Consider the following 72,089-nt stretch of genomic DNA (forward strand, 5'->3'; position numbering starts at 1 on the left):
TTCCTGGCTTATCTAGAAGCAAAATCCCCCCATCCCCAATCAGGCAGTACTGACAGTCTTACTGACACCTGTATCTGGTGTACTGTGGTGGTGTCTGTGGTAGTGGCAGTGGCTGTGTGTGTGTGTGTGTGTGTGTGTGTGTGTGTGTGTGTGTGCGTGTGCACGCATGTGCCAGAAAAATATAGAGACTAGGCTCAAAGACAGAGAAATGTTGGGTGATCTGTGACTAGACTAAAAAAACAGGCAGCATCCTCCTCAGAGGATTCATCCTCTCCAGTGCTTTCCAAGCCCTGAAAATCTCTGCTCTTGGCACACACTGCTTCTTTCTCTACCTCAGTGGTCCCTGTCTTCTACACTGGATGTCAGTACTCATAGTCGAGCCTTCTCTCCACCAAGGCAAAGGCTGGACTCCAGGAGTCCCATCATCCAGAAACATCCCCACTAGCCTGTGTAATGAATACTTTGTCTCCAGGGGCAGGTTGGAGACCAACAAGAAAGCCAGTGACTTGGGGACAGTACAGGCCTTTATCCTGCACTGAGAGACCTCCAGAGGGGTCCCTGGTGTAAGGATCAGAGCCAGCCATATGCTTACAGGCTGCTGTGGTTATGGGGAAAGGAAGGAGAGTCAACAGGAAGGCGGTTTCCTTTTTGGACCCGAGGTTAGTTGTTGCTGGGGTAACCAGTGAGTTAAAGAATATCAGGAGATTAAAAACATCTCTGGTGGCCACCGTTATGAGGGTGGATGAGGAGGAGGAGAAGAATCTACAAAAACTTGAGTTCAGGGGCTGGAACTACTTAGAGAATTATCATTGTCTAACTACGATGGAGAAGAAAGAAGAGAGAACAAACTGGCGTGGTCACGGCTATCAAGGAGCTGCCTTTATTTGGAAAGCTCTGGACACTTTAGGAAGTAGTGCTTAAATGGAGGGAGTACTCCCTGGGGGTTCACCTGTCAAGGGTCCACCTGGTTCCCAGTCCCTTCCTCTCTCCATTTCCCATCCACTATTATGTAAGCTGTCTCTATCATATGTTCCCGTCCCCTCACCACAGCTCGGGCCCAGCATTGGTGAAGGACAAGGGTGTGGATGGAAACTACCGAGACCAAGCAATCCTTTGAGCCGATCATGTTGTGTATTTCGTCACAGAAACAGAAAAGTAACTGAAGTGTCCCTGTGAGTACAACTCCCTTCCTCTTTGTCTCTCATTCCAGTGTCCCTGGAAAAGCCGTTCTCTACTTCTGGAAGAATCACTGTTAGTCGAATCTTCTGTTTTCTTTTGATCCACCAGCTCTTCTGTGTCCAGATTTTTGTTTCTGTGGGGTGGATGTTGTGTTCTCTTGAGTTTCTGGAGTGATGTCTACATTCTTCTCTAGTCTTTCTGTTTTCAGTGCCCTGGGTCTTGGATGTGCCAGGGAACTACTCTTCCACTGAACTAAACCCCCAATCTTTCTTTGAGAACCTCATGAGACCTCTTCAGCCAAGGAGAAGAGACCAAGAGACAAATCTCATCTTATGAAGCAAGAGGCATGGTGCCACAGGAATGGCTTTCCACGGACGCTCTGTGAGTTCAAGGTCAGAAGCAGCAGTCACTAGGGAAGCTTTGCTGGACGAGTCGGGCACAGGACTGGAGATGAGCTGAGACAGGAACTGTGTTCATTCTAGGCAGAGATTTGTCCCCAAAAGAAAGGAGACAATTAGCCTGCCTGACCCTTCTGAAGACAGAAAGGCTCTTCGAGCAAACAGAAGATTCCATAGCTAAAGGGGACAGCAGAGAAGGCTTCCATGTGGATTTTCTGACTGTTTGTAGTGTTACTTACCCCTCCCCTGCCCTATCCTCCCATTATGCCCCCCAGTTAAGCCCCTGTTCTCCTTGCCACCTTCAGACACTCCCCCTGTCCCATGCTCTACCGTCCCCGCTCCCCCATGCTCTACCATCCTCTCTTCCTTAAGGTCTTTCTTTCATTAACTGCCACGGTCCCTTTTTAGTTTTCTGCTCTCTATAGATAGGCACCCAAAGTTAAATGCACTCCAAGTTAAACACACACATCTATAAATTTTTAAAAAGTTTGAAACATGTCTTTATTTCCCATAAGTATACAGATTTTGCTCAGTAAACATAAAGATCGCGTTTAAAGATCGGGCGCCATTAACCAATGATCTCTTCCTCTGACAGCAGAAATCTCAGCGCAATAGACTATTGAGCATTGGAGCATCTGGGGTCTGTGTCACCCTAAGCTCTGACCTCAGGCCTTCAGGCAGAGGAGCGGACACTGTCAGGATAGCCGAGTAGCAGAGATCTGAAATGAGAACACAGTGCTCCTCTGTTGGGAGTGCTAAAGCAGAGGATTCATTTGCAACAGGAGCAGGCAGCGTCCTCCCCAGATATCAAGATCAAGGAAGCTCCAAGACAATGCAAGGGCGGCAGGAGTGCGTGGGGGGTGGGTGGGAATGAAAGGCATACATTTGACAGCGGTACCTGTATGTAAAAGAGAGCAGACAGCGTTTGTCCTCTTGGGTCTTCGCCTCATTGAGTACAATGTGTTTCCGGTTCCACCTATTTACCTTCAATTCTTTCATTTACCTGGCATTTCAGTTCAGTTCACAGCTGTATAAAACCCTGCTGTGTATAGGCACCACATTTTCATTATCCACTAGTCAGGTGACCAGCATCGACACTGCTTCCACTTCCTGGATACTGCGAGCCTAGCTGAGCAGCAATGAACACGGAAAATCGACTATCTCTGTAGTAGGGTAGAGGGACTCATTTACATTTTAAACATAGTGATTACCGCCTTATTCTGGAACAAAAATCCTTCCCTCACTTTTAAGGGATACTTTGTGTGCAGTAGCATTCATGTAAGTTACAAAGTGGCAACTTTGTAAACATTTGCACCTGTGCACCCACCACTCTGAGAAGAACCAAGAAGTTCCCCAGGCCTTATCAATTATGACATAATGACACCGTTGTTTGTTTCATGGCATCTGGAGGCATTTCCAAATTGATTTCTATGTCTTTTCAAATGTCTCCAAAGCTTTTCCTTACTTTCTTGCTAATATTTATTTTAATCACCCCAGGAGTGTGGGTGGAATCTTTACATGGTTTGTGTTAGCCATCTCCCACTGTCCCTGTTAAGTATTTATTTAAGCCACTTGACCAGTTCTCACTGGATGACTTGACTTCTGATATTGAATCACAGCAATTGTTTATCTGCTCTGGATTCTCCATTAAATCACTTTGTCCACCAGAGATGATGGTGCATGCCTAGGGTTTCAGCTCTGGAGAGGTGGAGCCGAAAGGATCCTGATTTCAGGGCCAGTCTGGGCAATATAGCAAACATTAAATTTGCTGCACCAAGCACTTATAGCTGACACCAGATGTTCTGTACCTCCCCCTCCTTCTCCCGCTTCTTATTCCTACCTAACACATCTCCTACTTTTTAATTTGCGTTTCTTGTTTCCCAGTATAATGGTGTGAGCTGCTTCCAGGCACACCACAAGCTCCTCACAGTGTGTTAGCTTCACCTTACACTTTTGGTTTTCTCTCTAAGTATGTTACTACAAGGGGAAGAAAATGCATTCTCTTGCATTGACTGTCTTACAATACGTTTGTGTGTGTGTGTGTATGTGTGTGTGTGTGTGTTCGGTTTTTCTCTGCTAATCCCAACAGCTGGTGACAATGTTCTTTGTTTGAAGCCTATCATCCAGCTTTCCTAGAATAACCAAATCTCTCAACTTCATTGACCCAAAACATCTTTTAAAACATGTCTTTTGGGACAGGTGAGAGGGTTCAGTGGGTACAGGCTCTTACTGCCAATCCTGATGACCTGAGTTGAATCTCTAGAACCAGAAGCAGTTCCCCCAAACTCCTCTTTCTCCCCAACATGTGCATGTCATAGAACGCGCTTAAATCTCTGGCCCCTCTGCCTAATGGGGCTGTGAGCACTGTTGCCTCCTGTCCTCAAGGGTCACAATCCTGTACTGCTAATGGCCACTGCCTGAGAGAGACTTGAAAGGAATAAACAAGAAACAGGCTTGAAAACGGAAACCACGAGCCAAAGAAACACCTAAGTTGTCTCTCTTGAGCATTCGTCACAGCAATGATAATTAGCAACCAATAAGGGACAGAGGGGAGAAGAGAGATCATCTATGAAAACTGCTGTGTGTACACGCATGTGCACATGTACACGTGCACGTGTGGTTGTGCATGCTCACCTGCTCATACTTCAGTGGACAAACATGACAACCTCAGGTGCCTTTTCTTAGGTGCTCGCCACTTTGACTTTTGAAGCAGGGTCTCTCCCTGGGCTAGAATTCATGCTGAGTAGGTTAAATTGGCTGACCAATGAGTGCTGTGGGTTAGCCTGTTTCTACCTCCGAGGCATTGGGTGGCAACCACGTACCACCCATCTAAAAGAAAATGTCTAAGAATGACCTTTAAAAGCCAAGGTGCTCCTAGTTCTAGGTGCTTATTAGAGTGCAACAAGTTAATACAAGACTCAGTGACTTAAGACAGGAACCTCTCATGACTCAGGCAGAGCTCAGACGAGAGATTTATGTGGTCCAGGGGACATGTGCAGATACATGTCCCGTGGATGCTGGGTCTGGGGAATTGGGGATTAACTACAGTCCTATTTTGCTGTCTCACTCAATGGTCAGGAGGTTGAACTCAAATAAACTACCACCTGACACATACCACGTGGTCTTCCCACCATGGTTCAGGGTTCCCCGACTGGGCAAGTGTTCCAGGGGTCAAGGTCAGAAGCTGCAGTTTTTAATGCTCCACCCTTAGAAGTCACCCAGTGTCTTCCAGTGAAATCTGTTGGTTTTGGACAGTCTCAGCTAACCCAGTCGTGAGCACAGGAGACCCAGCTCTGCCTTCTAGCAAGAGGAGTCTGAGAATTTGCAGGTCTGTATCTGCTGCGTTGTGCATTTGTGTGCATGAGGACGCCACTGTACCTGGATGTGCAGTTTCACTAGCATCACAGCATCCAGGACACTGGGAGGGTGGTGGGCTTGGGAGAAGGAAGAAACACCCCCACACTCCATACCCCCAAAGTACTAGTAGGAACCGTGTAACCCAGGCCCCAGAGGTAGAGGGGGCATCCTGAAGCAGCAGCAGCAGCAGCAGCAGGGAATGGAGGGGAAGGTAGCAGTGCAAAGGCCAGAGGTCTCTGATGGTGTCCTCCAGGAAGTGACCACCCCAGGGACAAAGAGGACCGGAAACAGGGCAGGTGAGCACAGCTTAGCATCTCACAGAGTGTGTGAGGAGAAAAGGACAGTGAGGGGACTCGGGTTCTTAGAGAGCTGAGCGTTGGCTCCATGTCCCAGAAAGCAAACACTCAAGGTGGTGGGTTACCGCCTCTTCCTGGAAAATAAGATGTGTGTGTCCATGGGAGAAGGGAAGAAGGCAAGAAAATGGATGACCAACGGGGAGACTTTGAAACACAAAGAGTGATGTGGAGGGATCGCTGAGGAAGGCAGGAGGCGAGATTATTCACTAAAATGAAAAAAAAAAGTGAATCGGTTGCACACTTTCTATGAACATACGACTTCTAAGAACGTCTGTTCAGTAGGCAGAGGATGGAATTTTCTAAGTATTTAGATCAATTTGGTTTTACTGTAATGATTTTCCTTACTGATACCATCTACCATGATGAGGGATATTTTTAAAATGTAAGAAATGGAAGCTACCTCTCTCTCTTCTACTTTCTCAGAGACAGCTGCCGGAGGCAGTTCGACTTCTACATGTTGGTCTGTTTTGCAGACACAATTCTGTTATAGGGTACGGCATAAACGTTTCGCATATCTGGGATTCCATACAGCTGTGCTTATGCCTCCACGGTTTTCAAATTCACCGTTAAAGAGTGGATGTCATCCTGGGCCGGGAGTGGTTAGCAGTCCATGTTCCTGACAACCGGAGTTCAGTGGATGGTAATAATAATAATGATAATAATATAATAACAGTAATACTATTGAGGTATGATAGCTTACTTAGCCATTCCCTATTTGTGTGTTTTTGTATGTATATAAATGTTTTCCTATGTGCCTGTATATTTGTACCTGTGGAGGTCAGAGGTCAGTGTCAAGTGTTTTCATCAACCCTTTCCATGAACCTGAGTTATCCAAGCCAGCTGACCAGCAATCCCCAGGGACCCCACTGTTTGGGTCCCTGAGGTGCTTGCTACAACATTTGTGGGATTTTGTTGTTGTTGTTGTTTTTTTTTATGCGGGTCTTGAGGATCTGTCTGTCATTCTAGGTATCCAAGCACTTTACCACCAAACCGTTTTCCTGCTCCCATTCCCCCATTCAGGAGCCTTTAGAATGTCCATGATTCTTTACCCCATGTGCATATAATGACATAAATACACGTTCATGTGTGGGCTTGGTGATTTGAATGAAAATGGCCACCATGGGCTCATAGAGAGTGGTGCTATTAGGAGGTGTGGTCTTGTTGGATGAAGTGTGTCATTGGGGGGTTGAGCTTTGAGGTTTTAAATACTCAAGCTGGCCCAGTCTCTCTCTCTCTCTCTCTCTCTCTCTCTCTCTCTCTCTCTCTCTCTCTCTCTCTCTCTTTCTCCCTGCTGTCTGCCCTGCCAATCCTGATGTAGAACCCTTTGCTCCTTCTCCCGCACCATGTCTGCCTGTGTGCCACCATGTTCCCAAGTCATGACAATAATGGACTAAACCTTTAAAACTGTAAGCCAGACCCAGGTAAATATTTTCCTTTATGAGGATGGCTGTGGTCATGGTGTCTCCTCACAGCAATAAAAACTCTAAGACGATAGGTACGGTATATGACATGACATTGGGTAGGACAGGGTAATGCTGAGTCTTAACGCATGGGACAGTTATCGTTCCCTAGGAAGTGTCACAGTCAGGTTCCACACACCCCCCTCCGTGACTCTAAAAACACACAGCCAGCCGCACACGTCGGTGCAGAAATGTAGAACTCATAACACATCCCCATCCACCATCAATTCCTTGGTGCCCCAGGACACATTTCCCTTTCTGTCCTCCTGACCATGAAGTCCCTGGAGTTTGGGGTGGTGTTTAAGCTAAAATCCTGAGGCCGTGCTTTAAAGCCTTAGACCTTTCCTTTACCCTCAGACCCTTTTTGTTCCAGGTAGAGGTTGGGGTTGGGAGAGGTTTCAAGTTGCTTTGTAGAGTGAGGATTACTGTAATTTCAATAGTCCTGGTAGCAAATGGCTCAGCTGTCCGGCCAATGAGACAACGGAAGACAGGGTCTATCTGTGCCCTTGGTATTTATTTAATCAGGAGGAATGCCTGGGGGACAAAAATGGCTAGGATAGGGACTTGAGTGATCAAGTGTTGTTGCTCAGAAATCACACACACACACACACACACACACACACACACACACACACACACACACACACACACACACACACACACACACACACACACACACACACACACACTCAGGCCTGCTGACTGCACTGAGGAAGGGAAGAGGGAGCCAGGCAGCCTCCCGGTAGCCTGGCCAGGGTCTGGCGCCACCAAACCTGCACTTTCCGGTTTCGGAAGCCAGGTAGGGGGCGCGGGCAGCCGGCAGCTCCCGCCAAGTGGGTGAGAGCTCTCCGCCCGACCAACTCCCGCTACCTGAGCCGGCAACCACGTCACCGCCACATCATCTGGCCTCTTGTATTTGCACGGAACCAGGAAAGGGAGCGGCGGCGGGAGGCGCGGAGCGCGGGCGCCGGGAAGATGCTGCAGTCCCTGGCCGGCAGCTCGTGCGTGCGCCTGGTGGAGCGGCACCGCTCGGCCTGGTGCTTCGGCTTCCTGGTGCTGGGCTACCTGCTCTACCTGGTGTTCGGCGCCGTGGTCTTCTCGTCCGTGGAGCTGCCTTATGAGGACCTGCTGCGCCAGGAGCTGCGCAAGCTGAAGCGGCGCTTCCTGGAGGAGCACGAGTGCCTGTCGGAGCCCCAGCTGGAGCAGTTCCTGGGCCGCGTGCTGGAGGCCAGCAATTATGGAGTGTCGGTGCTCAGCAACGCCTCGGGGAATTGGAATTGGGACTTCACCTCGGCGCTCTTCTTCGCCAGCACGGTGCTCTCCACCACAGGTAGGGTCGCTGCTGCCACCTCACCCTGAACCCCGGCGTCCCCAGGCCTCCCCTGGGCGCATCCTGCGGTGGCTCGCAGTGGCGGCAGCCAGCGAGGTGACCTCGGAGCACGACGTGGGTGTTGCAGTTGTTACTCTTTGGGAGCGGTCTCTTAATACCCTGGACCTTGAGGCTGCAGGGGTCTCATTCCCTGCTCTGTACTTGTGAGGACCCTGAGCTGATGGGAGGATAGGTCCCCGACATTGTGTCCTGGCAACTAAGCAGCAAGGCCATGGGATGAGCAAGGCCAGGGGCCAGGAGAGTAAGGAGCGATCACCTCCTCCTGGCCCCATCCCAGAGACCCCAGTCTGAGGAACCTAGCAATGACCCTTGGATGGGTCACCTTCATGAGCGTGACTCCCTTCCCTACCGTAGACCTATTTCGGCTTCTTTGGATCGGTTTTGGGGACAGTGGTGACATCACTCTGCTCTCTGCAGGTGACCTCTAAGCAGACCGGCCTATGGGGGTTTCAGAGTAGGAGGAAGGGTGGGAGAAGGGAAGGGAGTTTCACTTGACCCGGGCCACATGGTGGGGCTTCCTGATTCAGCTGTCATTTCAACTTCAGGTGGGTTGAGTTCCTTTTCTACTTCGAGGCTCCACCGTCTGTCTGCAGGAGACTTAGAAATCCAGCCGAGCATACACGCCCCGGGGCACAGCAGTTAGCCTAGATGAAGACAGGCCAGGTTTTGTCTGTGCTAGCTAGCCATGCGTGCAGGCTATGGAGGACATGAATGGGTGCGTTGACAGCCAGAGGGACTCTCCAAGGGCTTCAGTACCGTCCCTTCTCCTTATGCATGCGATCCAATCTTTGAAACGGTCCCTTTTGGCAGGCACAAGGTCACACAGTGCCCAGGGACACTGTGGAATCTGGGCCTTGTGAGTTCCTGCCAGGAACAGTGTGTTATGCCCCTGCCCCACCTTTACAAGTGACTCAACGGGCACCTGGGTTACTCCAGGAGGCTCCTTCACCCTCCTCTCTGCCTCTTAGGCTGGCTCTTCACAACCTCCTTTGGGCTGTGGCCCGGTAAATTATTTTTACTAATTACCCAATAATGAGTAAACACACAGTCTCCAGCCAGATCAGGTAAATTTATTGCTCAGAAATCTGGGGGGCGGGGGTTGAGTTCCCGAACTTTTAATAAACCCAAGGAGAGTTCCAGGCTGTGTTGTGGTATTTTAAAACCGTGCTAAACGGATGCCGGAACAAGACAAACCTGTTGGCTCACTTTCCAAAGAAAGTCTCCTCCTCCCCCGCTGCCCACAGTCAACTTTAATTCAACATCACCCAGACCAGTCAGGTCTTTTTGGATTTTATTTGTACCAGAGTGTAAATCCTTCCTCCAGCACAGACACAACTATTTACAGAAAGTTCACAACCGGCTCACACATTGGCTGAGCAGTTTGAGAATGAAGACTGCCTTTGGGGTTGGGGGTGGGGGCTGGGAGACAGCAGGGGTAAGAAATGCATGCTTTTCCTAGGTGGCAGTGCCGAAGTTCTTGTGTAATCATGGTATCCTAGTTCAGATACTATTTCTTCTGGGAAATATTTGTCTGTTTAATGTGGGCCCTATAATTAGGAAGCGTTACAACTCCCGTAATATTCGGGGGTGGGGTGGGGGGATCCTATTGGTATTCGTATTGCATTGTCCTTCTGAAAAAGAAAGTCTGTGCTGTGGTGTTGGAACAAGGGTTCATTTAAGAAAAGAGAGCAGGGGACACTTAGGGATAGGCCAGACAAAGGAGGAGACTCTCAGTGTATGAAACCAGCTGATTAGTGAGACGGTGTTCTGAACAGAGTACCGACTGTGAGTCGGTTTTGAGCTGATGCCATCATGGGACACATTTGATAGCACCTATGGTTTCCAAAGTAGTTTTGGGGCAGAGACGCAGACAGTGCTAGGATTGAAGCTGGTGGGGTTTCATCGCTAAGAAACTGTTTTCTTCAAGAGAAGACCTCAGATGGCCCGCAGTCACCCCGCTCTCAGGCAGGTACCAGTCACGTGATTTTAACAGTAAACTCTTTCAGTAGGTGATTGTCAGCTAGTTTGGTCCTTCCCAGGCTTGTCTGGAACAGTAATGGCAGGTTTCACAAAGATACATTTCTGCTGGCCTCGGCACTGAGGCAGGTGGATTGGTATGCTTTTGAGGCTAGTGTGTGTTAGGTAGTAAGACCTGGTTTCCCAATCCCTACTAAACGCAAACCTTAGCAAACCCCATTAAGATGCCCCTGCTGGCTGCCATTGTTAGAGCATAGACTAGCAAGGGGTTGTTTTGTTTTGTTTCAGTGTTTGCTGACCCCCATACCCCCCCCCCCCCCCCCCCCCCGGTTAGTACTTGGATAAGAGGACATCCTCCTGCTGTCCTTAGCAAACAGTTGAATCTGTTTTTATCTTCTTCGGTAGAGGAGACAAGATGGTTGCTTCTCCCACTGCGAGGTTCTTGGCTGAGGCACCAGACAAGGAGAGGCCTCTCCACTTATTTGCTGCTCCCAGAAGGGGCACAGAAGCCTCCTGCCCACTTTCTATGAGGGTCCCTCCGAGGAGGCCTATTCCTGGATAAGAGGGAAGAGAACAGAGTGACCACAGTCTTCCCACATCTGCCCTTCCTACAAATGTGAGACTTCAGGACAGCATCTCAAAATCTTGTGAGAACTGAGGAAAGCGTGCCCTGCGCCAGGCTTTTCTGAGGGAAGAGGGCACAGCACCCATGCAACTTTTATGCAAAGAGATCAGATTTGGGTTCTTGTTGGTATCATCAGTGACTGTGTAAAACTTTTAGCCATGTTATTCATTCTTAGCTCCCTCCCTTTCTCTCCCTCCCTCTCCTTCTTTCCCTCCCTCTCTCCTTCTTTTTCTCCCACTCTCCCTCCCTCTCCCTCCCTTCTCTCCTCCCTCCCCCCTCTCCACTTCACCACCTCCCTCTCTCTCCTCTCCCTTCCCTCCCTCCCTCCCTCTCTCCCTCTTTCCCTCCTACTGTCTCTCCCTGTCTCCCTCCCTCCCTTCTCCCCTCTCCTCCCTCCCCCTCCCTCCCTCTCTCTCCTTCCCTCCCTCTTTCCCTCCTACTCTCTCTTCCTGTCTCCCTCCATTCTCTCCCTCTCCCTCTCTCCCTCCCTCTCTCCCTCTCTCCCTCCCTTCCTCTCTCCCTTTCCCTCCTACTCTCTGTCCCTCTCCCTCTCTCCCTCCTTCCCTCCCTCCCCCTCCCCCTCCCTCCCTCCCCCTCTCTGTTTTGTCATTGGTGCTTTGCTTTGTTCACTGTTAGGTCCCACACTCCAGGCCTCACACTACAGTACTTGTAAGGAAAGCACTAATCACACCCCAAGACCGTTGGGATTTTTTGTTTGTTTGTTTGTTTATTTATTTGGTTGGTTGGTTGGTTGGTTTTAGATAGTATCTCACTAGGCTGCCCAGGCCTTTTCTGTGTCCCAGATGGTCATGCTTTGAACTCCAGATCAACTTGTCCCAACCTCTGGAGTAGCTGGGGTGGAAGACCTGGAGCCTCAGGCTAGGCTGCCGTTCATTCGTAGGAACAGTGTGAGCTATGGGCTGACTACAGGTTTGCTGTCTCCTCGCCTGCAGGCGTGGCCACAGCATGATAATGGGTGTCTTGTAACCGCACTATTAGGACTCAGACAGTGCATGAGCTGTCTCTACCTTTTGCTTCTTCTCAGTGTCTGAGTCACATGACAAAGTCTCTTCCGCCATCTTCAGATACATACCCTTTCTTGCTTTGAGACTCATCTAAAGCCAGGAAAACTAGGCACACACTTGTATTCCCTGCTCTCCCTGCTGTCCTAGAGAAGCTGAGGCAGAAGAATTGCTGAGAGTTCATAGCCAGCACCGGCTACAGAGTAGAACTCTGTCACACACACACACACACACACACACACACACTCTCTCTCTCTCTCACACATACTCAAACACACACTCACACACACACTCTCACACACACAAACATTCACACACACAAACACACACACTCACACACACACATACACACTCACACACACTCACACACACATACACACACACACACTCTCACACACACACACACACACACGTCAAGAGAAAAAAGTGTCCAAGAGAGAGTTGTTTGGGGGGGGTGTTTTTGACACCAGACTTTTGGGTTAGTTAGGGCAGCAACTACCGGATCACTAGTGGTTTTAAAAAATGGTATGGAAACAGGTATTAAGGGGGTGCTTCGTGGTTCTTTTAAGCCTGTTGTCTTTAAGGTGAATGTGACATTACTCTCAGCCAGGGTTTTCGAGATGTCTAGGCAGACAGGGAACATTAGCACCTGGTGTGCAGCTATACCCACAGCCTTTTGGGGCCTGAAGCACGGTCCCCATATTTTCAAACGGCTGGGAGAACAGCAAAAGTAGAATATTCTGAGCACAATACAGGTTGGCAACAATCCACTTTCCTGGTGCGTAAGAAGCCTACTGACCCCAGCCACACCTGCTATTTCTGCGTTCCTTATGGCTGCTCTCTGGAACAATTGAAAGGTTGTCGTGGAAACCACAGGGCTACACACCTGTTCTCTGTGTCTTTACAAAGCAAGTTTGTAATTCCTGTTAGGAATGTTCTGGAAAGAGCTCTGGGAGCTGCTGTGAGTGCCCTTGGCTTTTGCACCCTTGCCATAAGACAGCTGGAACGGTGACCCTCACAATTCTTGGGGCTGCTAAGCTGAATGTCACCTCTGAAATACTGATCCCTCACAAGCCTTCTGGGAAACCTATGGCTATAGGTGGCTGTCCCAAGTTACTCAGGCAACTCTGTGGCACATCCCCGTACTTTCCAATGGGTCACACTGGGATTATTTACCCAAAGTGAGCGCAGAGCATTGTGCGGCATGCTGATTACCTCAGCACTTCAGAAGCGGAGGGCTCCGAGGGCAGGGATAGCCTTGGCTACGTGGGATCCTGCCTCAAAAGAAACTAGACTGAATCAAAGCATTCTATCCAGAACAGGGATGAAAGCAAACAATCCACAAGAAAGTCTCCATTAGCCAGGGTGGAGGTGTAACCCTGGAGGCAGAGTGGAGGCTCCCGATTCTCTAAAGAACATGTCGGTCTTTCTCCTGTTAGATTTGTCTTACATTATGTGTCTGTATATGATTGTGTCTACGCATAATTATACACAGGAGGGCAGCTATTCTCAGAGGCCGGAAGAGGGGGTTCGAATCTCTGGAGCAAGAGCAGCAGGTGTAGTTGGCTGCCAGCCCTCTGCTAACACAGGAGCTGGGAACTGAACTTGGGTCCTCTGAGAGAACCGAACAGGTTCTTGTTGGCTTTTAAATCTCGGCCCGCATCCAGACAGAACACACCAAACCAACATGGTTCCACGTGGAAAGCTTTAATGAGAGACGAAGAGTTGCCTGCCGAGGGGATAAGAAAAGGAGGCCGGCCATGGGCACGTGGGGGAAGGGTGGAATGGCGAGAGAAGGCACAGGGACAAAGAAGGCAGGAGAAGAGGAAGAGCAAGAGAGAGCAAGAGGGAGAGGAGGGGGCAAGCGGCCCCCTTTATAGTCAGGCACAGCTGGCTGTTGCCAGGCAACCGTGGGGCGGAGCATACCTGGCAGTTGCCAGGTTAGCTGTACGGGTGGAGCTTAGATAGAATGCCAACAGTTCATAACTCATCTCATCTCATGGGGTCATCTCTCCAGCCCTGGTCTTGGTTTTCGTCCATTGAGCTGTGTGGTTTGTGAGCCCACACAGGCTGAAGTGGGAAGGCACGAAAGCAGGCCAATACAGGAGACAGGCAGCGGAAAGACAGACAGACCACGACCTACAAAACTAAAGTGAAGTTCTAAAGACCGCGGGCTGCGGAGGGGGTCACTTCCTCACAGCACAGGGGGGGGGGGGGGAGGATTGAAACCCACAGGCTGAGTCCTCTGCTTAGCTCACAGCCATAAGTGACCCAGCTGTGACTAGATGAGGAGTTCAATCTCTCTTACCCTCTGCCTGCTGAAGGCTGTTTACCGGCTTGACGGAGTCTCCCACAAGCTCCCAGGCTCCTATCCTAACCGGAAACCTGGAGGGAGCAGGGTCTGGGTTTAGAGATAGAACTGGAAAGATTGATAAGTGGAAAATGAGGACCCAGCTGGAAATCAGCCACCTGCCAGCCAGGGAGGCCTGAGAAGAAACTCGCTCCACAACACCTTGATGTTGGACTTCCGGCCTCTAGGGCTGGGAGGAAGTAGAAAGTAAATTTCTGTTTTAGAGCACCAGTCTGTGGTCTTGTGCAGAAATAGCCCTAGCAAAGAATCAGGGGTCTTCTGACTGGTTTGTGTTTGTTTAGTTTTTTTGTTTTGTTTTGTTGTTTTTGTCCTTTAGATAGAGTGTAAGGGGGAAGGTCAGACATAGGAGTGGAAGAAACAAAAGTTTCCAGGGTGTGGAACTCATACCTGTAGTCCTGGCACGGTGGAAGGGAAGCTGGGTGTCTCAGTCAAGGTTCCTATTCCTGCACAAACACCATGGCCAAGAAGCAAGTTAGGGAGGAAAGGGTTTACTCCGCTTACACTTCCACATTGCTGTTCATCACCAAAGGAAGTCAGGACTGGAACTCAAGCAGGTCAGGAGGCAGGAGCTGACGCAGAGGCCATGGAGGGATGTTACTTACTGGCTTGCGTCCCCTGGCTTGCTCAGCTTGCTCTCTTATAGAACCCAAGACCACCAGTCCAGGGACGGCACCACCCACAATGGGCTGGGTCCTCCCCCTTTGATCACTCATTGAGAAAATTCCTTACAGCTGGGTCTCATGGAGGCATTTCCTCAAGGGAGGCTCCTTTCTCTGTGATAACTCCAGCTTGTGTCAAGCTGACACAAAACCAGCCAGTACACAAAGTAAAGACAAAAATGTCTGAGTCTTTGCTCTTGTAAGCCTTATGCATGGCTCTCAAAGAGGACATCACTCCTGCTGAGCTAAATATAGATACAGATGCCCTTGAGCCAAAAACCACACTTCAGCATGCTCCTACTTAAGAACACTGTGTAGGGTGTGTGTGTGTGTGTGTGTGTGTGTGTGTGTGTGTGTGTGTGTGTGTGTGTGGTGGGGAGTTCTTGCTGTGCCACCCTAAGGGCCTGAATTCAATCCCCCAGCATTCAAATCAAAAGCTCACACAGTCCACTACAGCTCTTCAGGAGGCAGAGGCAGGGGGATCTCTGGTACTTGCTTATTTGTCAGTCCAGCCTCAGGTGCAGTAAGAGATCCTGTCTCTGGGGCGTCAGATGGAGACAGATAAAGAAGACATCTGACGTCCTCCTCTGGCTTCTGTGCCCACATGGGCATGCACTTGCATAAAGGTACACACACACACATACACACATACACACACACACACACACACACACACACACACACACACACACACTGCATATAATAAACTCTATGAGAGCTTCTGGCCAGCATTGGTCAAAGATAGAGAACGAAGGCTTAGGTTTAAATGTATAAACCCATCCCATCTGTTCTACATGAATCTTCAGTCTCTCAGTATCTCAAAGGGTTCTTTTCTCCTTCGGCCCCAAACTTGCTGTTTCTGTACCTATTTATAGAACTTGGAACATACTGTTACAACCAAGCAGTGGCCGTGGATTTCAGGCAACTCCATCCTTGCTTTTAATAAGAAAACTTCGAGTTTTGTTAGGAATAGAATCTTCCCTTGTGCCATTAGCCCAGTGGGAACAGCGAGGCCCTCAGGACACTGTGGAACGGAGAGTATCTACAACATTGACTGGTGCTGGGGGGAGGTGCCTGTGGCCTGCAGGACACAATTGACATTATCCAGACCGAAGCAGGTAGAGTTACCCTCAGTCAGTTCTTTTGACCCATTCCTAGAAAACGTATTTCAAAAGGTGCCTCCCACCTTGAGTGGATCTTCAGGGACAGACCCACAGTTGACACTTTTGGCATGGCGATAGCAGCAATCTGCTGGGTTTTGTTCTCAAGTGGCATCCGTAAATGGCAGCTGCCTTGGCGGCTTTCCCCACCATTGTAATGGAATATCCAATAGAGGAAACCCAGTGCTGGAGGGCGCGGTCTTCAGGGAAGGTCTGATGGTGGAAGTGAGGCGGCTGGTCACACAGTGACGACTCGGAGGAGAGAGGTGGGTCCTGGTGTTGAGTTTTTTCACTGTTATACACTCCAGGACCCCAGCTCATGGGATGGTGCTACCTACATTTAGGGCAGATTTTTTTTTCTTTTAACCTTAATTATTCTAATTTAACTCTGTCACAGGCATGCCCAGAGGTTCATAGTCTAGGGCATTTTAGATCCTGCCAAACTGACATTCAGGGTCAGTCATCACAACAATTGTAGTCAGACCCTTGTGGTGTTGAGTAGGGTCATTCAGACCCTAGCAGTACAGAATAGGGTCATTCAGACCCTTCTAGTGTGGAGTAAGCTCACCCAGACCCTTGTAGTAGAGAATAGGGTCACCAGACCCTTGTAGTAGAGAATAGGGTCACCCAGACCCTTGCAGTGTGGAGTAGGATCCAGGTAGTGAAACACTCGGTGTTTGAGTATTCTCCTCTCCTGAACCTCTCCTTCGTCCTGTGCTCAGCTAGGCTTTGGCCTTTCCTGTTCATTTTAGGGAGACTGTGTCCTTGCAGTTGGTGGCCACTTCGCCACTGGCCTGCTGCTAGGATGTGATGCTGACCCGAGGTCTATAAGAAGGTCAGAGGTGGGGAACTGGGCTCGCAAGTGTGTCTGCTCTTTTCCAGCTCTACCGTGCTTACACATTTTCGTTCTCGAAACGGCCGACTGCTGTGTTGACAAGGTCAGCGGGCTCCTGCTGGACACTGGCCATGCTCTGCAGGTTGCTCTGCGGTTTGCCTCTGCTGGGTCTCAGACAGTTTGTGATTCTGAGTTATCCGTTCTGCATGGGTTGGAAATTAGAAGCCTGCCCCCAAGAAGGCTGCCTCATGGTTAAATAGCGTCGGTAACATATCTGGAGTCACCTAGAGCACAAGTCTCGATTTGTGACTCAGTTTCCCCCATCTGGAGAGGCACGGTCCCCAAGGATATGTGAGTGAAGTGGTCAGAACCACGGGTGGCTAGCGGCCCTTAATGAATGGCAGCTAGAGTTGTTGTCATTAATCCGAAGGCTCATGACAGTCGTTTACAAGAACATGCGGTCTTGTTATTAACTTGTGACGTGCCTCTGATGGGGGACAGTCCATGATACCTTTGGCATTGTCCATAAAAGGGTTTCTATATTGGGTTAACAAATGGGGCTGACACCCCATTGGCTGGGACCCTAGACTGACCAAAATGTAGAAGGTGAGTACCAGCCGCCATCTCTTTGCCTCCTGGAGATAGATACCCGGTGACCAACTGCCTCATTGTCCTCCCACTATGACGGACAGTACCCTCACGCTGAGCCCCGATAGACCGATAGACCTGTCTTTGGTGACTTTTGTCATCATAGCATTGAGGATTGTGACTGACACAGTTGGTTAGCTCAGAGGAGAGCTTGATCAACTCACAGTCAGCCTCCCAGACTTTTTCTGAAGGCGGCTAAGTTGGTGGAGTGCTTGCCTAGCATGCACAGTCCTTGGTCAATCCCCTGCACCACACAAACCTAGAGTGCTGGCATGGGCCTATAATCCCAGCACTCAGGAGGCAGGGGCAAGAGGGCTTTACTGAGTCTGAGGCTAGCTTAGGCTATGTAATAAGACAGCGCCTGAGGTAACAACCGTTCTGTGGAGACAAGGTTAGAGGCCCCGGTTGTGATGTGCCTTCTGTATCCACGCATTCATGGGCTCTACAGTTTCTTCTGGTTCTCTTGAAGTCTGTTGAAGTTTCTTCTGGCTCTGGTTATGTTTGTAGGAAAAGCTAAAAGAGGTTATAGGGGAGGTGGAAGAAACACCCACCTCCCCAGAAGACCCTACCCAAGAGTTTCTGAGCATGGGACCCTGGTCTCGGGTCCTCTTAGAAGGGAATTCACCTGAGGTTTTGCCCTTCTAACCTTATGTTGCTTCTTGCCCTTCCTCCCAGCTGTTTAGCTCGCCATCTGTAATTGGTGCACAGCCAAAAAGCCATTTTAGCCAGAGCTGAGTGAGGCTCCAGGACCAGGAGACGGACATGGTGGCACCGTCCTTGCTTGCAGTGGGGTGGGATGTCCTGGCAAATTTTGAGGGAACAGGTGACACGTTCCAGAAGGTTTCCTCTAGCAGGTCTGAAGGGGTGTGTGTGTGGGAGGGCCCAGGGTTGTATGACTGAGGGAGGGGAGGACACTGACTGTGATAAAGCCCCTCCATACAGATATTATATGATCAAGAGGGGGCTTGGCATGTGAGGTCTGGCATCCAGCCATAGCCATTGAACTTGGGGTCCTTGTAGGGTGGGTTACATCAGTTATACTCAGCTACGATGAGGGTACAGTAAAGGTCACTCCTGGAACTGTGGGAGACTTCGCCTGCCATGGTCCCCAGTTTCCCAAGGTGGCAGAATGCTTTTGAGAGATGGATTTGACACTCACCATTGAGGGGGGACAGACAACAAGAGGAGAGAGGGATTTTAGCTGAAGAGTCTGACTCTCTGGATAAGTTAATGCTGTGCTACAATGGTTTTAAATATTTTGACCTCTATGCTCATGAAGAGTATCTAGTGTTTGCTTCTGTTTCTAATTTGATATCGGAAAAAGCGATGCATAGGGGTTGAAAAAATTAGAGCTTTGTATTTTACAGGGCCCACAGAGGATGCTTTAAATATTTGATAGCTTGTATAAAACATGCGTCATAAAATGCCACACCCACACAGTAGACAGAATGCTAGCAAATAAATACGCCCAGCACAATTTTTACTGGATAACATGAAGGACACCATAGGGCAGACCTAGGCAGCTTGCTCTTAGGAGCCAAATAATGCAAACATGAAGTTTTTTTTTGTTTTGTTTGTTTGTTTTCAAGAAGGTCAAGCATTTTACATTGTCAAATAAACATGTGGTTACAGTCTTGGACAGGAAAACAGCACCAACTTTTAGAAAAAACACCTACAGTGTGTGTGTGTGTGTGTGTGTGTGTGTGTGTGTCACACACACACACACACACACACACAAAGACTATCACTATGTAGCCCTGGCTGGCATAGAACTCAGAATGTAGACCAGGCTGGCCTTTACTCACAGAGGTCCACCTAAGAACTACATAGTGAGACTCTTTCTGGAGCATTTCCAATCTCGTGGTAAATGGAGGTTTCCACCACACAGCTATAGCGTTCAGGGCTGCTGTTCAGACTTTACTCAGTTACAATTCCTAGAAGACCCCTCCCCATGTTGGGCAGGCAGTGCTGGGTTGTACGATCCAGGCCCTTAATTATTCGAAACAAGGGTCTGGTCATTAAGCTGCATGCTACCTTGATTTGGATCTGTTTCTAATGTGACATATTAGGACATTCTGCCGTGTAAGTGGACGTTAATCAGTAGCAGAGAAAATTAGAGGATTCACACAAATTATTCCTAAACTTTTGGAAATTTTGAAAAAAGATTTAATTATGAGTATCTGTGAGTGCCTGCAGATGCCGCTCCCTCTTCCTTCTTTCTGGCTGTCTCATCTTGGTGTCTCTACTCCCTCTCTTGCCCCTTTACCTCCTCTCTTTTGTTTTTCTCCCTTTCTCCTCTTTCCTCTCCTCCCTCTCTCTTTTTCTTTCTCTTTCTCCCTTTCTCTCCCTCTGTTTCTGTCTCTCTGTCTCTCCTTGTCTCCGTCTCTGTCTCTGTCTCCGTCTCTCTCTCTCTCTGTCTCTCTCTCTCTCTGTTTCCCTCTCTTCCCCTCCATCCCCCTTCCTTTCCTTCTCCTCTTCTCCTCTTACAGTACTGGGGCCTGAATCCAGGACCTCACATCACATATTCCAGACAAGCACTCTACCACTGGGCCACATCCCACCCCCTCCAGATGCCTGGGCCACTTCACAGTTTAAAGGAATCTTTTCTCCTCAACCACTGCCTTCCATCTCTCAGGGCAGCTTCCTCCTGCCCCACCTACTATTCTGGGTGCAGCCTTGGTTTGGAATAGGAACGGGGTAGGGGGGGAAGTAAAGTGTCCTAAACCAAAATTAAAAGGTTCCAGCGTTCTTGTAACCAAAATTCTTCAAGTGCTTGAGTCCTGGTTACCAAGGTGCTCAATTATTTAAAGAACATGGTGAGGTGGATTAAGTTAATTAAAGACACAGGAGAAGCTGTTCCCAAGCTGCCTGCCTATGTGTCACTGCAGAGTGGCTCCTGGAGGCTGTGAGCTGAGGGAAGGGCCCCTCCACCCAGGCCACAGAGGCAGCCTGTGGCCTACACAGATGGGCCTCCTAGTGGGCATGGGATGGCAGGGTCCCCTGCAGAAGGGAAGGGCTTGCTGTGTGGATGAGCCATCTGTCAGCCACACTGTTCTAGCTCACCTCCTGCCGCGTTAGAGCAGTTGAAGCTTAGCAGTCAAAGACAGAGAGAGACTGAAAATGGAAAAACCAGAGAGAGCAGGCCAGAAATCTTGTGATCTTGCCACATCATACGGAAGACAACGTGAGTCCACCTTCTTTCTTTTGGCAGCAGAGGGGAGTTGAGGGAAGATAGCCTTGGGCTGTCTCCTCTTGTCTCACTGTTTCCTGCGACTGTCTCCTGCCACACAAGGCTGTCAGCTGCTCTCCGTGATGCTTGGGTCTGTCCGCAGTCCCTTCTGAGTGTCACTGGCAAAGACCGTAGGAAGGACACGGTGAAGCGACATCGTCAAGAGTCAGTCTGGCCGACACTGATAGAAAGATCTGGTGCGATTTCACAAAGAGCAAGACTCATTTTAGTTAGCTAACACTAACTGCTAATATTAGTCATTGTTGTTAAGCATTTAGTTTAATGTAATCTTTTGAGACACGGATTTGAGACTAGGATGACCTCGATCTCACAGCCAAGAATGACTTATATTTCTGCTTCTGCCTGAGGGCGGGCCTCAGAGCTGTGAGCCACCACACCCAGGATATGCAGTGCTGGGGATGGAACCTAAGGATCCCTGCATGCCAGGCAAGCACTCTGCTGGGCTGAGCTACATCTCCAGCTTCATGGCTAATCTTAACGTAATGATGTATTCAGACATGATGAGGAAGTCTAGAGAGACCAAATGCAGGGACAGTAGGTATGAAGGCATCGTGAGGCGAGGGTAAGGGCTAGGCTCTCTTCAGGGTCATCTTCGACCTGGTTTCTCCATAGCTCACTGTTCCACTTGGGCCACAGGGGCCTATTTTCTGAGTCGGGTATTTCCTATTGAGTTCACAGTATAGAGACAATCATGTAGGCTCAGAGAGCCCCCAACGGCACTCTCTGCAGACGGGAAGAGAGCGAGGCCCCTGGCAACAGGGGTGGGACTCTACAAGACTTGATGCGGGGGGTTGGGGGGCAGCGACCTGAGCAGCTGTCTTGGGGCAGGAATGGTATTTGACTTACAGACACGGGAGGGCTTGGGCTGGTCATGCGGAAGGAAGGCTGTTCTGTCGCGACATCTGCGCAGTGCGCATGTCCAGAGGCAGGCATGAGGCTGTCCGTAGAGAGCGAAAGTGTAGTCTTCCCGAGTCCAGAGTCCAGAACTACCCACGCCAACGGCAACAGGAGCCAGCTGCAGTTAGGTACAGGTAAGTAAAGAAGGGCTGGGCCTTGACTCACGGGTCGTGGGAGTCGTTGTTATCTGATGCATGGCCTGGCTTGCACGCTATCGAGAACAGGGAAAGCGAAATCAAGCAAAACTGGCTTGTGCTGCACTAAACTGAGGGCCTTGCTCTGAGGAGACTGAAGAGACAGAAGAGACATTGCTCACAGGCCCTGCATGTGACAGGTCAGAAAGGTGGGATGGGGGAGCCAAACTGTGCATAGAGCTTCCCTAGAGTCCTGGTAAATGTAAAAAGAACATTACACTGTCATTGGATTTGTTAGGGTCACAGTCTTGGCCCTGGCAGCTCCCCAGTGAGCCAGGCTTGGCCACCTGACCTCAGCAGGCTGATGAAAAAGACCAGGAGTAGTGAAAAGCACACAAGAAAGGACATTTAGGACAAGTGAGCCCCCAAGTCCCTCTTCAGGGCCCTGACAGGAGGTTTAGACTTAAACAGAGGACAAGATGATACAGTGACGTACATCTGGTCCAGGTATTGTCTCACCCATCACTGACCATTGTTTTCTGACTCCAGTCTGTTCTTCTAGGTGTCTGACAGGTGGTCAGAACTGTGAGATCTCTCTTCTTGGGAGATAGACTCTCCATCTAGTGGGCCCATGCTGTAGCCTTTTCCTCTTAAGATTCCTGGGGTGACTCCAGTCTCTTGGGGGGTCTATTATTTCAATAGTCTGATAGGCAATGGGAGGGTGCAGTGTCTCTTTAGAATATCTCCATTCCTGACAGGATGGTTACAAAGTTGTTTTCTGTCCCTGTGAGTTCAAGACCAGCCTAGTTTCTATAGTGAGGTCCAGGCCAACCAGGGCTATGTAGAGAGACCATGTCTCACAAACCACACCCTGCAAAAGTTGTTCTCTGACCTCAACATACAGCATGAAATACAACATGCACACACACATTTACACATGCACATATGCATGCACACATGCATGTAGGGTCCAGGAAACCACAGGTATGGATGGGGCTTGCTCCTGGGCCACCCTTCTGAGGTCATTACTGATAGAACAAAGGACTGAATGCAGCCTCCCTGTTTGCCAATGGCAGGTGTACACCTCCTTTGAGACTATGCATGGTTTAGGGTTATAGAATAGAGTAGCACTTTGTTCTGAGTGTTTTCACATACGCGTGCGCACGTGCACGCTCACACACACACACATACAGAGAGAGAGAGAGAGAGAGAATAGAGTATTTGTTCTGAGTGCTTTCACACACACACATACAGAGAATAGAGTATTTGTTCTGAGTGCTTTCACACACACATACACACACACACACACACAGAGAGAATAGAGTATTTGTTTTGAGTGCTTTCACACACACACACACACACAGAATAGAGTATTTGTTCTGAGTGCTTACACACACACACACAGAGAATAGAGTGTTCTGAGTGCTTTCACACACACACAGAGAGAGAGAGAGAATAGAGTATTTGTTCTGAGTGCTTACACACAGAGAGAGAGAGAGAGAGAGAGAGAAAATAGAGTGTTCTGAGTGCTTTCACACACACACACACACACACACACACACACACACACACACCACCAAGGCTATTCAAGACTCAAACTGTGGGTGTTCTGTGCAGGTCTCAATGGGAAGTCGGACTCACAATCCCAGATTCTCATGGGTCCAGCTCTGAGGTGATGGGGACACTCTCAAGGGTGTAAACTAGTGAATGCTCCAGGATGAGTCACGGATAGTATCTCCACACGGTTGGTGTGGGTCTAAGTGGGTGGTCATCTGATTGCTACGCTCGTAATTGTCCCAGTAAAACCATGACAGCACAGTGAGGCCACAACAAAAACCAGTGACATCTTAGCTGGGTCCTGATGTCCCCACCCCCTAAAGACATGGCATTCTGTGTGTGTCTGGGCTGTGTGTGTGTTTGTTCTTGTCAAGTGGGGAGTTTTATTATCAGGACACCCAGCGTGTGTGTGTGTGTGTGTGTGTGTGTGTGTGTGTATGGGTGTATGTGTGTATGTGTGTGTGTGTGTCCTAGTGGAGGCCAGAGGTCAATGTTGGCTGTCTTCCACAACCACTCCACTCTATGTTTTTTGAGACAGGATCGCTCACTGACCTGGAGATCCACGTTTTATCTAAACACGCTTCAGGGGTCCCACTGCCTCTACCTCTCCTGTGCTGGGATTTGAGACCTATGTACCACTCCTGTTTGTTACTGTAGCTGTTTGTGGGTGCTGGGAATTGAACTCAGGTCCCCACTTTACCAACCACTGAGCCACCCTGAAACTGGGGATTCTAAATACAATTCTCTGTATTATGTAGCTGTTCAAGGTAATTTCCTAGTGTTCTAGACTCAGAGAGAGGGCGGTTGGCTTTTCTCTAACATCTGGTTAGTGTCACTGTTTCTCAGAACACAGGATGTCACAGGTTCAAGTCCTGCTCCAGTTCCATAGAAATGGCATGGAATCCATGCAATTCTCGTGCCACCATTCACCTTCATGTTAATGATCTGCCAGCATCTTCAAAAGATGCAATTTTTTAGTACCACACATGGGATCAAACCTACAAAGTCTCTTTTTCCTTCTTGCTACTTTCTTTAAAAGGTGTGAACTCGGGAACTGAGTATCATACTGATCCGACATGTATGACAGGCACATACTCCCACAGTTCAGGACCAAGCAGGTCCACAGAAGTGTTTGAAGTACAAAGTGAGATCCATCAAACTTGTTTGGGTTTTGGGGGTAGGGAGTCCCCGCCCTTTTGAGACAAGGTTTGGCCATGTATCCCAAGCTGGCCTTGAACTGGTAATCATTCTTCTGCCTCAGCTTCCTAAATGCTAATATTACAAGTGTGAGCTGCCACCTGGCTAACACTTTTGACTCTCTAGAGGCCTGCCGTGTAACCTTCAAATATCCCTCTGTTAATGTCAAGGTCAGATATCCTGACCCCCAGCATGTGACACGGATGTGTTTGGCCAGTGACCTCTAAGCAGTTAGAGGACCATAGAGTCCTGATACTGAGCTCATGCTGTTAACCAGGGGTGAGTACTGGAATTGTCTGAACACTCTGATCAACCAGAGCCTACTGCACATTGCACCCCTAGTCTGCTATGATGTCATTCTTGCCTGCATTCCAACGCAGCATTCTTGAAGAGAAGATGGCCATGGGTTGCCTCTGTATTGCCCAAGGAACATCCTCAGGAGACCTCCAGGTCAGTGAAAGATCCTGTCTCAAAAAACATGGAGCGGAGTGATTGAGGAAGACAGTCAACATTGACCTCTGGCCTCTGCTAGCACGTGTAAACATATGTTCATGCACACACGCAACATCCATGCCTCTATCTTTAGCCCGTCTCTCTTATCCTGCGTCGTAAGTGTTAACTCCGATAGAGGCTGTGGCGAGCAGATGTCACAAGCAGGTCATCCTGAAAAGAGCAGGGTAGGACTCACAGGGGAGCTACTCACTGGGCGCCTCACATTTGCTTGGCTAATAGGGTGAGAACCAAGGTTCCAAGGGTCAGGGCTTGGCTGGGTCCCGGCCACGATGCTTCTTGAGTGACAGGTACCAAGGCCAATCAGCAGTCTGGCCACGATGCTTCTGGTGAGTGACAGGTAGGTACCAAGGCCAATCAGCAGTGAAGACTGAAAGGCAGAAAGAACTGATCACGGCCTGCGCTCTGCATCAAAGCAGTGATGCGGAAGGTGATCCCATCCATTGTCGGGCTAAGGTTCTCACAGAAGCACGACCGACCAGAGAGCTGTGGGCTCTGTGTCTGGCGCAGGAGAGCTGGGGGGCTCTAGAATCTGCTGAGCCCCTTCTCCTTTGCTGGCCTCAAAAGGTGGCTGGGAGAGATCGGTAGGGTGCTCCGTGCACAGAGCGCCTGCCGTGCAAGCATAAGGACACGCGTGTGGATCCCTAGCACCCACATAAAAGTTGGGCGTGGTGGCATGGCGTGTAATTCCAGATCGGGTGTGAAGGAGAGAGGGGGATCCTTGGAGCTTGCTGACAAGCCAGTTGAGTCAATCTGTGAGCTTCCATTTCAGTAAGAGACCCTGTCTCAAAACGTAAGGTGGAGGGGACTCACAAGCGCCAGGTAACCTGATTCTCTTTTCTCCACCTCCCCAAGCATCAGGCTGCCACAGGGTGGTGGCTATTGGACCCCAGTCCTCCGGAAAAGCAGCCAGTGTTCTTAACGGTGGAGTCATCTCATCAGTCCTATCTCTTCACCGCCATTTCACTAAAGATATTAGCCAGGAAAATGTCCCCACCCTTAAAAAGGCTTTGGAATCTGTCTTCCTTGGTCTCCGGTCTGCCTATAGCTCTCTATCTCCATTGCTCCCTGGCCTTTCCAGAGGCTCAGATAATCTTAAGTTCTCTGTGTTGTTGGCTTTATATAGGGCAGTAGCCCTGAGTCCTGAAAAACTTGGGTTTGGGGAAGGTAGCTGTTGCTGTAAAATTATTAAAAATGCTGTCTTTTATCCTGCACTAGGTCTGGCACCATAGTGCTGCAAGATACGTGGTAGGTATCTTCATCTCAGTCGGCAAAGCGTCTCACCCGCTCTGCTCCATCCCATATCACACTGCCGATGGCTACTCTCTGAGCCTGGCAGCAATCTCTCTACCCATCTAGTTCCGAAGTCAGGCTGCCACCATGCCAGAAACACACGTCCCAATTCTGTGGCAGCCCAGTGTCTCCAGCCGCCACACTCTCTTAAACTTAAATCGCCACATGAAAGAACACACAACACAATGACCTCTGATCCAATTGATAAGATATAATTGCCCACCTAAACATACAAAGCCCTGTACAATCCATCCCTTAAAAATATTCATAACAACCTGTTAATGTGCAGAGAGGAGTCTTATCAGCCTCCATGTTCTCTCCTCTGCCGCTTCTCGCTCCAGTCTCCTACTCTCTCTAAAACTTTTCTCCCACTCCTTCCTTCTCGTCCAATGACAGGCCTCATTTTATCTTATACCTGCCTACATCTGCGTGATGACATCATCCTACAGGTAGCATTCAGGCCAATAGCAGTTCCTTCTGTAAACCTTAGAAACCTAGTCCTGGGTCAGCAAGATGGCTCATCTCGGGTAAAGACTCTAACTAGTCCTCCAAGCCTGACATGTGGGCTCTCCTCCTGGAACCCACATCAAGGCAGAAGAAGACAACTCACTCCACAGAGTTATTTTCTAGCCTCTCCTTGTGTACCTTGACATACATGCTCATTCACATACATCATGTGGGTGTACACACACACACTCACACACACACATTTTCAAAAAAAAAAAAAACCCTACTCCTATATTAAATAGTTTTAACGGGTGCCTCTTCAGACAAGAATCAAGGTTTTAGATGTCTATGTGTATGTGTATATGTATATGATTGTCCTAGTCAGAGTTTCTATTCCTGCACAAACATCGTGACCAAGAAGCAAGTTGGGGAGGAAAGGGTTTATTCAGCTTACACTTCCACATGGCTGTTCATCACCAAAGGAAGTCAGGACTGGAACTCAAGCAGGTCAGGAAGCAGGAGCTGAGGCAGAGGCCATGGAGGGATGTTTCTTACTGGCTTGCTTCCTCTGGCTTGCTCAGCTTGCTCTCTTATAGAACCCAGGACCACCAGCCCAGGGATGGCCCCACCCACAATGGGCTGGGCCCTCCCCACTTGATCACTAGTTGAGAAAATGCCTTACAGCTGGGTCTCATGGGGGGCATTTCCTCAAGGGAGGCTCCTTTCTCTGTGATAGCTCCAGCTTGTGTCAAGTTGACACATAAAACCAGCCAGTACAGTGATGTATCTATAATATATGTATATGATGTGTGTGTAATATGTACTTTGTATTTATTTATGTGCATGCAGTGTATATGCACACCTGGGTGTGCAGGTACGCAGGCCTGAACTTGAGTGCAGAGACCGGGGAGGACATCCGCTTCCTCTTCTACCACTTTCCACATAGTCCCCAGAGGCAGATTCTCTTCCTGAACCTGCGGCTTGTGTCTGCACTAGAGCAAAAGCCAACAATCCCAAATAAGCCTTCTGTCTCCACCCCATTCAGAAATGGGGTTGCAGGCATTTGGGGACTGCCTGGCTTGTTATGTGGGTGTGGTGACCTGAATGCTGGTCCTCATGATTGCAGGGCTAATGGTCCTAAATACTGAGCTATTGTTCCAGCACCTCTGTGTACTTCACATGTATGTATATATACACGTGGCCACACATCCTTTCCCTTGAAGCCCACTATTTTCCCTAGAAATTACCTAACAGGACTGTGTGTGCATGTATCTCTGTCTCTCTATCTCTCTGTCTGTCTCTGTCTCTGTCTGTCTCTATCTCTTTTTCTGTCTCTGTCTCTGTCTCTCTGCCTCTCTGTCTCTCTGTCTCTATCTGTCTGTCTCTGTCTCTCTCTGCCTCTCTGTCACTGTCTCTGTCTGTTTCTGTCTCCTTTTCTGTCTCTGTCTCTGCCTCTCTGCCTGTCTTTCTGTCTCTCTCTGTCTCTGTCTCTCTGTCTTTGTCTTTCTCTCTGTGTGTGTGTGCATACATATCTCTCTATCTCTCTGTCTCTCTCTCTGTGTGTGTGCACATCTTTGTCTCTGTCTGTCTCTCTCTCTCACCCTCTGTGTGTGTGTGTAAATGCATCTCTTTCTGTCTCTCTCTCTCTTGTGTGTGTATTTTTAGAAGAACATTCTGTCAGAGTGTGTGTCATGGAGCTTGTCCTCAGGGTGTCTCCATGTAGGCCAGCCCATCTAAATAAACCAAACTAACGTTGTGTGTTTGAGAACTGTCGGCACCTCATACAAATGTCTGAGGGATTCAGGAAATCTCATTGAATCTAGGAATGCTGGGCGGCATTGCTGCCCGTAAGTGGCCAGTTTCCTAAGACATGGTTTGTAGTCTTAGTGTCAAGGAAAATGTTCTCTGCTTTAAAAAAAAAAAAATCAAATCATGATTCTAATGTGTCTAAAACCCCCACTCATCGCCTGCAAAATGTCACATTAATTCAGAGTTTAGAGATAGCCCTAGGAGGAGCCATTTTTAATCATTTCTAGTGTGGAACATTCTGTTTGTAAGCAGGTGATTTTCTTGTTGGGGTGGAGCAGATATTTTAAAAAGGGCTAGAAAAATCTGAGGGCTCAGGAAGGGAACTCTGTTCTTTGCCAGAGGAGAATGTTCCCTCCAGAGCAAGAAGAGGGGACAGCAGGTCACTGTTGTCCCTGCTGCTTTGGGCCTGTGCATCAAAGCATCTCTGGACAGAGCAGGCTGCTCACCCCATGGACTGGAGGAAGGGGCTTGCCCTCTGCTGCTCCCTTCCACCTGGGTTTGCATCTAGGATGTTCCTGCAGACCCTTATGTTGAAGGTTTGCTCAGTGGCCCACTTGTTCATTTATTAGTCGCTGGGGGTGAGAAGTTATAAATATAGGTGATTGGCAGAGCAGCCAAGATAAGAAGGGGATAGGAAGCAGAGTGCAGTATCTACCTTCCTGGGGCTGTGCCGTGACAGGTGGCTCTTGCTGCAGGACTTCCATGTTCTCTGGCATCGTGCAGACAGACAGATGGCCAGCCCTTTGTTATTTCAGTCTCTGATGGGAAAGCCGAAGCCACACCACACCAATGTCTCCTGTGAGACGTTAGAAGGTGGCGGGGACTCAAATGCACTTACTTCCAGTGGGCTGCGGGCTCTGAGTCTGCAAGGCTTGATGGGAGCTGTGCTTTGAATCAAGAACATTCTGAGGGCACAGACAAGCCTTGTTATCAATCAGGGTTAAAATGCATCTGTTTGGATTTGACAATTTTTTTTTTTTTGACAACCGTTCTTAAAACTTGCATTCGTTCGTTCATTCATTCATTCATTCATGGGGGGGTACATGCCAGAGCATGTATGTAGAGATCAAAAGACAGCATTTGGGGCTCAATTCTCTCCTTCCACGGTGTGGGCCCTGGGAATTGAACATCGGAAAACCCAACCAGTGACCCAGTGATCCAGTAACCCACTATCCTATTTTTTTTTTTTTTTTTTGGTTCTTTTTTTCGGAGCTGGGGACCGAACCCAGGGCCTTGCGCTTCCTAGGTAAGCGCTCTACCACTGAGCTAAATCCCCAGCCCCCCCCCCCCCACTATCCTCTTTTAAGGGCACCTTTCCCCATGGTCTGAAAATGGCTTCCTAGACTCCACCTCTTCAGCACCCCACCACCTCCCCAAAGTGCCGCTCTAGAGAAACGAGTCTTCAACATGAGGGTCTGCAGGAACATTCTAGATACAAACTCTGAGATGGAAGGGTAGCAGCAGAGAGGGCAAACCCCCTTTCTTCCTGTGCGTGGGGTGAACAGCCCCCTCGGCCTGGGGATGCTGCTGTGATGCACAGGCCCAAAGCAGCAGGGACAACCGGCCATTGGATCCCGCCTTCCCACGCTGTAACCCGAGGGAACCTCTCCGCCTTCTAAGCTGCTCCTGTCAGGGTTTGCTGCAGCTGCAGGTGATCACCAGGATGGTAGTTCGAAGTAGAACCCGGGCTCTTAGGGTCGCTGCGCCCAGGACGTGTGGCACAGCAAAACCTCCGGCCTCAGAGGTGCCCTCCAGGGAGCCATCGGCCATGTTCTATGAGTCCTCTGGACAAGGCTTGTTTGTGCCCTTGAGCCCAGCTCAGAAAGACCAAAGAGTGTTCAAATACCTGCAGTTCTCTGGTGCTGTCTGTCATTGTTCCACCCAGCCTTAAACATGAGATTCTCATGGTAGCTAAGGTCAGCAAGAACCTACATTGTGTTTCTTTTCCAGGAGCTGCTTCAGTATCTGTGATCCTAGATCCTGCCAAGTTGACAACCAATATGAAGCAGGGCATCTGGGTATTGGGATGCACTCTAAAACAAGCGGGCAGACATCCTGGCATGTATTTTAAAAAAGAATGACGATCAACATAAACAAGCGAAATTTTTTTTTCACATAAAATAAGCGTTTGAAGAAAGGAGGAATAAGGCAGTGGGGGTAATTCAAGGATCACACCGAGGTGGCAGAGGGATTTTACGTAAGGCTCTCCGTGGCATAGGAATTTTATGTAAGGCTCTCTGTGGCATAGGGATTTTACATAATGTTCTCTGTGGCCTAGGGATTTTATATAAGGCTCTCTCCGTGGCATAGAGATTTTACATAAGGCTCTCTACATGGCATAGGAATTTTACATAAGTCTTTCTGTGGCATAGGGATTTTACGCAAGGCTCTCCGTGGCATAGGGGTTTTATGTAAGGCTCTCTGTGGCATAGGAATTTTATGTAAGGCTCTCTGTGGCATAGGAATTTTACGTAAGGTTCTCCACATTCACTTTGGCCAAGCCTTGGAGTTGGTGAGCAAGCCAGCCATGTGTACCAACAATCAAGGTCCGCTCCAGATAGTGGTGACGTCATGTACAAAGATCATCAAGAATCCTGGCATGGACTCATCTTCTTTTGGTTCCTCTGGGGTAAGTGGGATATCCCGGAAGTCCCACCTGAGTCACCGAAGCGAGAGACAGAAAAACATACTTCTCCTCAGCTGGCATGAGTTTGTGGCTGAGACACAGCCTATAGCGATAGGTGGATTAATAAGGGGAAAGTTCATCAGTTTACTAAGGCTGCAGGTACATCACCTGGGAGAAAAGTATTTCCACAAAGAGCAGCACATTTCAGGGAGACAAAGGGACACAGGTGACATTGTCCCAGGTATCCAAGGTGAGAAACATTTCACGGCAGGAGCTGTAGGTCGCATTGGTCCTGAGTTTCTGAGTCAATAAAGAAGTCTTGAAATTTTTCTGCAGCCTTTAGGAAGAAAGGCAGGAGGAAGACAAAATGACATTGTGTGTGTGTGTGTATGTGTGTGTGTGTACTTCTATTTTGCTTTTAGGCAAACAGGAGGTATAAAGCATTTGATCACCTTCAGCTAAAGAGTCCTTTGTAGTTTCTTTGTTTGGAGGGAGGAGGAGATATATATATATATATATATATATATATATATATATATATGTGTGTGTGTGTGTGTGTGTGTGTGTGTGTGTGTGTGTATATATATGTATGTATATATATGCTCCAAAATGGGAGATAAGAGGATACACACACACACACACACACACACATATCTGCTCCAAAAAGGGAATAAGGGGATATATATATATATATATATATATATATATATATATATATATATACATGTGTATATATATATATTATGTCCTATTACTGTAACTTATGAGGAAAGGTCTATTTTGATTCATCGACCCACTGTCCTTGTGTTGGGCCTCTGATGAGGCAGAGAACATCATGGTAAGGAGAAAGTGGAGGGCAAAACTGCTCAGCTATACAGAGTGGTCAGCAAGCCCTAGGGATCCACCCGTCAGCCCACTGGGGTTACAATGCATGGCACTGTGCCCATGTTTCCCACGAGTGCAGGGGATGGAATTTGGGTCCTAATGTTTCCATGGCAAACACCTCAGTGGCTGAGAATTCTCCCCAGCCCTAGAGCACATTCATACCTTTGGAAAGAGAAGGTATGGCAAGCTAAGTTGGCTCTCGTTGAGAAGGGTAGGATAACTCATGAAGATGTCAGGGGGAACAGTACAGTGGTTCATAGAGGAGATTCATAGCTGTTAATTTAGAGCAACAGTCTCGAAAGTTTATACTCTAAATAGGAAAACAGGGTGCAGGTCCCTCGAGGTCAGCTGCAACGGAATTAAGCCAGAGCTTCCACACAGTCCTTACTGTTGACTTTACCTGCAGCTGATTAAATGTCGTCTTTTTGTTTCTTCTTCCCACCTGCCAGCCTGTGCAATTAATTTCAAGGCAGCTCAGAATTTTTCCCTGATCAATTGCTGTCAGGATCACAGTGGAGGATGTTATCATAAAGATGTGGGGGGCGGGGGACTAAACTGTGTGCAGAGGATAGAGTGGAACAGGCAGGTGGCTCCTTTGTGGTCTACTAGGAGCTATGGGGGGTGGGGACAGCTCAAGGTGCTGTTTCTTCCAGCAACAGTGAAAACAGCTGCGTGTTGTTTCAGGCACACATATGAGCTCAGTACAGACAGCACGTGGATCATTCCACTTTATTCTCAGGATTCCTGTGTGAAGGATTAAAGAAGCCAACAGGGAAGCAGAAGAGTATGCTAATCTAGAAACTTCTGCCTCCGAGTTTCCATTCAGCCTCAGTGGACATCCTCCTGTAGCCAGTAGGGATGTTGACAAAGGACTATTGTGAGTCTCAGGAATGGAGGCTGGCAGATGGTTCCCTCCGGAGAGTGCCTGGGGACCCTCACTCTTCCCACATAATGGGGGTTGAGGACCACTTCACCTTCTATTCTAGAGCTGGGGTTTGGAGCCAAGTGAGAGAGCTCTCTTGACTACGTTCGACTTTTCTGTGGGTAGGGACACATCATCAAGGATGCAAACACAGCATCAAGAAAACCCAGCTCCAAATGGGCTGGAGCGATGGCGTCATCGTTAAGGGCACTGGCTGCTCTTCCAGAGGACCCAGTTTGGTTTCCAGCACCCACATTGGGTAGCTCACAACCATCTGTAACTTCACCTCCAGGGAACTGACACACACTTCAGGCATCCATGCACACTGCACACATGCACACATACCTACACACAGACACACACTCGTACACACAAATAGAAATAAAATAAATCTCAAAGAAAACCTCACCTCCTTGTCTTTCAGCATTCTGAATTACGTTTGCAGTCTGTCTTCCCAGCACATGGCACCTAGCAGTTCCCAGGAGAAGAAAGATGAAATCCAGAGTTGTCTGAGCAGCCTCCGTGCCTGGGGGAATGCCTGCAGCAGGGATGGTGCACCGTGTTCTGAAAGTGCACATCTAGGAAACCTCTACAGTATCCTAATTTTGAAACCTCAGGGTAGTGATGGCTTCGGGGCCGTTATGTTAAACCCAGAGGGGACCTCAGGGAAATGGCAGGTGGGGGATGTAAGACTTTACTCAGTAGATCAGCAGGCCTAATTCATGTTCTTGTGCTGCCAGAGAGCTTTGTCTGTTGTTCCTACTGGCTGCTTTGATTCATCCCCAGCATAGTCCCTGTTACTAACATTGTCACGGTGGGGGCTGAGGGGTGGCTCAGTGTCTAGGAGGGCTTGCAGTGCAAGCATGATTACCTGGGTTCAGATCCCTGGAGCCCACATTAAAAGCTAGGTGTGTACCTGGAACTCCAGTACTATTTGGGGCAGACAGGAAGATGCACAGGTCCACTGGTTGAACATTATGAACATGATTTTTGGTCTGTCTGGGAGGGTGTTTCTAAAGGAGGCCAGCAGAGGGTTAGGCTAAGGAGATCTACCCACCAGTGTATCTGGTTATGTTTCATATGTTGAACAAAAGATTAATTCTCTCTGTCTCCTTGTGCTGGGACTTCTGCTCTTAGATATCAAAGGCTTTGCTTCTCAGGCCAATGCGCTCTGCTCTCTGTAGGCTGGAAGCCTGGAGGCTTCAGAGAAGGATGTGTTCCTTCCAACACCTTATAGGGACACACAGTTCTGAGAAAAACCAAACAAGCAGAGTCCAGGGTTGCAAACTCAGTCAGGAAGCTGCTGGTTTGTATTTCTATTAGGGTGGATTTCAGTTCCTAGAGTTCCTTCCTGGGCCTCCTTCCCCAGTGAGCACGCACCAAGCCAAGCATACAGAAGATTCATTGTTCCATATCTTGCTAGTTAAAGAAACAAGGATAGTTACTACACTGGCTGAACTATAGACTCTCAGAAGTATCTGGGACAGGTGAGAAAGTTGCTTGCTCTGGTGTGCCGCCCTGTAAGAGTTCACAAAGGTTCTCTGAGATAGCGTGAAGGCGATTTAAATACCTGAATACCCATGTCAGCATGGCCTTAGGGTTTAGGTGTGAACTGTTCCCCATGGTCTCATGTGTTTGCATGATTTGCCCCTCAGATGTCGATGCTATAATGGGTGGATCTGACCCACCTGGAGAAATTGAGTTACCAGAGGGGAAAGTCCATCCCTCCTTCCTGCCCTAGGTCTCCTGCTTCCTCCCCTGGTCTCCCTGCTTCCTACTGCTGGGTCTCTGCTTCCCACTCTAGTCTCCCTTCTTTCTACCCTGGGCTCCCAATTCTTGGTCCAGGCTCCTCGTCTTCTGTCCCAATTCCCAAATACGAGACACTTCCATCACCACCAGCACACGAGAGCTGGTCCTGTCTGCCACCACACTGTCCCCACCTTGGTGGACTGTGCCCTGTCAAGCTGGGAGCCCATGTTTGTTTATAGAATGCTTCCTTCAGAGATTCCATCAAAGTAAAGAGAGAAGATTACGGCCCCAGATAAGAGATTAGCCTGTAGTTACAAGACCCAAATGGGAAGAAGGATGATGTTCAGATGGCCACCTTTGGTGTATACCCTCCTAAGACTCAAAGGTGCAAAGCTGCGACCAAACGGAGCAGCCAAGGAGCCAGAGAGTGGAACTTAAGAACCAAGTCCATCTTCCTAGGAATCTAACTTTTGCTGTTTTTGGAGGTAGTTTGTGTCTCAGTTGCATTTCCTGTTGTAATAAAAGCAAAAACAAAAGAAAATTAAAGGAGAAAGGGTTTGGAGCCCCATGATACCATGACAGTTTGTGACTGGGGTTGGAACCTGAAGCCCCCAGTTAAGAGCAGAAGCGATGAACACTCGCCATGCTCAGCTTGACTTCTCTCGTAAGTTCAGGATCTCCAGCCTAGGGAATGGTGCCGCCCACTTTCAGGCTGGGTCCTCCCACAGCAAACGATGAAATCCAGACAACGTCTCCAAGCAGGACAATCTGAACTAGGCAGTCCCTAGCTGAGACTCACTTCTTGGGTGACTCTAGACTGTGTCAAGTTGGTAATTAAAATTGACCCTCACACTTTCCACTATACAAACTGATTTATATAAACATCAAGGGGGTAAGAAGAAATGGCCCTGGTCAGGATCCCACGCATGCACATAATTTTTAGCCTCTTAGCTGGATTCTATTAAAACCATAAAAATATCTTTCTGCAGCCAGATCCTGTTACTGTGTGGTAACAATAATAAAAAGACAGAGTAAAAGTTTTGTCCTCAAGCTGTGTTTGCGTGTGCACGTGTGTGAAGGTGTGCATGCATGGATGTGTGCATGTGTGTAAGTGTGTGTGTGTATGTGAGGGGTGATGCATGGGTGTGCACACCACGTACACATGCACATAGGGTAGAGGACAAGCTTGAGTATTGTTTCTTAGGTCCTGTCACCTTGTTTTAGAGACAGAGTTTCTCACTAGCCCATGGCCTTACCAATTCAAGCCTCAGCCCTGGGAATATACGTGTATATATTCTGTGCCTGACTTAGGGTTTTACTGCTGTGAACAGACACCATGACCAAGACAAGTCTTATAAGGACAACATGTAATTGGGGCCGGCTTACAGGTTCAGAGGTTGAGTCCAGTATCATCAAGGCCAGAAGCATGACAGCATCCAGGTGGGCATGGTGCAGGTGGAGCTGAGAGTTCTACATCTTCATCTGAAGGCTGCTAGCAGAAGACTGGCTTCCAGGCAGCTAGGATGGGGTCTTAAAGCCCCTGCCCACAGTGACACATCTACTCCAACAAGTCCACACCCACTCCAACCAGGCCACACCCACTCCAACCAGGCCACACCTCCTAACAGTGCCACTCCTTGGGCCAAGCCTATGCAAACCATCACAGTGCCTGACTTTTTTCCATGGGGGGAAAATAGTGCCTGAGGATGGAGCATAGGCCCTCATGTTACTAAAGCTACACTTCCACCTGAGCCATGTCTCCGGTCCCCTAACCCCAGAACTTTGTTTACTTTTCTACTCCCCCACCATGAAAACCAAGCACATTATTTATTGGGACAGAGGAGACAGAAGTCCTAGGCTGTGTGGCGTAGATGTGGCACACTTTTTAAAAAGTATTTGTTTTTATATTTATTTTTAGTGTGCATGGGAGGGTATGTGTGTATGTGTGCTACCACACGCAGTGTCTGTGGATACTGGAAGAGGGCATTGGGTATACCGGAACTGAAGACGCAGGCAGTCATGAACTACCGTGTGGGTGCTAGGAACAAAACTCAGGTCCTCTGCATGAGCAGCAACTCTCAACTCAACTCTTAAGCCATCTCTCCAGCCCCATTTAACACTTTCAACAGCAAATTCATAAAAACAGCCTCTAAAAGGGAATAGAGCACAAACACACACGTTTTCATCTCCTACCTCAGATCAGTTTCTTTCCCCTACAAATTCCTTGCTAAAGTCATTTCCATCCCTGAACTCTCTGCTTAACTGTCTTGGCCTGTGGATGCTCTCACTGCCTCATACTCTTAGCCAAAAGTTTGCAACTCCACTCCTGAATCTCAGCCTTGCTGTGGTGCAATAAAAAGCTATGTCCAGAGTCTATTTCTGGTTATCTCTGATCACTGGAACCTGTCCCCTAGCGGAAGCTCCAGTTTCTGGAGACCAGGGCCCTGTGTGCTGGGCTGCTTGCCTGGCAGCTGGTCTCATTCTTTTCCATTAAAAGAAACACCCAACTTTTCCCTGTTCCATATGCTGACTGAATGTGGCACACTGTTGGCATCTTTGATGCTGTGTGGAAGCCCCAGCTCTCCAAATGTCAAGCTCAAAATTAGCCTCAGCATTCCCAGGAGCTGTTGGCTGTGTGGGGACCAGATGGGTTCAGGAATTGGTGCTCAGAGCGATGGTTCTTAACCACTTGGAGACGTGTGTCATTCTTGAGAACTCCACAAAAGCATGCATAGGTGGGTGGATGTGTACATTTGCACGAGGTTTCAGAAGATGATCTGTGGTTCACTCATGAGCCGTGTACCCTCTGGGGTAGACTATCAGGACAATCAAGGCTCTCTCTCTCTCTCTCTCTCTCTCTCTCTCTCTCTCTCTCTCTCTCTCGTGTGTGTGTGTGTGTGTGTGTGTGTGTGTGTGTGTGTGTGTGTGATGTGCTCACAGGGTTCAGAGGTCTCTGGAGGACATGGGATATTGGTATCTTGGTCTATCATTCTTGGTTTAATTCCCATGAGACCAGATTTCTCTCTGAACATGGGGTTGGGCTGGTTGCCAGGAAGCATCGGTGGTTCTCTTGCTCCCCCAACCCCTTACTGAGCAGGGGTTTTAGGTACATGTGTGGTCATTCTTGGCCTTTAACATGGGCACCAGGGATTTGAACTCAGCTCCTCAGGAGCTGAGGGCAATTATGTCATCACTTGACCCCCAAGAGAGATTTTATTTTTGGCCTTTTTTAAAATATCAAATACTTGAGAATGAAATAGAATTTGAATCTACAACTGAGGGATTGTGGAACTGTTCTTTTAAAGCAAGATTCCCAAGACTACATTTTGAAACCTTTTTCAATTACACTAATGTGTCATTTTTTTCAGAACCTAATTTTATTTTTTTAAATGCACTTAGCTAGCTCTCTTGAGTGGACTTGTTCACATACATTGGTCATTTCTGAAGGAAGCACTTATGGGATTTCAGAAGTGGTTCAGAGAGCCTCCTGCCTGGCTGAGTTCTCTCATGCTGATATTTGTTCTCTCGTAGGCTTTTTCCATAATGATTTTGAGGAAAGAAAAACAGGCACGTGTTATAAGCAACAATCACTAGTCCTAAAGTAACTAACAGTCACTAGTCCTAAAGTAACAATTGCTAATCTTAAAATAACAGTTGCTAGTGTAAAGTAACAATCTATCAATCGCTAGTCCTAAAGTAACTGCTGTGGTTTATTGGTGGGGCAGATTGCCAAGTTTTCCTTGTCTGGAAATAGCAAGAGGGAAAAGTGTGGAGTTCTTGATGAGTTCTGAAGCAAGAGAGTGGACTAATTTTCTCTGAAAGAACTACCCAGCCCTTGATTGACTGGGATTTTGCTTTCCATACCTTTACTGTGTCTGCCCCTCCCCACCCCACCCCCTTATTATCAGCCTGCTGTCTTCACACACCTTTGTTTGTCCTACTGGGACATTCCATGAGTCATCTGGCTCAAATGGGAGTGTAGTTCATCTTAGAGATAGAGGTTGACAGGGATCCTGTGAGGAGCAGGGAGAGAGAGGGGTCAACCCTGATGAGTGGGATGTCCTGGCGTGAGTTTTCCTGGGTGGTCTGAGGTGATGTGGCTCTCGTCCCTTAGCACCCAACACTTCCTGCTCAGCCCTCTAGTGTGTCTTAAACCCGAGACCTGTGCATGAAAGGAGCTGGTTCCATATCATGAAGAAAGGGGGAGGGGCATTTCAAATGTCCTCAGAGGGGATGTCGGGGGTGTCCCATGACATGATGTCCTAGCTGTTTGTATCTTGAACGAGGAAATGCACATGAGACAGAATGACAGCCATGAAACTGTAAATTCATTAAAAAGTAGGAGTGGGGGTCGGAGAGATGGCGCAGAGCAGTTCGATTCTCAATGCTTAACTCAAGTGGCTCATCTCTGCAGGGACCTGTACTCATGTACACATAGGCTCACACAGACACACAGCATGTGTGAGGAACCCTGGATTAGGGTTTAGGGCTCCTTCTTACCCAAGACCAGAGAGGAATTATTAGAAAGGGTGGACTTTTCTTTGGAGGTTGTAGGTAATTGATTTTCTGTTTGCTGGAGCATGCTTGTCCAATCCTTAGGGTGGTTGGGAACAGTCTGAATGAAGCCTTTCTTGTTTGCTCCCTTTAACTTTCTTATGATTCACATATCTTGCCCCACAAATGACTGTCACCCGTGTCACCCATGCTGAGTTTTATAGACCACCAGAGGCCAGAGCCTCTGAAGGCTCACACCCATCATCTTGTGTTCTCTTCCTTACCGCCCACGTGCATGTTGTTTCCTAACTTGCTTTCTGCTTCCAGTGCACTCACAGAGCCTTTCCTCCTTACAGGCTATGGCCACACGGTGCCCTTGTCAGATGGGGGCAAGGCCTTCTGCATCATCTACTCTGTCATTGGCATCCCGTTCACCCTCCTCTTCCTGACGGCCGTGGTCCAGCGTGTCACCGTGCATGTCACCCGCAGACCGGTCCTCTACTTCCACATACGCTGGGGCTTCTCCAAGCAGGTGGTGGCCATCGTCCATGCCGTTCTGCTGGGATTCGTCACCGTGTCCTGCTTCTTCTTCATCCCGGCCGCCGTGTTCTCCGTGCTGGAGGATGACTGGAACTTCCTCGAATCTTTTTACTTCTGTTTCATCTCCCTGAGCACCATCGGCCTGGGGGACTACGTTCCAGGGGAAGGCTACAACCAGAAGTTCCGGGAGCTGTACAAGATCGGGATCACGTGTGAGTACCCGTGGCAGGCGGCACGTTGTTCGTCTCTTCTGTCCCCCACGTTCCACTTTGGGGATTGACGGTTGAGCCTCAGTGCCCGCTTGCTTTCTCTTTGGAGTATTTTCTTTCTGCCTCTGTCTTCCCACGGCTATCTCTCCTCACCGTTCCCTTCACAACTCTTATTGCTTAGTTAGGTTTCCAATGCTCTGCGTCTTCTGTACGTTTTCATGTGGGGTGCGCACGTATCCCCGCTTGTCGGAGGACAACCTCCCTAGCCCTTCCTCTGGCGCCTTCTGCAGGCTCGCTCTTCGGTATTTCATCAAACTGCCTAGGTTTGCTGACCAGTGAGCTCCAGAGACCCTCCTGTCCCCACCGGCACCTCGCCATCTCTGGGATGGCAACACAGGCCAGGACAACATCTTCCCCAAGGGGTTGGAGAATCCAACTCAGGGCTTCACACTTGCGAGTCTCTTCACTGCTCGCCATCTCCCTCCCTGATCAATTCCTCCAACGGTGTCACAGGCATGGTAGCCAACTTTGATTAAAGCAACTTACTTTACACCGTTAAACATTTTACACACAAGAAAATAGGGCCTACAACCCCCCAAACCCCTTGTCACTAACATCGTGTTCTTTAATTTTCCAGGAAATTTCTCAAAGTGGTTGCTGACCTCAGTTTTACGTTATTCTGTTTCAAAGTTACCCGGCATCAATTGTTTTTAGGATTTAGTGTGGAAAATGAAGTAGACAATGACTTTTAGATTAAAGTGCCTTTAGCCTCCGCATAAAAAGCCAGGTGTGGTGACATGTCGGGAATGGGACAGATACCAGAGGATCCCAGGGTCGCTGACTAGTCAGGCTAGCTCCAAGTGCAGGCTCCAGGTTCAGCATGAAAGTCTATCTCAAAAACAAGCGGGAGAGCCAGGGAAGTCATAGAATGTCATTCACCATATTCACCAGCAAACACGCCTCCATGGAAACATGCACATGCACATGCACATACAACACACAAGCTGGAAAAAAAGTCACTCATCCACTTGAAAGAGACTGCTTATTTTCTGTGCGAGCTCTTCGTTCAGGACATGTAGCTAGCAGTATGTAACACATTTTCCATTTCTGCTTTCTCTGGAATCTTTCTATCTGTGACCCAGCTCCGTCATGGCTTCTAGGAAGTCATGGCTTCTTGAACAGCTGGTGCTCTCACCCCATTTTACTGTTTTAATCCCACAGAGTGGTTGGTTGAACTGTGTGTCTTTGAATATTTCCATGAAATGGTTGGTTCCCCAGGAACAAAGCCACCACTCATAAAACCCCAGTGCTTTCCATGGCTTCTGGCTCCAGTCCAAGCCCAGTAAATGTTTGCCAGGGTCCTGCAATGAGGGTTTCACACTCAAAGAGTCTGTGTGTGACTCAGAGACCACCCCAGAGACCACTCCACAGCCCACCCTTCTTGCCTGTTGACTAAGTTGCCTGTAATTCGGTAGCATGGCAAAGCACCTCAGTGTTTTATATTTATACTTCTTATATTTGAGATCTTTCTAAGAAATAAGATCACGAGTCCCAAATGAATATACTTTTTTTTTTTAATGACTCGCAGATCACAACTCTGAGGTCCTCAAATGAAACACACATCTATGCAATCATTGGTATCTGAGTTCCCACCCTTCTTAGGTGGCACTGACAAAAAAAAAAAAAAAGTATCTGACTTTGATAACAATAAAGATATCATCTTAACTTTTTTTTAAAGGCTAGCAGGTAATTGCTTAACTTCCTTTTGCTTTCTAATTTCTTCATGAACTAGGGATATAGAATGTCCAGTGTCTTCTGGTTAAACTTTTCTCTGTGTAAATAATTCTCTTCTTTCTCCTGGCACACAAACTCTCAGCTTTCCCCAGAATACCGAATTCTCCCCCAACCTGCTCTCCTTGTTACAGTGTGGACCATGTTTTCTTGGGCAGCCAAGCAGGACAGATTTAATGCATGGAGTGTTCAGGACTTGATCATGTAAGGAGTGAATGTTCCGAAGATGTAGGTGGGATAAAATCCCACCGCCTGCCTGGAACCCCGTGGGCTCTTCTGACAGCGTTCCAGAGTCTGGTTAAATAATAATCATGGAGGGAGTAGATTCATGAACACAAGAAAGGCCCCGTGGCACCAGCTTACTGCCAAAGCCAACAGTCAAAGCTGGAGATGCCTAAACTGTGCCCGACATATCCAGGGCCCACCCAAGCCCCAACAATGCAAATGTTAACTTTCCTTGTCTGCATTTTCTGGAAACCTTTCTTTTTTGATTTACTCCTGGAACATGGAATGAGTACTTCAGATGTTCAGATTGCCTGACTTTCTTTTTATGTCAAAACTGACTTGAGGTCACTCTTCGCCCATCATGTGTTCTAAGAAATGGTGGTTACCTTTCAGGAATGAGAAAACTGTTTACCCAATGAATGGTCCATGTGCCCAAACACTGACAGTGACGTCAGGAGGCTTCAGAAGCAGAAATTGTGACAATACTATTGAGTGCTTGGAAAGGTGCTTATGAAACAGGCAAAAAAAAAAAAAAATTTTTGTGACTCTGATTCTAGAGCCTGTGAGGAAAGGGTCTCACTGGGTGACTGTCACAAGCCATTTGACCTAAGGAAAGACACACTAGTCACAATTGACTGCTTTCTTCCTCTAAGAGTGAAGCAAGAGAGAGCTTGGCTTCAGGCTGAGGCATTAGCGGTGTTGAGCAGCGGGGAGCAAATTAAAACTGGCTGCTGTTGGGAAAAGCAAGAAGATGCTTGTTGAGAAGTGTGCCCAGGGCAGAAGGGGTAGGCAAGCATAGAATGGACCAGATCCCCAGGTCTGTTTGAGCAGAAGACAGGTCAGGCCTCTGGACTTTCTTACACAAGGTGCTAACAAGAGCAAAGGCATGACCTGGGGAGAGGCTATGCTGATTACTTGGAGAACCCCAAGAAGTACCACCCTGGAATAGACATAATCTTCGCTGGGATTAAGAAAAAGGGAGAGAGAACAGACCTAATGGCTTATCCTAATGAGTAATACCACCTGCCTTATTTATTACAAAACTCTGTCTCACGTCTTTTAATGCGTACCATAATTCAATTCATACATTAGAATTCAGATCATGAATGATAACAATGTTTCTGTTGAACATTCAACTTTCTACAAAGATGAGGTGTCAGTGGAAAAGCAATAGAATGGTTTTATATTTAGATTTAGTATAACACGAATGTGTTTAAACACGAGAAAAGCCCCTCACTACCTCAGAACCACGTAGAAGGCCAAGCTGTTTCGGTCTGTATTCACTAGCCTGTACAGGCAATGGCTAAGCCTCGGGAAACAGCTATTCTTGACGATGCTGATTTAAGATTTAATTAGAATTCCCTGTGTCAACGGTTGCTGTCTTTTAGTACCAAACGCCATTTTGGTGTGGCTTATGTATGGTGTCAAATAAAGAGTATTTAACACTTAAAGACAACTGTTGAAGCCAGGCCTGGAGAGATGGCTCGGCGGGTAAGCATGACCGCAACAGGCATGAGGACCCGAGTTTGAATTTCAAGCACCCACATAAAAAGCAGGCTGCGTACCTGCAGCCCTAGCTGGGTGAGGTGGAGGCGGGGCCATCCTGGGGCTTGCTGGCTGCCAGCCTAATGCCAGCATCAGTGAGAGACATTGCATCAAGGAAATAAAGTGGAGAGTGACGGACAGGGCATCCAGTGTCCCTTGGCCTCTGCACTCACGTGCCTGGGTACACCCTCCTACTTGTGCAAAGCTCGATCACACACATCTGAGGCCTGTGAGTGTGACTAGTCCGAGTTCATGGGTGGCTAAGTCATTTCATTCTTCCCCTCTGCATTCCTCCATGAGCTCTGTGGACTTTGAACCTTCGAGGAATCAGCTGGAGTGGACCTACCTGCTGGAGAACTCTTGTGTGTGTGGCATGGGAGGGGGAGAAGTTGCTCCATTTTGATTTTATTTTAGGTCAAACTAAGATGGTGCCTGTTTTCTGACTCCCCAGGTTACCTGCTCCTGGGACTCATAGCCATGCTGGTTGTCCTGGAAACCTTCTGTGAGCTCCACGAGCTGAAGAAATTCAGGAAAATGTTCTATGTGAAGAAAGACAAGGATGAAGACCAAGTTCACATCATGGAGCATGACCAACTGTCCTTTTCCTCCATCACTGAGCAGGCGGCCGGCCTGAAGGAGGAGCAGAAGCAAAACGAGCCTTTTGTGGCCTCCCAGTCACCACCCTATGAGGATGGCTCTGCAAACCATTGAGCATGGGTCACCAGACCCCGGACATGAGGCAGAGCCTAGACTGTGTTCATTTTTACGAGAAAGTCAAAGCTAAGATGATGTTATTTTAAGAAATATCTACTGTTAACAATATTTTAAAAACACGGAACTTTGGATCCTGGGGGAGTGGGTTTTAATCTCTGGGCAAATGAGGTGTGCACCCATAACTCACAGGCAATGTGATCACCTGACATCATGCAGCTGTAACTCACAGGCGATGTCATCACCTGGCATCCTGCACCTGTAACTCACAGGTGATGTCATCGCCTGGCATCCTGCACCTGTAACTCACAGGTGATATTATCACCTGGCATCCTGCACCTGTAACTCACAGGTGATGTCATCACCTGGCATCCTGCACTTGTAACTCACAGGTGATGTCATCGCCTGGCATCCTGCACCTGTAACTCACAGGTGATGTCATCACCTGGCATTACACACTGGGGATGAATACTTGAAACAGTGTACTGCAGTGGATGGAGGCAGGTTTTCTTTGTAACTGGGGACTCTGGGTTTGCATTCCAATCATTTTGCCGACAGCTAGGTAGCAACATTTATATTTAAAAACAAAACAAAAAAATCTATAGAGATGTATTTTATAAATAGGCTTAAGTGTCCCGGCTTGCATGTGCCTATCCAAAATGATTATTTTTGTAGAAGTCTAAATTAACTCTATTTATAATGAATAGGTCACCATCCACTGTGTACATAGAACATATAAATATGTTTATATTCTGTGCATATGTGTAGGCTACCAGATATCCCTGGACTTCTTAAGCCAAGATAAGAGTTTTTTTTTTCCTTTTTGATTTCTCTTTATACTAAAGAACCCAGAATTGCCACAACAAGCTAGGAAGCATAACAAACTCAAGAGAAAATCAGGATGATTTTCTGTTCCTATATACATTTCTACTCTCTTGCGACGGCGTAGGACCAGACAAGTGAGGAAGAGGGTTGGTGAGAAGGTGAATCTATTTGGTATGGAAGGCATGCTACCAGGTCTACCCACCTCACAGGCCCGGAGGGCACACCACCGGTTCTACCCACCTCACACTAAAGCACAATGGCAGTGTCCCTCTCTCCCGAACAAATTATGTCAGGTTAATCTGAGAATTCTACGTTTAGAAGCTGAAATCAATAAAATCATGGCAGATTGCAATCTTGTGGCTTACTATATCTGATGTTTTCCTCTATGTGTATTGTCCATGTATACCCCACATTAGAGATATTGTACAGTAACAAGTCACCGGTGTGTCTGCGATGTCAGGATAGGTGCTATACAGTAACAGTTCATTGGTGTATCTGGCTTATCAGGACATATAATGAGACCAGGTAAAGTTCAAGTCTAAAAGCCAGCAGAGTGGACACCTGTGGCTCTGTCACTCAAGCTACATCTTGAGTTTGGGGCTCAGGAAAGCCCCTTTGTGTCCTCAGGGTCTAGATGCCTTGTGGGCGGTCAAATTATTTAATACAATGGCTGTCACATTATATGCTTGACCCTTCACAGAAGAGAGATAATGGGATGGTTTTAGAGTACGGAGTTTATTAGAGTTATTTATGACACAGACAGACAGATAGACAACAGCAAAAAGGGGGTTCTGAAGAAACTTCAGGCCACAACCAGAGACAGACAGCATGGTGGGCCCCTGAAAAAAGAAATCAAGGCTCTGGTGGTGGAAGTGGGCTCCTGTCTTACAGTTTTTCTGAGGATTAAGGAGGGGCCGTGACACAAGCCTACAGCCAGGCTGCCTGATTCTCAGGTAGGAGTGGGTAGGGAACAAGATGTTCATCCACTACTAGTCCCTTATGTTTAACTTCCTCTGTAGGTGAGAGACCATGGGACCCGGAAGTCTGTTAGCTAAGAGCTCACAGACAATGTATCTGTGAAAAAGGCTACTATGAGGTACTATGGCCTGGATTCTCATATTACAGGCTTCCAAACCTGACACCTGTGTCATTCTAATGTATTTCTGGGTGGTTAGTCTTGGTTTCAGAAGACTTAATTTTGTAGAACGATGGATAATTACAGACCCAACACAACCATGGATATTTTCTCACAACATTCCGTAGGATGTTTTGTTTGTTTTATCCTACGGCATTTAACTGGCTAAGGTTATTTGTCAAATATACCCATTTCTGGGCTGGAGAGATAGCTCAGTTGGTAAGGTGTTCACCACACAAGCATTAGGACCCAAGTTCAAGCCCCCAGGATCTGTGTTCAAGAAATTTCCAGGTATACCTGCACATTTTCAACGCTAATTCTAGAGAAGCTTAAAGAAGTGGGTATCAGGCCTGCTGCCCATTGGCCTAGCTTGCTTGACAAAGTCCCAGCCAGTGAGAGACCCTGTTTGAAGAACAGGGGTGTTGTTGCCTAAGGGCTGACATCTGAAGTTGTCCCCTGAACTCCAGATGCCTGTGCTCACGTGTGCACATGCACATGCATATACTCACCAACACAAGCATGCCACACCCATGCACATGCCCTCTGATAAGTGTACACAGATGTACCCATTTCCAAAATTGTCTGTGTACCTCCAGCACCCCTGAGACCATGTCCCATAACTACAGTACTGTTGTGAACACATGACAGTAGTTGCCCCCATGGTCTATAGGAGAACCCGGGTGCCATTTTTATAGGGGGAACCCTGATCATAGTGAAGGTTATTTTAAAATCAGCTACCACGAGAGAGATTTCTTTTCCCCTCAGAAATTTAAAACAATGTTTTTTTATGTGTTGTTGGTATTTAAATGCTACGGTTTATGACCTCATCTGCCCAGGAAATAACAAACTAGCTGTAATATGTGAATTTATTTTTCATAGCTCTTGCTGTGCAATGATACTGATATTCACAACAGCTCTGGTGGGACAAGGAGGAGGAGGACACATATATACATATGTGTATATGTGGCATATGTGTATGTGTACGTGCCTGTGTGATCTGTGCATGTGTATGTATGTATGGTCTCTGTGTATGTGGTATGTGTGTGTATGTATATATGTATGTATGTGGTGTGTGTGTATGTGTGCATGTGGTGTGTATATGTGTGCATGTGTGGTCTCTGAATATATGTGGTATGTGTATGTGTGTGTATGTATGTGTGAATGTATGTGTGTTGTTGTGTGTGAATGTGTACATGTAGTGTATGCATGTGTGCATGTGGTTATATGCATGTATGATAGCAGGCACACACTTATGCGTGTGCAAGTGGAGTCCAGTGAGTTTAGATGTCTTCCTCAGTTGCTCTGCACTGTGTTTTTGGAGACAGCATCTTTCACCGGATCTGGACCTCAGTAATTCACCTAGGTTTGTCGCCAGCAAATCCTATGGCTCCACCTGTCTCCATCCACCAGTGCTGGCGTTCTCGAACTGTGCTCCCACAGGCAGCGTTTACTGAGCCGAACTCTGGTTCTCAGGCTTGCACAGCAGGCGCTTCTCCACTGAGACATCTCCCCGGCCCTTGAGTGTCTTTCAACCCATCAAGAAGAGATGATATCACATCCGGGAGAGCTGCAGTTGTGCGTAATCACACCGCCTACTGGTTCCTTGATGATAGTCTCACTGGCTTCATTAAATTTTCACACCGTTCCTCAGCCCCGTGTCCCTACAATGATGGTTTGAAGGGGAACCTTGGAGTATAGTATTCATAATTACTTAGTGCCACTGCTGCGGCAGCCCCCTGGTGTCTCGGATTTTCCTCATTGTCTTGCTTGCCTGAGGGAGGGCGGTCCTGAGGGGGCGATCAGTACTTCTGTGCATAGCTGAATCCAGTCTCCAGTCCACATACACTCCTTCCAACAGTTCTAGAGCTGGTTCTGGGTGACAGCGGAGGGTCCATCTACTGCTTCGGGAATTTTAGTTTATTTCCTCAGAATGGAACAGGCACCACAGGCCTCCACTCTTAGGAAGGGCAAAAGCATCGGAGCATCCGTCAGACAGTCTTAAGGATTCAGAAAAAAAAGAAGAGGAGTTCATGGTACACCTTAGGCCCTTGGGCTTTCAGCGGGTAGGGGGAGGTGTCTTTGTAGATACACAGGTCCCTGGTGAGAAAAAGCGGATAACCAGGAAGGCAGCAAACAGAAACGTGTGGGGAGAAAAGATGGTGCAAATACAACAGGGACTGAGGCATTTCAAGACAGGTGTGAGCAGAGAGAGTCAGTACAGCTTCAACTATTAAGACATGCCAGCCCTTTCTTGCTAGAACCACCCCCTTCATTTGTATCTTAATATTCTTGCACAATCATATCTTAGTGGGGATCCTGCCATCCTGGACTAAAGCAAGACTGAATGGCCAGGATCCCAGAAGATAGACTTTTTCTTTACTTTCCAAAATAGACACCTCTCTCACCATGGCTTCCCTCAATACCGAACAGGAAAGGGAGAGTGGAAGGGTTGCCTCATAAGCTCAGGGTCTCCCAGGTGGGCTCCTCCCCTGGGTGAGCCTCTGTAATAAAGCCACCCACAGCTGAGGAGGGGTTTCCTACCTCCATGAACATAATCTAGAAGGCCCCTCCTAGGCATACTCAGAGGCCTGACTACTAGATGGGACTCGACCAGGTGATAAGTCTTGATCTGGGTGACAGTCACTAGGAAGTATCCCAGTTTCTTACATGCACATGACCTGGGGACTTGGGCAGTTGAATCAAGTGCTGTGGGCAGTGGTTTTCTCTTTGACCCAGGCTGTGTGTTTCCCTCTGGAATGAATACACAAATGTAACTAATGGATGTAACTAATGTAACAACTGTAACTAGTGAAACTTTACAGAGCCCCTCCTCCACCAGGCAGGCCTTGGTTTAGAGAATTATGCACCTGTTTACACTTTCTTTTACCTTTTCGACTGGCTGAAGGCCCTCGGAGATCATGCACTGTCCCACACTGAACTGGCGACGGTGAGACTTTCCTCCCCCTCCTCTCTGAAGAATTGACACACCTGTCTTCATTCGTCCACACTGCAGATACTTTGCTCAGTGGGTCCTGTCACTGACACTGTGCATTCTTCCAGAGAGTTTTAAGTCCTTCCATACTACCTGGAGCTGTGCATCTCAAAGGTACCATAATCTACAACTTCTTTGTTCCTTTAAGATGTCTAGGGGAAGCAGCCAGTTGCTGGAGTAAAAAGACTGCATGATGCAAACCCTTCATATTGTGCATATTAGAGGTAGAGGCCCAGAGGTCATGCCCTGCAGTACTGAGCACACAGCAAGACAGCACCCATGCTGATGAATGCTCATGGCTGTGTGAACAGGTCTGACAGCACCATCACCGATCAGATGTTAAATTCCTGCCTCTTGGCCATGCAACTTTATGTGTAAGCCTGTGGACCTGAGTTTGAATTCCCAAAGCATAGTTCTTAAAAATAAGAGGAAGTGGCAGAACCGGTATTCTGAGTGTCGGAGAAGTGGAGACTAGAAGATCGCAGAGGCTTTCTGCTCTTCCTGTCTAGCAGAATAATGAGATCCATGTTCAGTGAGAAATTCTCTCAAAAAACAAAACAAGACAAAACAAAACAAAAAACTAAATGGAGAATGATAGAAAAAGACACCTGATATTGATCACTGGTCTCTATGTGTACTTATGGTCTCCATACACACATATGTACATATACAAAAACAGATACATACACATACATATATACACACACACACACAGATACACATACTCTATTGCTATATGTCACACACACACACACGCTGTCTCTGTCTGTTTCTGTGTTTGTTTCTGTCTGTCTGTCTCTGTCTCTGCTGTCTGTCTCCATCCCTGTCTCCGTCTGTCTGCCTCTGTCTCCGTCTGTCTGTCTGTCTCTCCCCCTTTTGAAGCCCCTTCAGCTTTCATTCACCTTCATTGGCACTAGCTTGATGCCATCTCTCCTGCCTGCCTCTAGCCGGTGTCCTGACGGCCTAGTTCTGTCCTATGCCAGCCTATGCCAACATATCTGTTCTGTGTCAGTTGCAGCTCTGTCCCTGCTGTTTCTAATTTCCTTGCCTTCCCTCCTTTCTGCCTTTCCACCAACCTGACATTCCTTTCCAGATCCTTCTCTTGTCAATTCAGAGATGTTATTTGAAGAAATGCTCTCCAAACCCAGTCCCTCCTTCCCCCTCCCCCCAGCTCCTTCCCACACAGGCCTTGCAGCATCTCTCATGAGATTTCCTGTTTTAATCCAGATGGATGTCTGCGTTTGCTATTACATGATCCTGTCACTACACCAGGCGGGAGCCATGTCTAAGCATGCCTGAAATAGTTCTTGTACCCGGTGAGGCTAAGCTCGGTACACACCTAATGTAGGAAGATGTCTGGAAAGCAAAACTTTCTCAGTATTAGGTCCGCGGTGGATACAGCACTGGAGATGAGAAGAGGAAGTAAATTATTATTTTACCAACAAAGAAGTGCTCCCTTGGGGTGGCAGAAGTTGTTCCGGATACATGAGACACGCCAGTGAACACAGACGGAGGTCACTTCTTGCCATTAGTTCAGCAGTCTAGGCTGGCCTTGAACTTTTATTCTCCTTCCTCCACCGTCCAGGCGCTGTGGTTACAAGCATGTAGCACCAAGTCTGGTTTATCTGGTCCTGGGATCATATCTAGGGCTCCACGTAGGCTCTGCAAGTACCCTACTAACTGAGTGGCCGTCCAAACTCAAGAGCTTGATTTAAAAGGCTCTACCTGGGGCTATAGAGATGGACGAACCATTAGGAGAACTGTTGCTCTTCCAGACAACATGGGTTCAATTCCCCCCACCCACAAATGTCTGTAACTCGGGTTCCAGGGGTCCGACACCCACTTCTGGCCCCCATGGGCACCAGGCATACATGTGACAAAGACACACATGCAGAATAATATTCATATACATGAAATAAAAATAAGTGGATCTTTCCTTTGAAAAAAAGGTATTACAATGCACGTCCTATCTAGCTTAGCTGTTTTATGAATCTTATTTCACCCCCTTATATTCCGCCCAAGGCAGGTGCGATCCCGCATGGCACTGGGGATGCTCTTTCCCCTGTTTGAGTCCACAGTCCCTCATCTGTGAAAGGTGTCCGCCTCTTAAGGTTGGTGTCAAGGGGGAGCATTGATAAATGGCGAGTGCCTTCTCTCTGCATGACATTTTTACTAGGTGAATTCTCAGCTTACCTTCACAGACAGGGCTGTGAAACGGATTGCTCAGCCTCGATTTTCAGATGAGAAAAACAAACAAGTGGTCAGAAGAGCAGAGCAGGTCAGTGCAAGTCCAATGCCTTTAAGTAGCAGAGTAGAAGTCACATGGTCACTGAACAGCAGAGCTTGTTCCCGGAGCTGCTGGGCTCATAGCCCGGGAACTGGCAGTCTCAACTACCTAGGCTCTCTACCTTTCCTCCAGAGGGCAATTGAAGAGAAAGAGACTGAAGGCAGGGGAGGACTGGAAGGCAGGGGAGGACGGCCATGCATTGTGGCTGCACTGAGTAGGGAAACAAAGTGATCCAGTGACTCCTGAGTCCCTCTGGATGTTACTGACATGAGGTTATGTTTTCCATCTCTCTCTCTCTCTCTCTCTCTCTCTCTCTCTCTCTCTCTCTCTCCCTCCCTCCCTCCCTGTCTTCTCTCTCTTCTCTCCCTCCCTCTCTCCCTCTCTCCCTCCTTCTCTTCTCTCTCTTTCTCTCTTCTCTCTCTCCCTCTCTCATCTCTCTATTCTCTTCTGTCTTTCTTCTGTCTCCTCTCTTTTTCTCTTTTCCCTCCCTCCCTCTCTTCTCTCTCTCCCTCTTCTCTCTCGTTTCTTTCTCTCTCTTCTCTCCCTCTTCTCTCTTTTCTCCTTTCCTCCTTCTCTCCCTCTAAGACAAGGCTTCTTTGTGTAGCCCCCTGGTTGTCCTGGAACTTGCTCTATAGACCAAGTTGGCCTCAAACTCAAAGCTCCTCATCTGCCTCTGCCTCTGCCTCTCTGCCTTTGCCTCCCAGATGAGGTGATTAAAGATGTGACTACCACACCCAACCCTGAAGCTTATGTTTAAATAAAGAGCAAGAGGTGTGCATTGCTAAGCAGTCCAGGTCAAGGTGTAGCCCTGCCCATCACCAGCCTACCACTGCCAGCTCCTGTCTGTCTCTCAAGTTGTCAGAACTGTGTGACATCTCTTCCTGGGAGAGAAGTTTCTCTTCCGGCTGGCACCAGGCTTCAGGCTTTCCTTCTCCCAGCTTATGTATGATTCCTGAGAAATTCCAGCTTCCTGAGGCTTCTTTAGATAGTCTGGTACCTAAGGGAGAAGTGCAGGAGTCTCTTGAGAATGTTTCTGCCTCCTACCTAAACAGCAACAAGCTCCCGAGTGAATTCAGGTAAAAATTATTGCTTACTGTGTGTTTGGGATATAAAATTTTATTAGTTCTGAGAAGTGTCTAAGGCAAAGGAAATGAAGTCCTTGCCCCATATCTATCAAATCTAGAGATCTAGTAGATGCCTAAAGAGGGGGCAGTAAAAGATGAGTTGGTCCTCTGCTCTGGGCACGATGTGTGCTGGATTTGCAGAGCATCTGGAGCAATTTAAAGCTGATATCCGGGAGATGACTGTTGATGAAGCTCTGGAGGTGGTTATGGATGTCAGTCATGAGATCCAGTGACTCTGTAGTCACATGTGATGGGGTCCTGGAGCCGATGCAGCTATCCTGGATGGGCCTGTGGGGTCACGAGACAAAGACAGCCAGAGATGTGGTCCCCAAGCTCCACTGGAACATCTTGTTTCACCCATTGCTTTTCTCACTGTGGTGACAAACATGTGACTAACATCGTGTGAGAGGGAAGGGTCGATTTGGGCTCACAGTTTTGAGGGGTTACAATCCCTCATGGAAGGAAGGCAGGATGGTGGGAGCATGAGGTGCCTGATCATGTGACCTCTGGAGTCAAGAAGCGAAGAAAGAGGATATTGGTGCTTAGTCGCTGGCCCACAGGACAGTGTCATCCCCATTTAGGGTGGGTCTTCCTCACTTAATCTACTCACTGTAGAAACTGCCTTACAGGCATGCATACCTAGGGGTCTGCTCCATGGAGAGTCTAGGTCCCCGTCAATCTGTTAATCAAGATTTACCACCATAGTCAAAGAGGACAACCCCTCCCAACCTTTTCAGCTCATGACTATGTGAAAAAGAGCCCATCAGTGAGATGCCTGAGATAACACTGGGACCATCCATGGAGGAAGACAGCCAGGACCCAGGACTAACCTCATCACCAGACACTAGAAGTCTAAGGGCATGCACATCTCATATTTTCCTTTCATGATCAGATCACTGAGACGGTCTGATCTAAACCACCTGCTAGGATCCAGAACCTAAGCCTGTCCCCCTGAGATTCCTGTCTAGCAGACCCAGAAAGCCAGTTGTGTGACATGTTACATGATTCCCAAACAGGAGAGTCCAGGGTCTTCCGTTAAGAAATTCTACCAAGGGGTTGGGGATTTAGCTCAGTGGTGGAGCGCTTGCCTAGCAAGTGCAAGGCCCTGGGTTTGATCCTCAGCTCCGAAGAAAAGAAAAAAGAAAGAAAGAGAGAGAGAGAGAGAGAGAGAGAGAGAGAGAGAGAGAGAGAGAAAAGAAAGAAAGAAATTCTACCAAGAAAGCTGAAAATGGGGGCTGGAGAGATGACTCAGCAGTTAAGAGCACTGGTTGCTCTTCCAGAGGACCCTGGTTCAATTCCCAGCACCCACATGGCAGCTCACAACTGTCTGTAACTCTAATTCCAGGAGATCTGACACACTCAGACAAATACATGCGAGCCAACAAACCAATGCACACAAAGATAACAAAAATAAAAATAAAAAACATGAAAAGGAAGATAAAACAGAATTAAAATGAAGAAAAGTAACTCCAGGCTGAGGAGACAGCTAGGCCGTAAGATACTTGCCTTGCAAGCATGAGGACTTCAGTTCAACCACCCAGCACCCAAGTTAAAAAAAAAAAAAATAAAAGGACAGACAGACAGACAGACAGACAGAGAGACAAAAGCTGGGCATGGCAGTGCATCCTTGTAACCCCAGCTCTGAGGAGGAAGAGACAGGAGGTTCCTTAGGGTTCGTTGGCCAGCCAGCTCAGCCTGTAGGGTGAGCTCTAGGCTAGTGAGAGACCCTGTCTGTACAAAACAAGATGGAAATCACAGAAGGAATGATAATCACGACTGTAGTCTGGTGGCTTCTACACACACAGGCAAACTTGCACACACATGATCTTGCACAGACATACATACAATTGAAAATTTAAGAGTCCTTAATAACCAAAAGTGCAAATCAGTCTGGTGGCAGGTCCTCACAGATCCAAGTGACTTTAAAACACAGATCCCATGTTCTTCCTCCCTAGAGGGATACATTCCGTGGGAAAGAGGGGTATTTATATATTTGGTTGTGAGCCTAGCCTTTAACGGCTGAGCCATCTCTCCAGCCCAGAAAGAGGGGTATTTAAATTAAGAGAATACTGACATGTGTGCGGTCATGATTGTGTCCACACAATGGTGCTGCCTTTATGAGACTCACCAAGGGGTCATTTTAATGCTGTCAAAATGAGATTTCTGCAAGTGCTGGAAGGTAGGTGTGGTTAAGGAACATCCCCAGCACTGCGTGTGTTGGATCTAAGCTCATATGCTCTCTCTGTTTCCACAGCAGTTTGGGGAACAGTCTGGTCCTCAGTATGGGGCAGGAAATCATGATCCTGGAACACTTTGTCAGATTCTAGTAAAGGAGATTGTGGGAGACTCCTGGAGTCATGTCAAAATGACCCTACTGCTGACATGAGACATTGCCACAAGCCAGAATGGATTGATGAGTCCATTAATCCAGACAACCTTCGGGACTAATAAATGTCGACTATACTTAGTCCTGAGCTCTGAAAATTATTGACAGTTTTTGAAGCTCATCTTTAATCCTCAGAAAAACTGTACTACTTGAATTCCGAAAAATGAAAAGAATGAAAACAGCTTTTCTCTTTTTTTATAGGAAGTTTTATTTTGTTTTTAATTATGTATATGTCTCTGCGTGTCCATGTGTGGGCATGTGAACATGAATGCAGGTGACCACAAATGTCAGAGGGGGATGTCAGATCTTCAGCTGGAAACTACAGGTGATTGTGAACTCCCTAGCACGGGTGCTGGGAACTGAGCTCGGTCCTCTGCAAGAGCAGCAAGCTCTCTTAAGCTCTATGCCATCCCTCCAGCCCCAGCTTACTTTTTCTACGTGGTAATATGTGGTCATGTGGCTAAATCCATTCTGAAAGAAAGTTCTTAATTGAAAATAATTATTAAAAACACACGCAACTGTAGTCCACGCAATTCAGTGGCCATCTGCCTGTTAGCATCATCAGAAGCAGAGCAAAGCAGACACACTCCCATGGAGAACTCAGATGCCACTGTTATCTGATCAGCTGTCTGGAAATGAAATTAATTGTTTCCAGGAGACTTAAAGAACAGAGAAGCACATTAAATGAGATCCAAGGCATTGCCTGGATGTAGATCTTGTGAAAAATTTTAGGGCAGATTTGTGTATTATTTAGGGGTCTTCAGTATAAGATATAGGGAACAATGGAGACATTGTAGCAAGAACGGAAGGAATGAAGGGCACAGTGAATCTCATGTTCTGTTCCTTATTAGAGTGCTGTGTTTTGTTTTCTTTTGTTTTGTTTGAGACAGAGTCTCTCTGTGCAACCCTGTCTGTCCCAGAATTCACTCTGTAGCCCAGGCTGGCCTTGAACTCACAGAAATTTGCCTGCCTCTGCCTCCCAAGTGCTGGGATTAAAAGACAACCACCACAGAATGAATCATGAAAATAGTCTGTCCTAAGAAGAACATGGGGGATTGCAGTAGCTGCAGTCGCTGATGTGAGAATGTGAAAGAGGCACCATACATATTTTATAAACATTTTTGAAATTAAACAGTTCCAGAATAAGTGAGAGGTGTCTGGGAAGTACTTCAGAGCAATCTAGGCATGAGGAAGAAACGACTGAGGTATAGATTAACAACGTGTCTGTCTATGGATAACTGCCCCCAAGGGGTCACATGGAACCTCACTGTAATGTAGATTTGATGGAGCCTTTCTTGAGTGGGTGGGACAAAGGTAGATGTATTAAGAAAAAGTGACGGGGTTGGGGATTTAGTTCAGTGGTAGAGCGCTTGCCTAGCAAGCGCAAGGCCCTGGGTTCGGTCCTCAGCTCTGGAAAAAAAGAAAAAAAAGTGAGGAAGAACTCTGGGGAGCGGGAGGGTCTTCCAGGGAGGAATAGCACCTGCCCCAGTGGAGGTTTGTGGATCATACAGAGAGAAGCAAGTGGAGACTGGGTGGTCTTTATTGGGATACAAGCTCCCTTGACACAGTGGGTGGCTAGGGAGATCAAGTGTTACTTGTCCATCTGGGACAGGGGTCTTGTGTGCTAAACAGCTCATGACCTACCATGGGCTCAGCCCTTACTGCTTAGGGCAACTAACTCTTGTTTCAATTGTACTGTTCTCTTTGCTTTTAAATGTACTTGAAAATCTTAAGAATAAAAAGCAGAGGTTGGGGATTTAGCTCAGTGGTAGAGCGCTTGCCTAGCAAGCGCAAGGCCCTGGGGTCGGTCCCCAGCTCCGAAAAAAAGAAAAGAAAAAAATAAAAAGCAAAGGCATTTAAAACATACACGCATATGCATGGGTGTATGCACGCACGCACATGCACACACGCGCGTGCGCACACACACAAGAGTAAACTGGGAAAAGAAGTGTAACTCTTTTATTTAAACAAAGTATTTATTCACTTATTTATTTATATCCCAAATGTTGCCCCCTCCTGGTGCCCCCTCAGAGTGTTCTCCCCCTTTCTCCTCCCCTTTGCCTCTGAGAAGGGGCATCAAGTCTCTACAGAATTAGGTACATCCTCTTTTGATAGGCAGTATTTATAAAAAAGCCATGGCGTCCCAAAGACTCAAGAACATAGAAACAGCTGGAGCAGTGCCACCAAGAAGCCAGGGTGGAGTATAATTAAAAAGTGCGTAGCCAGGAGGTGGGGGTTGAGCTGGGAAAGAGGGAGCTGGGAGAGTCATTTGCCTGTGGTCAGATAGGCCTGGGGGAAGAAGACACAGTTTCCAGGTGTGTGTGTGTGTGTGTGTGTGTGTGTGTGTGTGTGTGTGTGTGTCTGTGTGTCTATGTGTGTCTGTGTGTGCCTGTGTGTGTCTGTGTGAGATTATGTGTATTTGTGTGTGTGTGTATGTCTGTGACTGTATGTGTCTGTGTGTGTCTGTATGTGTCTGTGTGTGTCTGTGTGTGTCTGTGTGTGTCTCTATGTGTGTGTGTGTGTGTGTATGTCTGTGCCTGTGTGTGTGTGTGTGTGTGTGTGTGTGTAAGTGCACAAATATATTCAATTGCATGCTTGTGGAGGCCAGAGGTCAACCTCATGTATCATTCTCAGAAGCCACCCACCACCTTGTTTGTTAAGACAGGGTCTCTCCTGACCTGGCGTTTGCCAAGTAGTCTGAGCTGGCAAATCAGTAAGTCCACCAGTCTGTCTCTACCTGCATAAATCAGGGATTATGAGCACACACCTTCCTGCTCAGAGTTTTTACATGGGTTCTGTGGCTTGAACTGGGCTCCTCATGCTTGTGAGACAAGCACGTTCCTGGCTAAGCCATCTCCCAGATCTTGACTGTTGAAAATGGAAGACACTTGAAGACGCTAAATGCATAAGAAGGACTCCATGGAGAGAAAGACATTTTAATGCAAGAAACACTTAGACCACACAAGACTGACAGCCAGTTTTGAAGGGCAGAGAGAGGGGAGGATAGAAGCACTGAAGAGGGCTCTTCAAAGCTCCACACTCCCAAATGAATGCTCATTAGAATCACCAGGAAGCTTAGGAAGATGAAGTCTCTCCTGCCCTTGAAGATTCTAGCCCCCGAGTAGGGGGATTTTTAATATAATGTGGAAAGATACCGTATTGAAAAGTCCTCCAGTGGACTCTGTTGCAAACAGTAAACTCATAGAAAGCACTTCCAGGCTTTTTCCTGAAAAGAAAAGGTAAATACATAGTTGTGTCCTTGGAGTGAAAGAAACATTTCCCTGGCCTTAAAGCATGGGATGAAAGAGCAGGCTCAATTAGCCTCCTACAAACACTCAAGGGGCTGCTCTTCCAGAGGACCCAAGTGTGTTTCCCAAGAACAACTGGGCAGCTCACAGCCGCAGGCGACTCCAGCTTTAGGGGACCAGATACCTTCTTCTGGCATCTGTGGGCACTTCCTGTGCTCACCTGTACATACCCCCACCCCCAACACACACACACACACACACACACACACACACACACACACACACACAATGGGAACACAAAACCCTTAAAAACCAAGGAGCAAACCAAACAAATATTCTAAGACAGAAATCACTGTCTCTAAACACAGCAACAGACTTCAGTACCAGGGGCACCAGGGACCTTGAGAGAATGCCCTCATTTTGCTGTTTATGTGATTAGAACATGAGATGGTCTTATCCTGCATGTACCATTGACTCACAAATGAAGCCTAGGTGAGGCAGGGAAAGTAAAGAACCAAAGGCTTCAACTGGGCTAAGTCTTAGGCTGCCGTGGCAGAGGTCTGGCTGTGTGAGCCGCTTGGTCACCTGTGCAAATATTTGTTGAACCTCACTGTGAGCAACAGTCTGACGGAGACTTCCTTAGGGGGAAGGCTACTGCATTAGGATGGCCGTAACGTTTAGGCAACAGCGACTTGTCCAAATACAGCTACCACACAGGGCAAAGGAAAGGTATCAACCAACAGCCTGGATGAGAAACTTACCACCCTTGGGACTTCAGCTGGGTTGTAAATCTCGGAGGATCAGGCTTTTGAGACAGGGCGCCTATTTCATTTATCGTCCAAGGAGAAGCAATGGAAATGCCTCTCCTGCCATTTTATCGGTTTACAGATTAAGGCGACTTAATACGTATGTCATCGAAGTATGTATCAACTGGCAACACCGACCTTGCTGTTGGTAGCACAGATGCGCGAGGGGATCCTGTTGTGCAGATAGATAAGTGTCTTGGTTTCTTTTCCTATCACTGTGATAAAATATCCTGACAAAAGCAATTTAAGAAGGAAAGAGTGAGTTTCAGCTCACAGGTCCAGGCTATCGTCATCCGAGTGGGGAAGACACTGAGGAGGTGCATGAGAGGACTGGTCGCATGACATTCAGGGTCAGACCCGAGCAATGGATGCATGTATATTTGCACTTAGCTCATTTTCTCCATTATCATGTCACCTGCGTAGGGAATTGTGCCTCGCCACAGTGGACAGAGCTTCTCACCTCAATAGAGCAAAGACAACCCCTGACATGTATACCTATAGGTGAACCTGATCTAAATAATTCCTCACTGAGGACCCTTTTCTCAGGTGATTGTAGACTCTCTCTCTCTCTCTCTCTCTCTCTCTCTCTCTCTCTCTCTCTCTCTCTCTCTCTCTGTGTGTGTGTGTGTGTGTGTGTGTGTGTGTGTGTGTGTGTGTGAAGGATAAGATTGACACAGGATTTCACTGTGTAGCCCAGGCTGGCCCTGAGCTTACCTGTCTCAGCCTCTGGGGTGTTCAATTAATCGTATATAACACCTTGTTTGGATTTAACCTTCTCTTAATTGCCGTGTAATTATTTAAGTCAGTCTGCAGTTGACACCTTGCCCACTCTGAAGATTTCTGTCAGCGCACTATACAGGCATCCCATTTCACTTGTTAAATTCCAAATGCAAGATTTATTCTCTGACCTCCTGGGACCTCAGGCCCTTTTCTCTTTCATTCACTAGCTACAAAGATTAGATTCATTTCCATGGCCCAGAAAAACTTAGCTTTCTCTCCTCTTTTGTTAGACATCTAGGCTTTTAAACTATTAATTATGTGGTGTTAAAAGCCAGCATTTTAACACGTTTTAATAGCGCTCTTATCCAAAGGTGCTTTATAATGGATGGCAATTTGCAGAAGTAATTGCTGTGTTGTGCTAGAGGGACCGTGGTGCTGTCCTAAAACCAGAAAAAACAAAAGCAAAATGACAGTCCTCTTGCCCTCCCATGACCTTCTGCTGGCCTCTCAGTCCCAGCCTTCATTGCTGGTGCATTAACTTTCCCTGGGATATGCAACCGAATATGAATTTACCACAGATAGAGCATCAAGGACGGACAGAGGCAGTGTGGTTCCGTGCAAGTTTATGGGTCTCACAGAGCGTGGGTGAGGGATGAGGCACCGGAGAACGTGTCCAGACTCTGAAAAATAGGGCCATCCATTGGGCAGGCTGAATGATCTCAGATGTGGAGCTCAAGAGAGACACTGAGATGAACTATTGATGCTAAAGGGGTCTATTAGAAGAGTGATAACAGCCATGGACAGACAGACAGACAGCCTGACTGGGACTCTAAGGGAAGTTCAGGTCTGAGTCACAGACCAACAGTATGGACAGGGTTCTGAAGAGGAATCAGGACCACATGGCAGAGTTGTGGTGTCCCTTTTTATAGGTGTCTGAGGGGGGGGGGTCTCATAGGGAGTCAGTAGCCAGAGTGATTCCTCAACAGAATTCAAGAAAGGTGTAGAAAGAGACATGCAAGGCCACCAGCATCCACAGAAATCTCCCCATCCTCCTCAGGTGAGAAGCCTGCTAGCTAGAGTTTCACAGTGCTTTCCACGGGGTGTCAGGGTGTCAATGTCTGTTAGCCTGGGGAGAAGGGACTACAGATATCATGGAGTCCTCTGCTAAAGGACTGTATCTGAGCTAATGGCAGAGAAGTTGGAGTGAGGCTGGGGGATTATGGGGGTGATTGGTATCATTCAGCTTTTGTTATGCCTGCAGAGGCAGAGAGGTAGAGAGAGTGGGACCCAGCCTGCTTTATAAGCTAAGCAGCTACCACCATTCTTATACCTCTTGGTGTGCCAGTAATGTGTGTGAGTTGGCACAAGTCAGCCTCCTATGGGACATATGAGAACCCAACCCACTCACCACCAATTTCTGTTTCTAAATTCATTGGTGTAAATACTGGATGGCAATGCCCCATGGAGACAGGTCATACTTGTTACCCCTTGATGCTCTTGTCAAGCCTTCTCCTATAGCAGGGGGCTGTTTGCAATGAGTAGCACGCCCAGGCATTCCGGCTATAGCAGGCTGCTAGCTTCGCAAAGCCACATGCACACCCTGGCTTCCCACCTTACCAGGACAACCTGTTCTGATCCCCTCTTAAATCATGCAAAATGTGAACGTATCACACTAGAAGTAAACATGATTTGGGAATCTTCAATACACCGTGGTCCTTAGCCTGTGTGAGCACCTTGGAGAAAGTGCAACGGCTGTGTTGCCACAGGTGGGGCTCATCTCCATCTGTCTACAACCTTCCCAGGTCTCCCGCCGAAGGGTTTCCAGCTCTCACTATGTTTTCCTAGAGAAACCCCGCACCTGCTTTGCTCTGTTCAGTTAGAGGAGGCATGGAAGAGGTGTGGGGATTTGGGCTTGTAGCTGCTAATATTTTTTCTCATTCCTCCGCTGTTGTGATTCAGACTTCCAATATGTTGTTTGCCTCTGACATTTAAACCTGCTGTCAAGCCAGGGTGGAGAATGAAGGCAGTCACAGTGATGAGAACATCGTTCGAGGACTGGCAGAGACGTGACAGCTGCCACAGGCTCTATTTAGCAGGCTCTCCTTTGTGTGTTTTCTGTGGCGTGTGTGTGTGTTGTGTGTTGTGTGTGTTTGAGTGTGAGTGTGTGTGAGTGTGTGTGCATGTGTGTGTGCGTGTGTGTACATCAGAGAACAAGTTGTAAGTTCTAAGGATCAAACTTGGGCCATCAGTTTTGGAGACAATTGCCTTTGAAAGACCACCGGGGTGGGGAAGACCCCCACTCAAATCTCGAGACGACGCAACCCCCCCAAGAACTCACGAGAAACCGGTCTTGATGTAATAAACAAGAGGTATATTTGAGGAACCAGAGCTCTGGGGATGACACGTATCTCACACAGGAGACAAAGGAGTCGACCCCAAGCCCAATTAGGGGGAAGGTATTTATAGGCAGTTGGCAACAGTCACACAAAGCAATTTCATTGGTTGGTTTACATTGGCACACATGATCTAACTTGGGCTCAGTTCAACTCTAGGCCACCCTGCTTCTGGGGCAAGCTGACCCTAGCTCTTGTTTTTCTCAGGACTGTTGAGTCAGGCCTTATTGAGGCCAGATGGTTTGTGGTGGCTATAGCCAGGCTACATTCCCAAAACATGGTATGTTATTCTTTGCTGTGAGGTGCACTTGTCCTCACAGCAGGGTCAGTGGGGGATATTTTAAAATCTTTATTCGTTCACCTTTACCTGCTAAGTCATCTGACTGGACCACACCTATCTTTAAATACATACACATTGTTTTTGAGAATCACATGTATGCAATGAAATATGATTGCATTTATCTCCGTGCCTCCCTCCAGCAAGACCCCCTCCAAAATCCACATCCTTTTTTTATTTTTATAACTCACTACCTGTGATCAATGCTGTCCCTATCTGTATGGGTGTGTGTGTCACCCATTGGAGCAGGGGAAATCTTGCAGTTGCTACACATTCAAAAATGGATGATTCTTCCTCCCTCAATACCTATCAACTGCCAACAGCTCCTTTGTAAGGGTGGAGCCTAGAGAGAGCCTTCCCCATCTATGCCAGAGTTTTGGCAGGACTGATCTTGTGCGGGTAACCCCAGCTACCATACGTTCATGAGGACAACAGTGGTGTGCAGACACCAGCATTTCACACATTCATTCCCGATCTCCTGCTCTTGCATTGTTTCTGTCTTCTGTGATTTCCCAGGAGCCTAGGTGGTCTTGGGGGATGTTGATGAAGATATCCCATTTAATGGCTGTTCCTGGTTGTCAACTTGACTATATCTGGAATGAACTCCAATCCAGAATTGGAGAGCTCACCTGTGATCCAGATTTTGAGGCTGAGAGATACAAGTTTCTGACCAGGATCTTGGCATGGAGATCTTGAGGCATAGTGGCTATGAATCCCAGGGGACTAAGGCGAGGAGATCTCTTAGTTCAAGCTCAGCCTGGGACAAAACAAGTCCCAGATCCGGGCGTGGTGGTACACAAATTTAATCTGGGACACACCTTATAATGGAACCTACAGAAGGACACTGAAGGAAGGAAGATTGGTTCTTCTTCACCTGCTTGCGTTTATCCACCAGCACATCTGTTGGAAGCTACTTCTAAGAAAGACCAGCTGGAACAACCAGCCTTGGGGACTGAGCAACTACTGGATCCTTGGACTTCCAATTCACAGCTGCCCATTGTTGGGGAGTTGGACTGCAGACTGTAAGTCATCACAACAAATTCCCTTGCTATACAGAGACTACCCATGAGTTCTATGACTCTAGAGAACCCTGACTAATACACCCTGCATAGAGCTTAGCACTCGGTCTCTTATTCTCTGCACTTGGACCACGTCTGTGTCACAGCGCTTTCTGCTGCCCACTGTGGAAAGAAACTTCTCTGGACAAGGTTGACTGTAGTCCAGAATATGGATTTAAACATAAATATTCACAAGGCAGTGTGACACGATAGCCATTCAGCAAAGTAACAGTAGGCATGTTCTACCTAGGGCCTCTCATTGGCCTAGCCATGTCCAAGATTATAGTACCAGTCATGGAGTTCCTTCCTCTGGAGAAGGTCTTAAATGCAATCGGAAAGTGGTTAGTTACCCTTGAACACCCATGCCCACTGCTACACAAGTGGGCACACCATGCGTGGCAGGCCAATATTGTAGGGTGCAGAGCTCAGAGCTGGGTAAAACTATCAATGTATTCTCTTTCCCAGTATTATTCAGAGCACCCCCAATGCTATGAACAGCTACCCAGAAGCGAGGAGGTTTCCTGGTTGGTTTAAGATCAGTTCCCCTATGTCCTGCAGCCACAGTGTGAAGCGTCTTCAACAATACAGTCTTACTGTATACATTAATACAGGGAAGCCAAGAGCTAACTTGTGCGGCCTTCTTAGTGTGGATTCTAAGTATTGAACTCAGGTCCTTGCGCCAAACGATTTGCACACGGAGATATCTACCATCTTCAGGCTCTGTTTTTCCTGTGGTTTATGTGTTTATAAAGTAGAATGATGCATCCAGGCATGGTGGATCGTGTCTACAATCCCAGCACTTGGGGAACTAAGACAGAAGGATGGAGAGTTCAAGTTCAAGGATGGAGAGTTTCAGCAGGAGCTGCTGGGTCACTATAGACCAGACTGGCTTCCAGGCCACTTTGCAACCCAGACTAGTGTTGAACTCAATATCCTGCTCCAGTCTTCCCCAGTGCCGAGGTTACAGGTGTGTGCCACCACAAAGAGTTACCTGCTCAGAAGGAAATGCTTCATTTCACAACCCCGGGCGCCCCTATTACAGTGTGATGAAGTCCATGTGCTCATAGGAATGGATTTAGAGGCCTTTTAGCCAGAACAAAGAAAAAGAATATATCGTGAAGTTATTAACAAGGTCTTGGAGACAGACTTTGTCCTCCCCAGGCTATGGAATAAATGGTGCCAATCTCCTCACTAAAGGGACAGCTATTGCAAAAACAATGTCATTGTTACTTTAACAGTGCCAGGGGATGGTGGATGACCCATACCTGGCCTTTCTGAAGAGCCAATGATGCGTTTGTGTCAAGCTGCTGTGACCTCTGCTGCCTCGGTGCCCTCCTCCCTAGGTTTTAGCATTGCGTTTGCAGGACAGATAAGTTGATGTGTACACTTCGAGGAGTATGCAACCCTGCCAAATTGACTAAAATTAATGAATATAAAAATATCGAAATTATGTTTCGATCCTACAAATGCCTGAGACTGTATTAAAGATATACGAGGCCAAAATAACTTTTTTTCTGTAGAATTTTGATAAAAACTAACGATGACCCGAATGGAACCTTTAATAGCCACCTTGTTTATTGTACCTTGTGTGGGTTCATTACATTCGTGATGTGGTAGAATGTCTCTCATTAAATATGGGTTAACGTGGAAAATCATAGAGAAAGGAGCATAATGAGAATTGATTAATCACTGTTTTATTGGCAGGAGAAATTTTTCTGTTCTCCCTTATTTTTTTTTTAAAGTAGCTTTGGTTTTTTAGCAAAGTGATTTCAGATATTGGGAAAAAAGAATTCCCAAATGTGACGTTTGACGTACCTCCCAACGCACGGTTCACAAAAGCACCTCTCTGACGTTGGCTCTCCCTCAGTGTTATTAAGTATGACTCACCACACAGTGTTGACAAGCTAGATCACTGACCTATCACTGTTTCCATTTACTACGTGAGAACTCTCAGACTGACTTGCCTGTGTGGAGTCATGGAGTTGTTCGTGAGAAATTGTTCCATACAAGCGTCATCTTCTGTTTGTCGTGTCCTTCCCCGTCTCTCTTTCTTGTTTTTCTTTTCTTTTCCTTTCTTTTTTTTTTAAAGAGTAACTCTAGGGGGTGGAGACATCTCAGGGTGAGAAAGTGCTTGCTGCTTAAGCCTGAAGACCTGAGTGCCATCCTGTCTCCCGCAGGAGAGATGGCTCAGTGGTCAAGAATACTTCCCGTTCTTACAGAGGACCCAAATGCAGGTCCCAGCACCCACATTGGGTGGCTCATAACCACCTATATCCCCAGCTCCAAGGGATATCCAACTCCCTCTTCTAGCCTCTTTGGGTACCAAAATGCAGGTGCACATACATGCACACACACCTATACATATAGGTAATAAAGTAAAGATCTTTAAATGTGATTTCTGCCTTATTCAGTGTTGCTTCACTGAAAGCCCTGCTGCTGTCCATTGAGACTCAGCAAGCTGCAAGACAGACAAATTCCTCTTAAGATCCATACTTGTTTACATACAGGGCTCAGTTGCAGTGGGCCAAGAAAGGATATGAACATATTTGCACAGAAGTTCATTACGGCCAAATTGGGTTTAACGCTTCCTTTTAGTCTTTCAAAGTGATGTGATTAAAGAAATCTTCTCATGAGCCGAACCTGTCTGGGGAAGCCACAGCTCGGTGGGAGAGCCTGCAAACTGACCTTGGAGGATTAAATCACCGTGATTGTGGTGAGGTGAAGTACTAAAGATCAAGAGCCAAAATTATCCCGGGCTATCTTTAGTCACTGGTAATGACCGTTTCCTGTCAATCTCTTTATCTGACTCATCATCCTTGTGACGACTAGACGCAGCTCTTACAACATATCCTTAAGCTGCGCTGACCTCCAAGGGGCCTTTAGAGGATGAAGCCTTGTCTATTGCGTCTGCAGAGCAAGCGCCTGGGCTCGCAGGGGCTGAGTTTTTGCGTAGGCCATTTCACAAAGTCATGAGAGACCCGAGGCCTCCCATCCCCTTCTCCCCTCAGATGCCCTTTTCTTCCTTCCCTTTCTAGCTCACTTCAATATTTCTCTTTCCCGCTGCTAAAAGAAAAAGACTTTAGACAAAAATGAACATAATGGAGCTTAACCACTCAGAGACAGTTCTCAAGACAGAGACTCCTAAAAGCAGGGTAGCATCTGTCAGACTCTGTTGCCACCGGGCAACACTTAGATGTAGAGAAAAGAAGGTGACTTCCGGGAAGCAGTTGTCTCCTCTAGCTGACAAGGTTGTAAGTCCTTATCTAACATCTGCAGATGTGGAGTCCCTGCTCTGCTGAAGCCCACCTACCTGATGTGCCCATCGACATAGTCGATAAATATATTGATTATGACTTCCATGTGGTTTGTCATTATAAAGGTGTCAGAACCGGGACCGGGATGGGGAGTGGGGAAGGAGAGATGGAGCCCACAGAGATTTTGGCTTGGCTCATTTTGCACCCTCAGCCTGTGACCAATCTTCACAGCATCTCTCTGGACTCTTGACTTTTTTTTTTTTTTTTTTTGCACTGCACTCATATTCTCAAGGTACATAATTAACCCAGATCAGTTTTTTTTACTTCATAATTCTGCCTATTTTTTCTGCCCTTTACCTAATGACAAGGCACGTTTATGAATATATTAAAGGCTCAACGGCAGAAGATATGTGAGTTGCTTTTCTGTGGCTGCGATAAGACACCATGAACAGAGGCAACTTAAGGAAGGATTTGTTTGTTTGCTGTTGTCGTTTGGGTTATGAGGGGGATCAGAGTCGTAATGGCTAAGGGAGTGCAGCACAGCAGCAGGAGCTGGAGCTGGCTGGGAGCATCTTTATCATCTACAGACCCAGGAGGGAGAGGGGAGGGGGAGGGAAGAGGGAGAGGAAAGGGGGAGAGAGGGAAGGAGAAGGGAGGGGGAGGGGAGGGGGAGGGGGAGGGGGAGAGGGAAGGGGAGGGGAGAGACAGAGAGAGAGAGAGAGGAGGGGGAGGTGGAAGGGGGAGAGGGAAGAGGGAGAGGAAAGGGGGAGGAGAGGGAAGAGAGAGGGGGAGGGGGAGGGTGGAAGAGGAAGAGGGAAGGGGAAGGGAGGAGAGAGAGGAGAGGGAGGTGGAAGGGGGAGAGGGACAGGGACAGGGCACTGTCCTGGTGCTGATGGCTTGTGAAGGACTGCAGGACACCAAGTCTGTCCACCATTCACATTTGTTTCTGTGTCTTTTTGCAGCCGTGAGTAGCTGAGATCAGTGGTCAATTCCTGCAGAATTGTCTTCGATCTGTTTGGCTTCCTCAGATTTTTACACTAGATCTGGAAAGCACATACTTTACGCTCTCGCTTTGCAGATAAGAGAAACTGTTCAGCAAAGACGGGGTGGGGGAGGTTTCAGTGAGGCACAGAGAGCTGCCTGCCAGGACTTGTCTCTGGCCACAGTCCTCCTCTGGGTCAGTCTGGAGTCCTAACACGAGATTCCCACCCCCAGAAGGTGCTCACAGATGAGAGAGGAGTCTGTCAGTCGTTCTGATGGTCTTCGACCTTCATTCTTCTCTTGGGAAAGATAACTTCTCTTCGGTCGTACTCTTGACTTGCTTCGTGGAGACATTTAGAAGCCTGGTTGGGGGGGGGGGCTTTTCTTTAGCAAACATCCTTATGCATTTTGGTTATCAAATACCTTTTCCTAGAAGCATCAGAGTCACACCCAATTGTGTTTACTTCCAGTCAGAGGCAGAGATCTCATCCAGTTCAGAGACATTTCTCAGTTATTCCCATGCCTCTCACGGTAGTTAGGGTGCACAGACCGAGCTGCAACATGCACGTCTTGAATGGAGGATCCACAGCCTTTTTAAATGTGTCCTGTGTGCCAGTTTAGCACCGGGTCACCAGGTTCCCATTTCAAGAAATTCCCCTCACCCTCTGTGGTCAAGATGGGATAAACACGGCATCCCGCGTGGGTTCCATAAACTTGGGCTTCAGAGTAGTCTCTCTGCCCAGTTGTGACATAAAGGGTTTATTTCTAGGTACTGCAGGCCCCTCATTGCTGCCCACTCCCACCCCCACCAATCAGCTGACTTGTGGGAGGCACTCAGTAATTATTGGCTGTACTCGCTTGTGATGACTCTTTGCAATTCTCAACATGGGTGGCCTGTGCCCAAACTCCTCTGTAAGTTCTGACAGTGGAAAATTAAGTAGTTCTTCAGAAAACGCTTAGATTAAGAAGAGACTTGCAGGAACTGAGCATATAGCGCTGACTAGCATCTGAGGCTAGCCTGTGCACAGATCCTGAGCCCATACATTTTGAGAGATACTTCAAACCTTAGCTGCCCAGTCAGCCCTGGTCTCCACTCCTGGGGTCTCCTCTCCTGAGGGCTGTCAGCACCCAACATACAGACACTCAGAAACCCAGACATGTATGGGGGAGGGCACATGAATGCCGTGGAGTCCAGAGAGAAGGAACACATTCAGCAGAAGAACCAAAGGGAAAGTGGCAGGCCTGGAGAGGAAGACAGTGTCAGATTGCTGGGAATCTGGCCAGACTGAAGGACAGAGTCTTCTAGTGACGGGAAAGGCCGGGTTAAATACCCTTTCTTGGAGGATGTTCTTCAGGCAGTTAAATGGTTAACCAGTGGTATTTGAATACAGTAATGTTGTAGGAGGCAGTCCTCTCTAGTTGTAGGTGAAGCAAAGCTGTTTTCAGACATTCTGTGAGCACCTACCAGGGAGCTCTGACCATCGGCCTGGAGCAGCAACATTCTAAAGGCAGAATCCTGCGCTGAGAGCTGGGGCAGAGTCCTTTGAGAGGTGGGAAAAGTGGGGAGCATGGAATCACAGAACCAATAGGAGAAAAGACACCGAGCACGGCTTTGAACTCACTGAACGGCTGGGACTTCCTCTTGGTTGACGTTGGCTATCTAGAGAAGCAGAGGCTGGAGGATTGGCTCCTCTTCTCAGGTGATAAAGCACTTGAAAATGGCACTTAAGGAGAAGTGGGTCGAGTTGGGCTCACAGCTCGGGTACAGATACTGACCATCGTGGCAGGAAGGCAGAGTGTCAGGACTGTGACGGGGCTGTCACAGCATCTCCTCTGTTAGGGAGCAAAACAATGACAGGTGGTCACCAGTTTACTCCCCTGTTTTGTTTTTGTTTTGTTTTTTTTGTTTGTTTTTTTTAACTTTTTTATTGGATATTTTTATTTACATTTTAACTGTTGTCCCCTTCCCCAGTTTCCCGTCCATAAACCCCCTGTCCTATCCCCCTCCCCCTTCTTCTATGAGGGTGTTCCCCCCACCAACCCCTTCCTGCCTCCCCACCCCAACATCCCCCTACACTGGGGGGGGGGGGACAGCCTTGGCAGAACCAAGGGCTTCTCCTCCCATTGGTGCCCAACAAGGCCATCCTCTGCTACATATGAAGCTGGAGCCGTGGGTCTGTCCACGTGTACTCGTTGGGTGGTGGTTTAGTCCCTGGGAGCTCTGGTTGGTGGGCATTGTGGTTCTGATGGGGTTGCAAGCCCCTTCAGCTCCTTCGATCCTTCCTCTAACTCCTCCAATGCACTCCCCTGGTTTTCCACATAATATACAGTCTAAGGCCCAGGCTCACGGGATTTGAGAAGGTCCGTTTGGCATGGGCTGTCCCTCTTCAGTTTAACCGTTCCGGAAACACCACACAGAAGTACCCCAGGTATGTGTTTCCAGGGTGATTCTAAATCCCTCAGAGTCAACGATCACGCTGGACCAACACACTGGAGACCTTGCTTTGCTAAATACTTTCCGCACCAGACAGGATGCAGAGGTGTGGGGCGTCCTTGCCCTCCCGTGCCCGAGGCATCATTTTGGAAGATCGATGCCTGGGCGCTAGCTAGACTCACTTGTTAACATCTTCAAACACGAGTTTGGCTGCCACTGGAACCTTAATCTGGGGTCAGGGGTCCAAATGTGCAAGCCTGTCAGTCTCAGGCCATGAGGCAAAGTGAGTGGAGGCTTAGGTTCTAAGTGCGATGCTTCTCAGACGCTGGTCCCGTCTCTACGCTCATTCAGTCTGTGTGTGAGCTTTATTTCCACCATTTGGAGTCCCTCTGGGCAACTGTGTTGTCCGACTTGACACCTCCCTTGACCTCAAAGTCCTCCATTTTAAAATTCAGGTATCAGTTAACTGAGAGGCGTCGCTTAGAATCGCTACTTCTTAAGTGTACAGCCCGGCGGGTTTTTGACAAACGCACCTCGTAGTGTAACTACCGCCCTGATTAACACGGCGTTTCTGCAGCCCTTGCATTCTCTGCCCAGGATAATGGCTCCGTCCCGATTATTTTGCAGTTTCCAGATCCTCATTAGTGAAATGAGTCTGCCTGACTTTCCCCGCCCCCACGGAGGCAAAGGCTCTTGAGATGCAGACAACACGTTTGGGTGTAAGGTCTTAATGGCGGCGAAGTTCACAACTTTTATTTTCTTTTATTTGTTTTATTTTGGTGTCTTTACTTGGAAGTCTTTTTTTTTTTTTTTTTGGTTCTTTTTTTTCCGGAGCTGGGGACCGAACCCAGGGCCTTGCGCTTCCTAGGCAAGCGCTCTACCACTGAGCTAAATCCCCAACCCCGGAAGTCTTTTGTTAGACAAAAGGTCACTTTTTTTTCTCTCCTACGTTCTCTTCCAGATGTGTCTTTATTTTAAAGGCTTGTGTCTTTGTTTTGAAGCACGTTTGTTGAGTGCACAAGCCATGGTGTGAGTAGAGGTCAGGGGACAACACTCTGGAGTCGTTTTCCCTGCCATCCCATAAATCCGAATTGAAATTGTCAGAGTACACTGGCATATTAAGGCCACATCAAGAAAACTATCGCCCAGTATATACTGGACACAACAGACCGAGAAAATGGTGTGACGCTCTCACCTGGACCCATGAAGAAATATGCCACTAGTGTTATGATGACAACTGTCCCCAGTGACCTGTCATCTGACCTCCTGGTGTGTGAGCTGAGGGATAAACAGGTAGATAATACCTGACTGTCCCAAGGATCTCGGCTTGGCTTTGTCCCTGCTGTTGGTGTGGTCTGTCCACTGCTTGTTCTTCTTCCTGCTTATCTGTTTATCCTGTCATCCACTCATTTGTCCCTAGACCCATCCTCAGCCATCACCTCTGCAGCTGGATTTAACCTCTCCGCTCAATCAGAGCCCACATGGCAGCTGGGGCAACTTATCCAGCTGTAGCAGTCACTTCTCTCTCTCATGAGTTCTAGCTGCATTTCTATCCGCTTTCCTGTTTTTAGGAATTCACAAACATCTCTCACTCTGCCACGGCCTCACTCTGCCACCACCCCTGCCCCTGCCAGCACACACATGCATTTGCTATGAGATATGTAACGGGTGACCTGAGAGTTACTATTAGTAATGCAGCTTTCATTACAGTTGGTTTTTGGCAATTTCATACACCCTTAGACACACCTGGGCAAACGGAGTCTGAAGGAGGAGTCGCCTCCATCAGATTGGCATGTGGATATGCCTATAGGGCATTTTCTTGATTACTGTTTGGTGTACAGGGGCCCAGGCCTCTGCAGGGGAGTGCCACCCCTGGGCAGG

General features: G+C 47.8%; 1 protein-coding gene and 1 long non-coding RNA gene across 2 annotated transcripts; one reads left to right on the forward strand and one right to left on the reverse strand.

Annotated features, from left to right (window-relative positions):
* The first annotated feature begins 7,702 nt into the window (after window positions 1–7,702).
* Window positions 7,703–45,405, forward strand: Kcnk1 (potassium two pore domain channel subfamily K member 1). Its single transcript, NM_021688.3, is given in 3 exon segments — window positions 7,703–8,080; window positions 39,564–39,959; window positions 43,969–45,405. Coding segments are annotated over 3 exon segments (1,011 nt in total). The 5' UTR covers window positions 7,703–7,725; the 3' UTR covers window positions 44,229–45,405.
* On the reverse strand, window positions 18,901–21,714 carry LOC147999618 (uncharacterized). Its single transcript, XR_015644252.1, has 2 exons — window positions 21,534–21,714; window positions 18,901–20,860 (listed from the first exon to the last, which is right to left on the reverse strand). It is a non-coding gene; the product is annotated as an uncharacterized LOC147999618 (long non-coding RNA).
* Window positions 45,406–72,089: the final 26,684 nt, after the last annotated feature.

The sequence above is a fragment of the Rattus norvegicus genome, chromosome 19 (assembly GCF_021556685.1).
Source record: "Rattus norvegicus strain SHRSP/BbbUtx chromosome 19, alternate assembly SHRSP_T2T, whole genome shotgun sequence".
NCBI lineage: Eukaryota > Metazoa > Chordata > Mammalia > Rodentia > Muridae > Rattus > Rattus norvegicus.